General features: G+C 44.5%; 1 protein-coding gene and 1 long non-coding RNA gene across 2 annotated transcripts; both read right to left on the reverse strand.

The window, feature by feature from the left end:
• Window positions 1-4,437: 4,437 nt before the first annotated feature.
• LOC116972398 lies at window positions 4,438-10,135 on the reverse strand. Its single transcript, XR_004411797.1, has 3 exons — window positions 10,077-10,135; window positions 9,184-9,185; window positions 4,438-4,650 (listed from the first exon to the last, which is right to left on the reverse strand). It is a non-coding gene; the product is annotated as an uncharacterized LOC116972398 (long non-coding RNA).
• A 1,312-nt stretch (window positions 10,136-11,447) lies between these two features.
• On the reverse strand, window positions 11,448-46,041 carry ebag9 (estrogen receptor binding site associated antigen 9). The gene is made up of 6 exons (XM_033020038.1): window positions 45,753-46,041; window positions 20,755-20,833; window positions 19,345-19,506; window positions 18,967-19,074; window positions 18,427-18,518; window positions 11,448-12,769 (listed from the first exon to the last, which is right to left on the reverse strand). Exons 1-6 carry the CDS (start codon window positions 45,833-45,835, stop codon window positions 12,649-12,651), a joined length of 645 nt encoding a protein of 214 aa, XP_032875929.1. The 5' UTR covers window positions 45,836-46,041; the 3' UTR covers window positions 11,448-12,648.
• Window positions 46,042-58,599: the final 12,558 nt, after the last annotated feature.

The following is a 58,599-nucleotide window of genomic DNA, read 5'->3' on the forward strand; positions in this document are numbered from 1 at the left end:
TGCAAACTCAACCGTTTACCCTTGATTCATTTACATCTAATTTTTAAATACATTTGCTGTACCTTTGGAAAGTCTATATCTACATCTAGATCTGGATGCGACATTTACCACGAGGGTTATAATGTTAAGGTACAAAAGGAATGAACATTGTGGAGAATTCTAGTGATGAATTAGCAAAAACTTTATTAGTTACTAGAATTATTAGAATTCTAATGATGAATTAGCAAAATGATTATACATAATTAGAGTCGAGGAATTTGAGAGGTAGGCAAGGCTCCCTCAGAGTGTAGGTATACCCATATTTTAAAAATTGTGTTTGTTCTAACAATTGGCATAGAGACTATGGAATAGATAAACAGTATAATTTTATTAATTATTTTTATTAAAAATAAATACATACTTGGCGACTTGCAGTAAGACAGCGAGTAGGCCAGGACATGAGAAAACATGTAGACATCTTGGGTTAGGATTTGAATTTCTTAGCCACCCATCTGGTTGTTGTCAAGTGCAAAAGATTCCAACAATAAAAAGGCAGGAAGATATAGAAGTACTGCTTGAACCCTCGGATCATTGGTAATAGGAAGTTTTAGATGTCACCATCGCACTAGTATTTGGGAGTTGCTGGATATGAAAATCAGGCAATTATCCCAATACAATTGTCAAGTCTTCTAATGTTTTTATGCAGATTCCCCGCTTGAAAGGGATCTGATTCATCCACCCCGAGATGATGAACTGGATTTCACTCAATGACCAAACCACTTCTTTTCCATTTTTTTTTTCTCCTTTTATTTTTGCAGATTCATCAATTAATTGAGTTTCACTTGATTTTTTGCTTCAGCCATTACTTTGAAGGCATTTGGATGTTGTAGGTCTTAAGGTATTTAACAGTTTAGTCTTTTAGCAGGTTAAAAACTGGCTGCCAATCGGGTGCTGTAGATAATCAATCCTGCATGCCTTTACTAGCGATCGCGGCAGTTTTTAGGACAGTCTCTTAGATTATACTGTTCAAGTTTTAGCCGCAAGTCAACTTCTCTCGTGGGCCTGTCCGCTTTTCTGTTCACGGTCAGGCTGACTCTGATCCCGACCGGGCTTTCTCTGTTTTCTCCCCCCACCGGGTTGACTGTTCCTGGTTGGGCTGAAGACTCAGCCTCTGTCGGTGGCTCTCTGGACCTGTCTGTGGCCTACACAATACTAGGCCCTCACCTGACGTCTGTGGCTGCTACTGGGGCTGGCCGTGGGCTACATGGTCCTCTTGTCGGTGGCTTCTCTGGACCTGTCCGTGGCCTTCACGGTACTAGGCCCCCACCCGACGTCTGTGGCTGCTGCTTGGGCTTGGCTGTGGGCTGCACAGCCCTGGATACATTCCAGGTAAGCTGCCACCATGCTTGGTGACCCTTACTGCCCCTGCTTGTTTTCCTAGCTCTTCCCTGAGCTATTGCTTCCCGTTCCTACCTTTTTTCTTTTTGGCGCCAATTCAAAACCATTTGGCTTGGTGCTGTTCCACTTGTTTCCAAATACTACTTCTATTTTTAACTTTTGTTTTTGATTCTTCTTGCTGGCCTTGTTCTTATCTTCGTTCTTTTATCCTCGTCGCCAATTGTGGTGTATTCGGATGCTTTGAACAGTCTTGAATAAAGGCTCGGACACGGGAGGAATCATACAAGCTTCTTTACTGCAGGACGCCACCTGCAGTCTCCCCCTGCTCATGCGTACTTGCACAAGACATCACAAGACACTAATTACTTATACTAATCATCCCATACCTAACACTCCTCCCCCTTTTACTCCATTTCACCTGTACGGTATATGCTCTTTCCCTACTATTGTGCGCTTGTGATTTTAATTTAGCATTAGTCCTTTCATTACAGTTTGACTTGACACCTCCCACTCGATCTTCCAATGGAACCACTTGGGAGATCGACGCTTTAAAGTCAAACTTTGAAGTCTAGGTTTGAACTTGGTCTCCTGATGCATTGCTGTCTTGATCTTCTACTGGAAGTAAGACAACCAGCCGCCTAACATCCCTGTGAACAATCGTGGCTTGGATCCTCTCCTTCCCCTAGTGGAATGCCTTGCCCTTCCTTTCAAAGCCTTTGTCAGAGGAATGGAGTAACTTGGAAAGGTCCGTACATAACGTCTCTCACGATGCCTTTGCGGTCTGGATTGGAGCTGGCGACTCTACCTAGCTTGAATTGCCCACTCAGTACATTTTGGTCACTTAACCAGACAATGTCTCCGGTAGTGACATTTCTCTGAGTGGTGTGCCACTTGCTCCTTATAAACAAGTTAGGACCAGCGAGTTGGCTCCAGCTCTTCCAAAACTTGTTCACCTCTGACTGCATTGTTCTAAGTCTTTTGTAGGGGTAGCTGGAAAAGTCAAGTCTTGATGTCTCCGCACTGAGATGCTCGGCCAAGCAGAAGAGTATTTGGTGTGATGTACTGAACGCAGTCTTCCCGGCTTTGTATCCTGGCGTCGATTAGACGTACATTTGACAGGTTGGCTGCCATGTAAAGAGCTGTCTGAAACTCACTATAACTGAGTGACGATTCTTTTACAAAACTTTGGAGCGCTCTCTTCACAACACGCACAGCAGCTTCCGCAGCGCCATTTCTGTGTGGAGAATCAGCAGGATGGATTTTCCACATCCACTCTGTTCCATTTTTAGCTGCGTTCTCCTCCAAAGCTGCTCTGTCCAGGTTGTCCAAAAATCTATATCGTTTCTCTAAGACTGGTTTTGCGCCAATAAAATTGGTGCCTGGATCTGACCAGATCTTCTTGGGCTGCCCACGGATTGCTGTGAATCTTTGATAAGCCATCAGAAACCCTTCACTTGATAAGGTGTTGACTAACTCTGTGTCGATGGCTCTGCTGGCCATACAGCAGAAGACAACTCCCCAGACTTTAGAGTTTTACCCTCACCACTCTCTCCACTGTGGTGCCACTGATGTTATGAATCTTATTGACTATTTTCTTCATAATGGCAGACGCTTCTCGAAATCGAGATGCTACAACTCGGCCCCCTTTCAACTTCTTACGAAACGCCTTCATTGAGGATGTTAGATCTGATCCACTTTCTTCTTTGATCTTATCCTGCCCAAAAGAAACGCTCCGCCTAAGAAAGAGTTCCTTTCCACAGCGTGTGGGGAGTCTGGCCCGGGTCAGCATGGCCTGGGCTGCACAAAGTAGTAAATTTGACTGGGCCGCCAGGGGTAAATTTGCGGGGAATGCAGGATTCTTGAGAAGGAGGGGGTCGGTGATCATTCCAGCAACTCACTCTCACCGCTGCCGCGGCGCTCTGGGTGCGGAGCCACTGCATTGTGGCCGGGGAGGGAAGTAGCTCGGGTGGCTGCAAGCAGCCTGCCCGCCAGCCAGCCAGTGTCCTTCGGCACAAGCGCAACCAGTGGAGGTGGTGGGATGGGTTTTTGATGCAGATGTGTCTTAATTGCCAGGAAATACGGTAACTCACCTTTCTGCCTAGGGTTCAATTTTACAATAGTCAATTAATCTACTGACACATCTTTGGTTATGTGGGATCAAACTGGAGCACTCCTGGGGGAATCCAGTGCAGTCATCTACACCACAGAGACATTATTAGAGGTCAGGAATGAAGCAGTGATTTTAGAACTGTGAGGCAACAACACTAACTGCTGTACCACTGTGTTGCCCACATCCGTCCAGTGGCCTTGATATCCGCCATCCTGAACTTCTTCGAGAAACTGGTTATAGCACACATTAAATCCAACCTACTAAGCAGCCTTGATCCACTGTAGTTCACCTACGGTCACAACTGGTCTACGGCTGATGCCATCTCCCTGACTCTATGGACATCCCTGGACCATCTGGATATGGAGACCGCCTTCAGACCCCTATTGACAGATTATAGTTCTGCTTTCAACACAGTACTATTATCCCAACCAAGCTTATCTCCAAACTCATGGAACTTTGGAGTCAGCACTCCCCTCTGCAACTGAATTCTCGACTTTCTGACCAACAATCAGCAGATAGGTGACAAATCATCCTCAACACTGTTGCCCTGCAAGGATGCTTTCTCAGTCCCCTACTATACTCTTTCCACACTCATGAGTGTGCAGCCAAATACCAGTCCAACTCAAATTACATGTTCGCAGTCGCCATGGTTGGCCATATTTCAAATAGGATTCATCAAATTTTGTCTTCCTACCACTTTATAGCTCTTTCTCAATAGAATCTACTTGCTGCTGGAAGAAATTCAGCAAGTTCGTTCAAACAGTAACTTTCCACCTCTCCAATAATTTCCCCAATAAAATCACACTTCATCAACTTGGAAGTGACTAAGAGAAAGTTTCCCCCTCCCCCACATAAAAAAGACTAAAAGACACCCAAAAACAAACTTTAAAACAGACTAAAAATAACAAAAAGCATGACAAGACAGACAGCTGCAGGCGAGGCAGCCACGCCTCAATGGCGCCACCACTCGACAATAGAATCAGTGCAAACTCAACCGTTTACCCTTCATTCATTTACATCTAATTTTAAAATACATTTGCTGTACCTTTGGAAAGTCTATATCTACATCTAGATCTGGATGCGACATTTACCACGAGGGTTATAATGTTAAGGTACAAAAGGAATGAACATTGTGGAGAATTCTAGTGATGAATTAGCAAAAACTTTATTAGTTATTAGAATTCTAATGATGAATTAGCAAAATGATTATACATAATAAGAGTCGAGGAATTTGAGAGGTAGGCAAGGCTCCCTCAGAGTGTAGGTATACCCATATTTTAAAAATTGTGTTTGTTCTAACAATTGGCGTAGAGACTATGGAACAGATAAACAGTATAATTCTATTAATTATTTTTATTAAAAATAAATACATACTTGGCGACTTGCAGTAAGACAGTGAGTAGGCCAGGACATGAGAAAACATGTAGACATCTTGGGTTAGGATTTGAATTTCTTAGCCACCCATCTGATTGTTGTCAAGTGCGAAAGATTCCAACAATAAAAAGGCAGGAAGATATCGAAGTATCGCTTGAACCCTCGGATCATTATTTGGGAGTTGCTGGATATGAAAATCAGGCAATTATCCCAATACAATTGTCAAGTCTTCTAATGTTTTTATGCAGATTCCCCGCTTGAAAGGGATCTGATTCATCCACCCCGAGATGATGAACTGGATTTCACTCAATGACCAAACCTGTTCTTTTCCATTTTTTTTTTCTCCTTTTATTTTGGCAGATTCATCAATTAATTGACAGTTTCACTTGATTTATTGCTTTAGCCATTACTTTGATGGCATTTGGATGTTGTAGGTCTTAAGGTATTTAACAGTTTAGTCTTTTAGCAGGTTAAAAACCGGCTGCCAATCGGGTGCTGTAGATAATCAGTCCTGCATGCCTTTGCTGGCGATCGCGGCAGTTTTTAGGACAGTCTCTTAGATTATACTGTTCAAGTTTTAGCCGCAAGTCAACTTCTCTCGCGGGCCTGTCCGCTTTTCTGTTCACGGTCGGGCTGACTCTGATCCCGACCGGGCTTTCTCTGTTTTCTCCCCCCACCGGGTTGACTGTTCCTGGTTGGGCTGAAGACTCAGCCTCTGTCGGTGGCTCTCTGGACCTGTCCGTGGCCTACACAGTACTAGGCCCTCACCTGACGTCTGTGGCTGCTACTGGGGCTGGCCGTGGGCTACACGGTCCTCTTGGCGGTGGCTTCTCTGGACCTGTCCGTGGCCTTCACGGTACTAGGCCCCCACCCGACGTCTGTGGCTGCTGCTTGGGCTTGGCTGTGGGCTGCACAGCCCTGGATACATTCCAGGTAAGCTGCCACCATGCTTGGTGACCCTTACTGCCCCTGCTTGTTTTCCTAGCTCTTCCCTGAGCTATTGCTTCCCGTTCCTACCTTTTTTCTTTTTGGCGCCAATTCAAAACCATTTGGCTTGGTGCTGTTCCACTTGTTTCCAAATACTACTTCTATTTTTAACTTTTGTTTTTGATTCTTCTTGCTGGCCTTGTTCTTATCTTCGTTCTTTTATCCTCGTCGCCAATTGTGGTGTATTCGGATGCTTTGAACAGTCTTGAATAAAGGCTCGGACACGGGAGGAATCATACAAGCTTCTTTACTGCAGGACGCCACCTGCAGTCTCCCCCTGCTCATGCGTACTTGCACAAGACATCACAAGACACCAATTACTTATCCTAATCATCCCATACCTAACACTCCTCCCCCATTTACTCCATTTCACCTGTACGGTATATGCTTTCCCTACTATTGTGCGCTTGTGATTTTAATTTAGCATTAGTCCTTTCATTACAGTTTGACTTGACACCTCCCACTCGATCTTCCAATGGAACCACTTGGGAGATCGACGCTTTAAAGTCAAACTTTGAAGTCTAGGTTTGAACTTGGTCTCCTGATGCATTGCTGTCTTGTTCTTCTACTGGAAGTAAGACAACCAGCCGCCTAACATCCCTGTGAACAATCGTGGCTTGGATCCTCTCCTTCCCCTGTGGAATGCCTTGCCCTTCCTTTCAAAGCCTTTATCAGAGGAATGGAGTAACTTGGAAAGATCCGTACATTAACGTCTCTCACGATGCCTTTGCGGTCTGGATTGGAGCTGACGAATCTGCCCAGCTTGAATTGCCCCCTCAGTACATTTTGGTCACTTAACCAGACAATGTCTCCGGCAGTGACATTTCTCTGAGTGGTGTGCCACTTGCTCCTTATAAACAAGTTAGGACCAGCGAGTTGACTCCAGCTCTTCCAAAACTTGTTCACCTCTGACTGCATTGTTCTAAGTCTTTTGTAGGGTTAGCTGGAAAAGTCAAAAGTCTTGATGTCTCCGCATTGAGATGCTCGGCCAAGCAGAAGAGTATTTGGTGTGATGTACTGAATGCAGTCTTCCCGGCTTTGTATCCTGGCGTCGATTGGACGTTCATTTGACAGGTTGGCTGTCATGTAAAGAGCTGTCTGAAACTCACTATAACTGAGTGACGATTCTTTTCCAAAACTTTGGAGTGCTCTCTTCACAACACGCACAGCAGCTTCCGCAGCGCCATTTCTGTGTGGAGAATCAGCAGGATGGATTTTCCACATCCACTCTGTTCCATTATTAGCTGCGTTCTCCTCCAAAGCTGCTCTGTCCAGGTTGTCCAAAAATCTATATAGTTTCTCTAAGACTGGTTTTGCGCCATTACAATTGGTGCCTGGATCTGACCAGATCTTCTTGGGCTGCCCACGGATTGCTGTGAATCTTTGATAAGCCATCAGAAAGCCTTCACTTGATAAGGTGTTGACTAACTCTGTGTGGATGGCTCTGCTGGCCATACAGCAGAAGACAACTCCCCAGAGTTTTGAGTTTTACCCTCTCCACTGTTGTGCCACTGATGTTATGAATCTTATTGACTATTTTCTTCATAATGGCAGCCGCTTCTCGAAATCGAAATGCTACAACTCGGCCCCCTTTCAACTTCTTACGAAACGCCTTCATTGAGGATGTTAGATCTGATCCACTTTCTTCTTTGATCTTATCCTGCCCAAAAGAAACGCTCCGCCTAAGAAAGAGTTCCTTTCCACAGCGTGTGGGGAGTCTGGCCCGGGTCAGCATGGCCTGGGCTGCACAAAGTAGTAAATTTGACTGGGCCGCCAGGGGTAAATTTGCGGGGAATGCAGGATTCTTGAGGAGGGGGTCGGTGATCATGCCAGCAACTCACTCTCACCGCTGCCGCGGCGCTCCGGGTGCTGAGCCACCGCATTGTGGCCGGGGAGGGAAGTAGCTCGGGTGGCTGCAAGCAGCCTGCCCGCCAGCCAGTGTCCTTCGGCACAAGCGCAACCAGTGGAGGTGGTGGGATGCGTTTTTGACGCAGATGCATCTTCATTGCCGGGAAATACGGTAACTCACCTATCTGCCTAGGGTTCAATTTTACAATAGTCAATTAATCTACTGACACATCTTTGGTTATGTGGGATCAAACTGGAGCACTCCTGGGGGAATCCAGTGCAGTCATCTACTCCACAGAGACATTATTAGAGGTCAGGAATGAAGCAGTGATTTTAGAACTGTGAGGCAACAACACTAACTGCTGTACCACTGTGTTGCCCACATCCATCCAGTGGCCTTGATATCCGCCATCCTGAACTTCTTCGAGAAACTGGTTATAGCACACATTAAATCCAACCTACTAAGCAGCCTTGATCCACTGTAGTTCACCTACGGTCACAACTGGTCTACGGCTGATGCCATCTCCCTGACTCTATGGACTTGAGGAAGACCCAGTGTGCACTGGTGGATCAAGCGCAAGTGACAGCGGTGGAGGGTCAGAGCGGTGGGGGCTTGAGTCGGGCACGGGGCTTGTTCTCGCGGAGACCCAGGACCGTTGGAGACAGCGGTGGGGGGTCAGAGCGGTGAGGGCTTGAGTCGGGCACGGGGCTTGTTCTCGCGGAGACCCAGGACCGTTGGAGACGGCGGTGGAGGGTCAGAGCGGTGGGGGCTTGAGTCGGGCACGGGGCTTGTTCTCGCGGAGACCCAGGACCGTTGGAGACGGCGGTGGAGGGTCAGAGCAGTGGGGGCTTGAGTCGGGCACGGGGCTTGTTCTCGCGGAGACCCAGGACCGTTGGAGACAGCGGTGGAGGGTCAGAGCGGTGGGGGCTTGAGTCGGGCACGGGGCTTGTTCTCACAGAGACCCAGGACCATTGGAGACAGCGGTGGAGGGTCAGAGCTTACCAAATCCCGTGACGTTCCACACTCCATAGGGAGGGTTTCTGGGGAAGCCGCTGATTGGTGGGAGCAGACTAGAGGAAGCAGCTGATTGGGTGCAACCTCAGGTTAGCATTTCTGCTTTTTGGTTAAAGGTACAGTGATTTAGTAAGGGTACAGTGAGCTAAGGGAGGCTAGGGAATACTGTGTACAGTTCTGGGGTCCATACTTAAGAAAGGATGTACTAGCCCTGGAGGCAGTGCAGCGAAGGTTTACAAGATTAATTCCTGCAATGAGGGGATTGACATATGAGGAAAGGTTAAGTAAGCTGGGACTCTACTCTTTGGAGTTTAGAAGAATGAGAGGCGATCTCATTGAAACGTATAAGATCGTGAGGGGCCTTGATCGGGTGGATGCACCGAGGATGTTCCCAATGATCGGGGAGGCTAGAACTAGGGGACATAGTTGCAGAGTGAGGGGGGGCTCTTTTAAAACTGAGATGAGGAAGAACTTCTTCACCCAGAGGGTGGTTAGTTTGTGGAATTCACTGCCCCAGGGAGCAGTGGAAGCAGAAACGTTAAATATATTTAAGTCAAAAATAGATGTTTTTTTAGCTGCCAAGGGGATAAGGGGCTACGGGGAGAGGGCAGGGATATGGACCTAGGTATGGTTAGTATAGTAGACCTGAGTGATCTCCTGGACAAGTGTCGATCGCCTGGATTGGGGTCGGAGAGGAATTTCCCGGATTTTTTTCCCGAATTGGACCTGGGTTTTTATCCGGTTTTTTGCCTCCCCCAGGAGATCACGCGGTTCTTGGGGTGGAGAGGGGTGATAGCGGTATAAAGGGGAGGGTAGTGTCTTGTGTTCTGTGTCTTGTGTCTACTGTTTGTGGGTAAGTGTGTCTGTTTAGTGTTCAGCCATGAGTGAATGGCGGTGCGGGCTCGACGGACCTGGTGGTCTACTCTCGCACCTACTTTCTATGATTCTATGATTCTATGACATCCCTGGAACATCTGGATATGGAGACCACCTTCAGACCCCTATTGACAGATTATAGTTCTGCTTTCAACACAGTACTATTATCCCAACCAAGCTTATCTCCAAACTCATGGAACTTTGGAGTCAGCACTCCCCTCTGCAACTGAATTCTCGACTTTCTGACCAACAATCAGCAGATAGGTGACAAATCATCCTCTACGATAATCCTCAACACTGTTGCCCTGCAAGGATGCTTTCTCAGTCCCCTACTATACTCTTTCCACACTCATGAGTGTGCAGCCAAATACCAGTCCAACTCAAATTACATGTTCGCAGTCGCCATGGTTGGCCATATTTCAAATAGGATTCATCAAATTTTGAAGGAATGAACATTGTGGAGAATTCTAGTGATGAATTAGCAAAAACTTTATTAGTTACTAGAATTATTAGAATTCTAATGATGAATTAGCAAAAAGATTATACATTAGTCGAGGAATTTGAGAGGTAGGCAAGGCTCCCTCAGAGTGTAGGTATACCCATATTTTAAAAATTGTGTTTGTTCTAACAATTGGCGCAGACTATGGAACAGATAAACAGTATAATTTTATTAATTATTTTTATTAAAAATAAATACATACCTGGCGACTTGCAGTAAGACAGCGAGTAGGCCAGCACATGAGAAAACATGTAGACATCTTGGGTTAAGATTTGAATTTCTTAGCCACCCATCTGGCTGTTGTCAAGTGAGAAAGATTCCAACAATAAAAAGGCAGGAAGATATCGAAGTACTGCTTGAACCCTCGGATCATTGGTAATAGGAAGTTTTAGATGTCACCATCGCACTAGTATTTGGGAGTTGCTGGATATGAAAATCAGGCAAATATCCCAATACAATCTTAATGGATTGCGACAGTGACAAATGCAGAATTACTGATTATCATTGTGAAGGGAAAGTGAGTGGTTCTTGAAAAATTACTCACTTATGAAAAGTCTGTAGTTAAGCATTCCATCAGTTTTGCCTCTTCCATCACAAACAGCAGTTCTTCAGATATTTTACAATTTATGGATAGTTTATATTTTATTGTTTTTTCTATTATCTATTTCACTCTGAAGGGCAACTTTTAATTATTTTTTAATTATAACTTTCCTTAATAAAAGCATTTTTTAAAAATCATAACATCTGATGACATAATTGATGAATGGGTCACTGCCTATTCTGTTGCTTCATGATAATTGACATTCCGTATTGGCGGATTTTATTCCTATTTCTGTACTGGCTTTAGTTTTGCTGGATACGTGTGTGGACAAGCTGTGCAAAGCCCTCGAAAATATTGCAACATTTGTTCACATTATTCAACTTAAATGTTGTATGACAACATTTAAAAGACACTTGGACAAGTACATGGACAGGAAAAGTTTAGAGGGATATTAGCCAAAAGCAGGCGGATGGGACTAGCGTAGAAGAGGCAGCATGGTCGGCATAGGTAAGTCTCTGGGCAGTATGACTCTAAATTAGCAGACTGCTGGTAATCAAATTAGTGACAAGCATGAATCGGTGAGTAAGGTTCCTATTATCCATTCTGAGAATCCAAGCCATTTGCGTGAATTTGCGGAATCAACACAAAAGCCCTGTTGATTCCAACTCAAGACGAGCTCAAATGCACATTAACTAAAGGGTTTCTGTGTGAAACACATTTTTACATTGAAGTTCTGTCCAAAACATTTCTCCATGGAATAGTAAAACATAGAGGCACCTAAGATATGGAACCTAAGACATTGTTCATTGCCAGTTAAATGAATTTTAGTAAGCACCATTTAATTAGCACATTTCCAGATGTGGGCCAGGATAGCAATACAGAATAAAGTTTTTGTTTTAATTGTTCTAATCATAGATTTGGTAACAGTTTCATCTTATATTAGACAATGAAATGTTCTGTAACTTTAGATTACAGAATTTATAAGGACTATAAACAGGTGTAAGCCTACAGCAGAATAAGGGTGATTTTCATTTAAGGTACATAATTGCATTCAAGGCAACATGTCATTTTAAAGCAGTTTTAAAAATATGCAAAAGAGTTTAACAAAAGTAAACAAAGCTGATTCTGCTGGCTTCCCTTACAAAAAAAACATGGCAGATGTTGCAGAATGATAAATTACATAACATTTTGAATTTTGCAGCAGATAATTAAGTGACTTATATGCAAATATAAAAACACAAAGCTTATTAATGACATAGGTACATTCTCCATTGCTTCTGCAGAAATAACATTTTAATTTATATAACAATTAACCAAAATGCTAACTTCCACAACGCCAAAAGAAATGATCTATTTCTTTAAAAGTGAGCTTCAGTAATGGTTTTATTTAGTTGCTAGCGATCAACCTTGAAGATATTTTATCAAGATACATAAAAATTTAGTTTTTTCTCCCACACCCATCTTTCTCCGAAATTTATTTTAAAAATATATACAACACAATCTGATATATTGACAATTTCTTGACTTCATTGGTAATATCTCAGTATCCAGCAATAGTATAACTGATTGATGACAAGTAAATCCAAACAGGCAAAGGAAAGGACCAACACATTTTATGCTTAAATATAATTTCAAATGAAAGATATTTTACACACAGCAGATAAATTATGCCATACAATTACAAATATTCCTATATTCAACCTGAAGGGCTACAGTAAATAATCTACCCGGATTTCAGAGGTTGTTGCAGTCGAATACTGCATCCAACAATGCACTGATTGGACAGCTGACAACGTGTATATACATGGAAAAATCCTCGATCGATCCCAATGATTTCCAGTAATCCAGGAAGATTTCCAAGCATCAGGTGGTGACAGGCTAAACTGAAAGTGCACAGATCAATGCACAGCAGTAGCAATTACTTAAAAAAATTATTCTCCTGTATACTGGTCATAGTTACCACAAGAGGCAACAGATACTGCACTTGTCCTGATAGTGATGAGTCCACTTTTCATTTGCAGTTATGAAAGTTTTACAGCAATTTTGTTCTGTTCCTTTCTCTGTAATCGTTGTGCATCCTTTTCTACCTTTTTCCTTTGCTGTTCAGCTGACTTCTTCTCTCTCTCAGCAAGCTTCTGCTGCCTGAGGGGTTCGGGGATTATAGGAAGAAAAGGAATTATGTATGGTATTTACACAGGAAAGCGTTGAGCATCTTATTTAGCAGAAAATGCAAAACTAATAAATGGTTCTACTAGCAAGGAAACGAGGGGAAAACCGCGAGTAGAATATATTACAGTATTCATGATCCAACACTCTCCCTACCTCTACTCCGGTTCTCTGCAACTCATTCCTCCACTTTTTCGCTGATAAAATCAGCACCATTATCAATCTTTATCCCCTGTACCCGACTCCCCAGCATCTACTCCACCACCTACCAAGGCCCCTCCTTTCAACATCTCCACTGACCTCCTTACCCCTCCTCCACACTGCTTCCTCTCCCAGTTTGACCTGGTCACCCCTACTGAAATCTCCAAACTCATCAGCTCTTCCAAACCCACTCCCCGCTCCCTCGACCCTCTCCCCACTCCCCTGCTGAAGTCCTGCCTCCCCGTTCTCTGCCCCTACCTCACTAATCTCTTCAACTCCTCATTGTCCCAGGGAATTGGCCACTCCGCTTTCAAAACTGCTGCTGTCACACCAATCTTAAAGAAACCTGGTCTTGATCCCTCCTCTCTCATTAACTACTGCCCAATCTCAAACCTCCCCTTTCTTTCAAAAACCCTGGAGCGTATTGTTGCGTCGCAACTTCATTCACACCTCCTTGCGTATAACCTACTTGAACCCCTCCAATCTGGCTTTCACCCCCTCCATAGCACAGAAACTGTTCTCCTCAAAGTCCTCAACGACCTCCTCACCTCTGCTGACACTGGTTCCCTCAACATCCTCATCCTCCTCGACCTGAGCGCAGCCTTCGATACAGTGAACCATAACATCCTGCTCACCAGACTCAAAGACCTCGGCATTGAAGGCTCTGCACTCAGCTGGCTCCGTTCCTACCTTTCCAACAGATCCCACTTCATCTCTCTCCACAACCACACCTCTGCTACAGCCACAGTCACTCAAGGCGTTCCCCAAGGCTCCGTACTCGGCCCCCTCCTCTTCATCATCTACATCCTCCCCCTTGGTCAGATGCTCCGCCATTTCAACCTGGACTTCCACTGTTACGCCGATGACACCCAAAACTACCTCGGCACCACATCCCCCCCCCACCCCCCCCTCTCCCATATCAACTCCTGTTTGTCAGCTATAACAACCTGGATGCAACACAACTTCCTCAAACTCAACAGCGATAAGACAGAATTCCTCCTCATAGGCTCCAAAGCCACACTCAGCAAAATCAATAACCCCACTCTCACCATCGACGCCACCACTGTCTACCCATCTCCCCAGGCCCGCAACCTTGGCGTGATCTTTGATTCCACCCTCTCCCTTGAGCCTCACATCCGCCATGTCATTAAAACCTCCTTCTTTCATCTCAGCAACATCGCCAAACTCAGACCCTCTCTCACACCTCCCGCTGCTGAAAGACTCATCCATGCCTTCATCTCCTCCCGACTGGACTATTGCAACTCACTTCTCCTTGGCATCAGCTCCACCTACATCAACCGACTCCAACTGGTCCAGAACGCAGCTTCTCATCACTCATCACCCACACCAAATCCTGGCATCACATCACTCCAGTCCTCAAACAACTTCACTGGGTTCCCATCTCCCACCGGACCACCTACAAAATCCTGATCCTCACCGACAAAGCCCTCCACCATCTGGCCCCCCCATATCTCACTGACCTCCTCTCCCCCTACCAACCCTCACGGTCCCTCAGATCCACATCAGCCGGTCTCCTCTCCATCCACAAGTCCAACCTCCGCAGTTTTGGGGACAGAGCCTTCTCCAGGGCATCTCCCAGGCTCTGGAACTCCCTCCCCCAACTGTTCCGCAATTCCGTGTCCCTCACCATCTTCCAGTCCCGCCTCAAGACCCATCTCTTCACCTCTGCCTACGCTTAGCCCCACGTCCCCCTCTCTTTTCATCTGTGCATTAATTGCCTTATATTGTGTTTTGAATTGAATTCTGTCGTTACTTTGTGTACTAGTCATGTCTCTACTATTTATTTCATTCCCCTTACATGTTTTTCCTCTACCTGCTAAATTTTTGTAAGGTGTCCTTGAGACTCTTGAAAGGCGCCCATAAATAAAATTTATTATTATTATTATTATTATTATTATATTAGTTGACCCACTCCTTAATCAATACTGATCGAAGCATTTCAAAGCAAAATTCCAACACAAATTTGCATTCAAGATACACATATACTCTGACAAAATTACTGATCAATGCTTTCTTAAAAAAAATGAACGTTCATTCAATCAGAAGGGAGCCTTGGGACCCGAGTGGCATCAAACCACATAAATTGCTGCCTGATCATCTTCCTGAGCAGGACGACTGTTTTTGGTATAAAGGTTCACCACACTCCATGGGTTACGTTAGGATTCTGTTCCGGATAACCGTCATTAACTGTAAATTTCAGTAACTCGGAAATGTTCTCAACAGGGATGGCAAAAGTTGCACTGGTAGGGCAAGTAGGAGTGAGACTAATCTGGATTATAAAGTCATAAAGTGATACAGTGTGGAAACAGGCCCTTCGGCTCAACTTGCCCACACCGGCCAACGTGCCCCAGCTACACTAGTCCCACCTGCCCACGTTTGGTTCGTAAACCGCCAAACCTGTCCTATCCATGTACCTGTCTAACTGTTTCTTAAATGTTGGGATAGTCCCAGCCGCAATTACCTCCTCCGGCAGCTTGTTCCATACACCCACCACTCGTTGTGTGAAAAGTTACCCCTCAGATTTCTATTAACCGGTGAATTTATAATGGGAAACAAAGAAATGGCAGAACAGTTAAATGAGTACTTTGGTTCTGTCTTCACTAAGAAAGACACAAATAATCTCTCAGAAATACTAGGGGACTGAGGATCTAGTGGGAGGGAGGAACTGAAGGGAATCCACATTAATCAGGAATTGGTGTTAGGTAAACTGTTGGGACTGAAGGCAGATAAATTCCCAAGGCCTGATGGTCTGCACCCCAGACTACTCAAGAATGTGGCCCTAGAAATCGTGGATGCATTGGTGATCATTTTCCAATGTTCTCTTGATTCTGGATCAGTTCCTGTGGACTGGAGGGTAGCCAATGTAACCCCACTTTTTAAGAAAGGAGGGAGAGAGAAAATGGGGAATTATAGACCAGTTAGCCTTACATCGGTAATGGGGAAGATGCTTGAATCGATTGCTAAAGATGTTGCAGCATTTAGGATTGAGATGAGGGAAAACTTCTTCACCCAGAGAGTTGTGAATTTGTGGAATTCTCTGCCACAGAAGGCAGTGGAGGCCAATTCACTCGATGTTTTCAAGAGAGAGTTAAGGGCCTGTCCCACCTGGCGATTTATTCGGTGACTGACGGCATCATATCAGTGTCGCCAAAAGATTTTGAACATTTCAAAATCCAATGGTGATAAAAAAAAAATTGCAAAAAAACACCGAGCGTCATACGTCATCACGCCGCATCACCGCCGCTTCACACCGCCAATTTTTCGGTGACCTGATACGTCAGACAATTATGCCGGCAGTCGCCGAAAAAAATCGCCAAGTGGGACATGCCGTTTAGATTTAGCTCTTAGGGCTAAAGGAATCAAGGGATATGGGGAAAAAGCAGGAACTTTGGTTGGTTTGGAAGCAGGCTGGTTTTAGATGATCAGCCATGATGCTGTGTGCTGGCTCGACGGTCCGAATGGCCTACTCCTGCACCTATTTTTTGATGTTTCGATGTTTCTTAATCTTTCCCCCTTCACCTTAAACCTATGTCCTCGGGTCCTCGATTCACCTTCTCTACGTGAGAGTTTGTGCATCTATCTGATCTACTTTTCTCATGATTTTCTACAGCATTTCTACGACTCTTAATTGGAACCAGCTCATTAATACAGATCGGTTCAACAGATCCAAAACTATCCCAGACCATGGGGGATGCCGGACCATGGATTGCCAGATCGGAGTGGTTCAATCTGTACCATTGGTCAAAAACCCTCTCCTGAATTATTAGCAATGAAAATAATCAAATTACTGATTGTTTGTGCAGGAGATAAGCTAACTGGAACAAGCACCAGACATGTGGTAATACTTAGAATTATAAGGAGGCCACGATTTGAAATAGTAGAACACTTAATAATTTACAAAAGATTTCTGGTGTACAAAGCTTCCACCTTAATATTTCTTTATCAAGAGTTCTGTGAAATGTTTTAGCTTCACAAAGTAGTCTCGGCCAGAGCCCAATTATATTTGAAATGAAGAACAAGGATGTTAAAGTGATAGATCAGAAATTAAGGCAACAGTAATTTGCCTTTGCAGGAAACAGTTCAGAGAACATTTACAAGGAACCAAGGATATGAGCTTTAGGGAGAGGTTGGGCAGGGTAGGCCTTTATTCCTTGGAGCATTGGAGATGGGGGTGTGATCCTATAGAGGTGTGTAAAACCATGAGGGAAATAGATAAGATGAATGTACTGAGTCTTTCTACCCCAGGGTAGGGAAATCAAGAACAAGAGGGCATAGGTTTAAAGTGAGTGGGGAAAGATTTAATAGGTGCCTCGGGGGGGGAACTTTCTCAGAGGATGGTAGGTATAGGTCTCTGCAAAACAGTTGCCTAGTCTACGCCTCGTTTCATCAATGTAGTGGAGGCCTCATTGCATGCACTGCTTGCAGTAGCCCGAATGGTAAAAAAAAAAGTGTAGATGAAATTGGAAGGGATGTTCAAGTCTCGAGATGGAGTTGAGGAAGGAGGTGAAGGAACAGGTATTGCACCTCCTTCATTTGCAGAGGAAAGTGCAAAGATCTCATATTCCACTTGGGCAGGTTACAACCCAATGGTTGCAATTGAATTTTGCAATTTCAAGTAATCCACACCAATCTCTCCTGCTCACCCAGCTTTCTTCTCCCTTTGTTAATCCCTCCCATTTCTCTACCACCTAGCTCCATCTGCCCATCATCTCCTCCACATACGTTTCACCTAACACCTGCCAGCCTCGGTCACAATTTTCTATGCACCCTTCATTCCCCCCCCCACACGACACAACTAGCTTTAAGTCTCATCATCCCCTCCGCATCTGGCTCCACTTACCACCTGCCCGCCTATTTGCTCCAGATTGCTATGTACTGCAATCTTTCCTGTTCCCTCAATTGTAATGCTGGGTCTTGACTTTCACCTTTTGCCTACAGAAATGCTGACTGCCCTGCTGAGTTCTTCCAGACTGTTGTTTTAATAGACAATAGACAATAGGTGCAGGAGTAGGCCATTCGGCCCTTCGAGCCAGCACCGCCATTCAATGTGATCATGGCTGATCAACCCCAATCAGTACCCCATTCCTGCCTTTTCCCCATATCCCGACTCTGCTATTTTTAAGAGCCCTATCTAGCTCTCTCTTGAAAGCATCCAGAGAACCTGCCTCCACTGCCCTCTGAGGCAGAGAATTCCACAGGGTCACCACCCGGTGAGAAAAAGTGTTTCCCCGTCTCCGTTCTAAATGGCTTACTCCTTATTCTTTTTCTCTTCTAGCTTCCAGCATCTGCCGTCTCTATTGTCTTTCAGTGCACATTGCTGTTTAATATCTTACATGCTAGATTTAGAAGAAACACTAAACCATTCCTCTCTACTTCTTCCAATGGCAATTAAAAAAGACAAAATGAGTTACCTCAGCACTTCTTCTGCCTCCCAGGTAGCATCTCCCTCCGCTTCCCAGGCATTAGTGTTTTCTTGCCAAGTTTCAAAATCTCCTAGTTCAGGCTACAAAATAAAAATATTAAGCAAGTAACTTTTTATGTAATTAAAAACTACCATTCTTCATCACTCTTAAAACTACAATACTCTGTCATTAAACTGGTGACTGAATTTGAAACATTTTAATCAGACAGCTGAGAAAGGATTAAATTATAATAGCAATTAATCTCAAAATATAAATCTCTAATTTGTTTTTATTCAAAATTTGGATTATCCGACACCTAAAGGATTTGAATTTCAATTCAAATAACTACAAAACACTAGAGGACAAATTTACAAATGACTTTAAATTATTTTTTAATATCTTCATTTAGAACGATCCAGTTTCTGAACTATTGATTTAAATTCTGTAATATAAAGTCCACTCTTCCAAATTTTAAACTTATGCTGATGCTGCTCAACTTTTCTGAATAACATGTATTGGGAAAAATGGAGAACTGCTTCAAATACTCACTGATGGCTGGCTGAATGGGATATCTTGTGAAGCTGCCAGTCTGGTAGAAAACCCTGAGGTGCCATCTGGCATTCCAAAATGTAAAGGTTCTTTCTTCTTAATAATAATCTAAAATCAAAATGTTTTAGATTAAACACAGAATAAAATCAGATTTTTTTTTTAAATGCATTCTATAATTAAGATTTTAAAATGCAAAAAATTGCTGAAGCTCCAAAGCTGGTAGTTTATTTTCATTTTGCAACTCAACTTCAACCTTCATCTAACAAAATATTTAAAATATGTTTAATTTAATTTTTTCTTGCAATACTATATTTGAAATGTTAGCAAATTTCCTGGACCCTTTGTGCAGCTTCTTTTTCAATAATTGAAATTGCTCACTTTTTGAGGTTTTCGTATGTTTGGTGTCATATCCTTAAAGTAATCAGGTTCTTCAGGCTCTCCAGTGCCATTCTGTTGTGGTGTCGGATTCCCATTACCGCCTTCAATCTTAATACTGGTTGGACCATCTTCATCCCATGAACTCCATTCTTCTACCTCAGGCTTGCAAGATACACAACATTGCACACATATTAGGGACAAATTTACTTATTGAAATGATAAATCTTCAAGCCATGCAGTTCACCAACCCCATTCCGCCAAACCAACACTCCCTATTCTTTCTGTAGAAAGGAACTGCAGACGCTGGTTTACACTGAAGATAGACACTAAATGTTGGAGTAACTCAAGGGATAGGGCAGCATATCTGGATGGAAGGAATGGGTGATGTTTCGAGTCGAGACCCTTCTTCTGAAGAAGGGTCTCAACCCAAAGCGACTCCCTACTCTTTGCTCCATCAGGATCATTTAGCCAATTACAGCAATGAGTTACAGTATTAATGGGGGCCGAGGAAGACTTCAGCTTTTGAATAACAGATCCAATACAGTAATTTAATAAATGATCAAAATGTCATTATGGACCTCTTATCAGATTAGACTAGTGCCTCTTCCAAACAGTAAACTCTCTTCCATTGTTCCATCACCAGATATGCCATCTTCAACCCAAAGAGACACCAAATACATCCTCTGTTGCCGTCCTAGGAACACCCCCCCCCCCCACACCCCCCCACCCTATCAAAAGTCAAAGAACATTAAGCAATATGGCGGCTGAACAAATATTTGGACAAATGCTTGATGATTTAAGAAATGGCCAATTAGCGCTTCTGAGATATTTGCCATGGCTTGCAAATCACAGGAAAATATGTAAAGCCAACCTGCAGGACATAATTCAAAGTTAAATGTAATACTATTATAGCTGTGAAAAACAATTATATCTTTGAATCAATGCTACAACTTTTTCCATTACTTTTCTGAATAGCAAGACAACACAAAATGTCATAGATGAAAAGGAAAGTAACAGTAATGTAAACTATACATTAATAGCCCTGTCCCACGGTACGAGTTCATTCCAAGAATTCTCCCGAGTTTGCCCTGATTCTAACTCGGAGATTTACGGTAATGGCCACTCGTCGATACTCGGGGCTCTCGTGGACATTTTACAACATGTTCACAAGTCTTCACAAGTCTTCCTGTGCTTACCTGCCGTTAGCGAGTCTTCACGAGTACCTGCCATTAGTGTTATGAGCCGCTAAGAGACATCCCCGTGCTCCGACGTACCCACTACATTCATTCTCCGTGCTTACGAGTTTGATTTTTTTTTTAACTCGGGAGAGCTCTTGGAATGAACTCGTACCGTGGGACAGGGCTTTAAGACTGACTATTTGAGGGTGAGACTCATTTTCAAAATGGATACCTGTTTAGGAACAGATGAATAATCAACCGTTGTTGGCAAGGTTATCTGATCTCCACTCAATTTCCTCCCCCTTCCAGACCTTGAGAAAAAATAAAGCAATGTTAGCATTCCATGATGTGGAATATTTAATACTCTTTAATAGGAAATTAATTTCAACACAATTCTAAATACTGAGTTTTAGTTTTGCAAAGAACTAAAATATTAGAAGCCACTATGTTCAATAATCTCACATGACAGATGTCCTCTGGAATTTTGACTTGCGTTAAACTAACAGTTAAAGAATGAAAATAATTCCTAAACTGCTAATAGTAGAAAGCGAAACGTATCTTTACTTAAGCATCACAAGTTAAATGGTTAATAGTTTTGTTACAATTAAAAGCAAGGCATTCAGGTGTGACTGCTATCCATTCATATGATTTCGTCCAAATTTATGCTTAGGTCGCAATTAAAATAAAGTGATTAATAATCAGTGACCTACTTAGAGCAGAAAGCATGTTCTTATAGATTGCCAGTGCCCTGCTGAATGTCAGCAACCATTGACGTTACTTTAAGAGAAATGAAATAACTGTGCTTGCAAAATATTGAATGGTATTTTCTCAACCCAGAAAATAATATGTCAATCCACTATGGTTCCAGTAGAAAGCTGCCTATTTTATAAACAAAAATATCATAAACTGAATGCATTTATCATTTTTAGTTTGAAAGCAAACCCTACTCTTTGATCAAGATAAATACACAAATCTCATTTCTTAATAATCTTTAGACTAAAGAAAATGCAAGTCCATTTCAAAACAAATCTAATTATTGCAAAACTTTGCATTCATTTTGAAACAAATTTTGAATTCCAATAAGAGGGTGCTACTTATAGATTGGTATGTATATCAATCTCCCCAAACAGTGGGTCGCAAGATCTGTTGGAGGCCACAAACTCTGATGACCTTTGTGATTTTGAGCTCTTCCTTCAGCATCAGACCTGGTTCAAAGACCTTTTGCCAATGTCATGCTCTCCCTGAATGCCCCCGACTCCCTTCATTTACTTGCAGGGGTACGACTTCAATAACACTCAAGCTTGACATCAACGGGAACAAAGTAAACCACTTGCTCAAAATCTATTACCCAGTGTAACAACATTTTCTCATTTCATTAAATGTCAGCATAGAGCATGCCCTTTAGAGGATATCCGCAACTATTGCAAAGGAAGCATTTCTAAGATGCTTTGCAGCAACTAAGCCAGAATATTTCATCACCATTTTTCAAACCTATTACTTCCACTATTAGAAGGATGAGGTTTCAGGGATATGGAAAGACTCACCTCTAGTGTTTATCAAATCACCCCCACCCATAATCCAGGGATGTTACCTAGTGTAGTTTCGACCTGAAATGTCACCCATTCTTTCTCTCCGGAGATGCTGCCAGTCCCGCTGAGTTACTCCAGCATTTTGTATCTATCCAGGGATGTTAGTTCTTTTACCAACTCCGTATACTTTCTGTCTCTCCACATAACATAAGCAAACCAGAGTTGTAATCGAATATGGGATTTTCCTTCTGTGCATTAATTATTTACTAGATTCATTAGTATTCTTTCAATCAACGAGCTAACTACTTTCTGTCATATTAATTTACAACTGCCTCACTGGAAAAGCAAGATGATACATGGGTTTATAGATATTCAACAGGATCTGTAAAATTCACAAATAAAAGATACACCACATTACACTAGACAATTCTCCACTCCAGGGGTCAATAGCAAATTTTTTTTTTTCTTCAGATAATGATATGAATTTAGGCTTAAAGAGGAAGTCATCAAAACTTGATGACAAACAAAACGTCCCTGTTAGAGTGAAGGGCAAAGCAGGTGGGCATAAAGAAGCTTGGGTGACAAGAGAGATTGAGGCTTTGGTCAAGAATAAGGAGTAATTACAGGCAGCTGGTATAAAGTGAATCCCTGGAGGAGTTTTGGGAACTAATGGGCCTGTTCTACTTACGCAACATTTTCAGCAACCGCCGACACCCGTCATAAGTCGTTGCAGGTCGCCGACGATTTTCAACATGTTGAAAATTCAACGGCGGCCAGAAAGACGCTGCGACTCTTTGGGCGACTGAGGAGACTACTCAATAGACAATAGGTGCAGGAGTAGGCCATTTGGCCCTTCGAGCCAGCATCGCCATTCAATGTGATCATGGCTGATCATCCCCAATCAGTACCCCGTTCCTACCTTCTCCCCATATCACCTGACTCCGCTATTTTTAAGAGCCCTATCTAGCTCTCTCTTGAAAGCATCCAGAGAACCTGCCTCCACCGCCCTCTGAGGCAGAGAATTCCACGGACTCACCACTCTCTGTGAGAAAAAGTGTTTCCTCGTCTCCGTTCTAAATGGCTTACTCCTTATTCTTAAACTGTGGCCCCTGGTTCTGGACTCCCCCAACACCAGGAACATGTTTCCTGCCTCTAGTGTGTCCAAGCCCTTAACAATCTTATATGTCTCACGACCATACAGGCGGCATCCCGGCGAAAGTCGCGGGGTGAAGCCTGTATGGTCATGAGTAGTCGCCCAAAGAGTCGTACCTTGTTCTCGTCATCGCTGGATTTTCAACGGTTGTCGGCAAGTCGCCGAAAAAAATCGCGTAAGTGGGACAGGCCCATAAGGAGCATGCTACAAAACAAAATCAGGAGGGCAAAATCCCCAAAATCAACAAACACAACTACCCTGGCAGACCCATTGTTTCTGCCTGCTCCTGTCCCACGGAAATAATTTCAACGTAACTCATCTCCATCCTATCCTCCCGATCCAATCACTTCCGACCTATGTTCAAGATACCTCACATGCACTTAGTTCCTTTAATGACCCACTTTCCAAGCCTCCTCTTCCTCATCTTCACTATGGATGTTCAATCACTCTACACCTCCATTCCTCACCAGGAAGGCCTTAAAGCCCTCCGTTTCCTCCCTGACCGCAGAACCATCCAATTTCCCTCTACTAACACTCTCCTTCGCCTAGCGGAGCTGGCCCTCACCCTCAACAATTTCTTTCACTCCTCCCACTTCCTCCAAGTCCAAGGCACAGCTGTGGGCACCCGCATGGGCCCCAGCTATGCCTGCCTCTTTGTAGGGGACGTTGAACAATCCCTGTTCCAGGCGTACACTGGACCTACCCTCAAACTCTATCCGTTACATTGATGACTGCATCGGTGCTACTTCCTGCACCCATGCAGAACTCATGGATTTCATCAACTTCACCACCAATTTTCATCCTGCACTCAAATTTACATGGACCATATCCTACACCTCCCTCCCTTTCTTGATCTCACAGTCTCCATCACAGGAAGTAGACTATTGACAGGAATCAAAGTGGTCAACAGCGGGTGGAGCCACGGGGAGAAAGACACAAGTTCCGGAGAACTTGGGGCAGCTGCTGGAAGTGTCTTGATGGCAGTCAGTATTACGGTCGAGGAGGTGCTGAAGATTCTAACGCATATGAAGGTAGACAAATCTCCTGGGCCTGATCGGATATATCCGAGGACACTATGGGAAGCTAGAGAACAAATTGCAGATGCCCTGGCTGGGAAAACTGCGTAGTGAATTGGCTTTACTGGCTGAAGGAGGCAGAGGGTGATGTTGGAAGTTTTTTTTACTGGAAGCCTGTAACTAGTGGTGTGCCTCAGGGTTCTTTGCTGGGCCCTTTGCTTTAAAAAAAAAATCCATATCAATGATTTGGATAAGAACGTACAAGGCAGGCACGGAAATCGCTATCAAAGTATAAAGGGGGGGGTGGACACAATATATTGGCGACCGCGCGCGCACGCGACCACTCACACACGCAAGGCTTCGGAGGCTATGTGAACGGTAATTTCAGTTCAATCCAGCGCTAAATGCAACACCTCACTCTGTATACACTTCGCTGTATTAAATTCCATCATGCATTCCCTGGCCCACCTGCCCAACCGATCAAGATCCTGCTGCAATTTTTGACAACCATCTTTGCTGTCCACAATACCACCTACTTTAGTGTAATCTGCAAAGTGATTATTCATGCCTTGAGGTGTTGCATTTTGCGAGGTCTAACCTGGGCAAGACCTACACAGTGAATGGCAGGGCTCTGGGGTGTGTTGCTGAGCAGAAGGATCTAGATCTGCAGGGAAATATATTCCTTGAAAGTGGTGTCGCAGATAGATAGGGTGATCAAGAAGGCTTTCGAAACATTGGCCTTCATTACTCAGAGTATGGAGCATAGAAGTCATGAGGTTATGTTACAGTTGTGGTGAGGCCACACTTAAGAGTATTGTGTTTGGTTTTGATCACCCGGTTACAGGAAAAAAAATTGCTAAGCTGGAAAGGGTGCAGAGAAGATTTACGAGGATGTTGCCATGACTCGATAGCTTGAGCTTTAACAAGTGACTGAGCAGACTAGGAGTTATTCCTTGGCATGCAGAAGGATGTGGGGTGATCTTATAGAGGTGGATAAATACCTAGGAGTCACCAAACGGTTTTCCAAATTAACCTTAAAAAACAGAATTTGCCTTCTTGGAATTTGAATCAATATTTCAGGTGATTGTGCATGAAATCTCACAAATGCTTACAACAATTGTTAGATAATTGGATAACAATATATAATCCTGATGAAAATAAGGTCACAACTTGATCTAGTGCATAATAATTATACATTTTAGCAAGTAATTCATAGATCTGGGTAGTTAATCCTGAGAGTCAAAATCCAAATTACATCTTACCAAATTTAGAATAAAAAAGCTGGAAAATTGTTTTTAAATTGATTTTCAGGATGTGGATATCACTGTTGGGATCAGTACCCATTGCCCTTCCCCAGCTCTCCTTACAAAGGTGACTGTGAGCTCCTTTTGACAACAGTGTTATTAATATATGTTTGCTTTACTATTTTAGAATTGCCAGATTTTAGAAAGCTATTAAAAATTCGACCATATTGCTATGGCTATGTTGTGAGATAAAGTTCAGAGCTGACAAGGACGGCATATTCCCACAGTGTAGGACATTAGTGAACGAGATGGGTTTTGATAATAACCTCACAATTTCATGATCACCATTGCCAGGTTTCTCCAATAAAAAAAATTTTGCATTAGTCTTTTTCTTTCCACTGTCCTGTCAAATGTACGCATGAATTATGAATTTGTTTCTCTGCATTGTCTGACTCAACATGTCCATTATGCTACTGCAGGGGAGAGTTTCATTGTACCTATCACTTACCTTACTGGTACATATGACAATAAACTCAACTTGACTTCTCAGAGCAACTTGTAATTTTACTGACCTTCACAAATGTTTATTATTGTCACATATACTGAGGTATAGTGATAAGCTTTTGTTGTGTGCTTTCATGATTACAATCAAGCTGTCCACAGTGTACAAAGATAAAATAAAGGGTACAACATTTTGTGCAAGATAAAGTCCGATTAAAGACAATTTAAAGGTCTCCCATGAGCTAGATGAGAGGTCAGTACTGCATTCTAGCTGAAGGGAGGACTGTTCAATTTTCCGATAACAGCTGGAAAGAAACTGTTCCTGAATCTGGACTCATGAGGTTTCAAACCCAAGTACAGGTGCACAACCTTTTATCCGAAGATCCAATTAACGAAAACCTCCGAATAGCGGGCATTTTTTCGGTCCTTGAAGAAAGGTCCTTGAAAACGTTCACCGAGGGCGGCCCGCAGAGGTGACAGCGGAACCTCCGGTCGGTCCTCGAAGAAAGGGGAACTAAATCCCCATTCATAAAAGAGAAGGTGAGGGTATATTGCGCGGGAGGGTTAATAATTGACAATATGCTGCTGCCTGCCCGCTGAGTTAAAAAGTTCCCACGGTAGACTCATGATACACAGTGTATCGTGAGTCTTGCGTGGGAACTTTTTAACTCAGCGGGCAGGCAGCAGCAGATTGTCGCTCCCTTCAGTTTCACCCCACCTACACCCCTCTGCTTCCCGGCCATGTGTGTGACCCCTTCCCTCCCCTCTCCAGCTCCCCGCCCATTGCACCGGCGCGGGGGCTTTGCACTGTCTTCACGTCGGCAATGCCAGCAGGTCAGTGCCAGTCACCGGAGACATCAGGACCAACGGGACACCGGCCCCCAGGCCCACTGCAAGCACGGAGATCCCAGAGACCCACAGCCAGCAGCAGCTCAGCCCCGTTTCAATTCCAGAGGAAAACTGCAAACTGGCCGGAGACGTCAGGACCACCAGAAGCCGCTCCCCGATGGGCCGCTACGGCGACGTGGCAGTTCGCCCACAGCCCGAGCTGTGCCCCCTCATCGGGACACCGACCCCCAGGCCCACTGCAAGCACGGAGATCCCAGATCAGCAACTCCAGCCCAGCCCCGCTCCAGCTCCAGAGGAACACGCTCCCCGTATGGGCAGAAGCTGATGGTGTCCAAGGTACGTCTTGTTCTTGGGGTCGCGCAGCTCGGGCTGTGGGCGAACTGCCACTTGTTGCCGTAGCGGCCCATCGGGGAGCGGATTCCTCTGGAGTTGGAGGGGGAGGGGGGTATTGTGCTGTTTGATCGCCCCCTACTATCCCAGGGACAGGGAGACAGGACGTTCACCGAGGGCGGCCCGCAGAGGTGACAGCGGAACCTCCGGTCGGTCCTGGAAGAAAGGGGAACTAAATCCCCTTCATAAAAGAGAAGTGGAGGGTATATTGCCCGGGAGGGTATATCGCCTACCTGGAAGAAACCGGATATTTTTTCCAGGATGTCGTCTGCACACCAAAGCTCACCAAAGCTCACGTTTGGCGCCAAACGCACGTCGCCTCTGCTGCACACGGATATAAGAGTGTGAAAATGTCGCCTTAGGCCGCCTAAGGGCATGTAGCCCCGCTAGGGTGACATGAGTGCGAGAGGTGATTCAATGCTGCGGTCACAATTTACAAATTCAGGAATTCATTCAACACACTGCATTTCATACAGACATTTATTCTGCAAGAAAAAACTACATTGAAGACTCAAACTCGCGACCGAGGAACTGCCAGGATCAAGGCGCAAACTCGCGACCTTGCGGATATGAGCCGAGCACTCTACCACTGAGCCAGCCATTAAAATCTACGCTAAAAAATTTCCATTCCGAAGGCCGACAAATTCCGAATTACGAAAAGTGTCTGGTCCCAAGGCTTTCGGATAAAAGGTTGTGCACCTGTATCTCAAACCTGATTGGAGAAGGAGTAACTGGGGTGAGACTGGGTCCCACCCCAGTGAGATTGGGGTGAGATTATGCGGGTGTCCTTGCTGAGGCAGGGTGAAGTGTAGATGGAGGCAATGGAAGGGAGAATGGCGTGTGCGATGACCTGCACTACTTCCACAACTCTCTGCAATATCTTGTGGTCGTGGATTGTTAGGCGGTCTTTCACAATTTGAGACACAACTGTTAATTCATTTTCTTAGCACATCCATCTTTTTTCTTTCCCACTTTATGACACACTTTGCAACCTTGTTTCTTGACCATATGTTTGGATCCCATCCACTTTAATGTAATTTTTGGTCTGGCTACATTTCTGCAAAGTACTTGGGGATGTTTCAGTTTACCACAATTAATATCTTATATAACTAAAAGTCTCATCTTGACCACTTCCTGACTGCGCTGTATATTGATTTTAGAAACGCTACCCTACATCGCTATGATTTTTGGCCATCTTACTCAAGGGCCTGTCCCACTTTCACGACCTAATTTATGACCTTTTTTACTCGTGGACATTTTTCATCATGCTAGAAAAAAAGCCCCAACCTACTTGATGCCAAGAGTACCTACGACCTACCTACGACCTCCTACGACATACCGACGACCTCCTACGACATTGTGACGACCATGCTGCGAGTATGAGTCAAGGGCAAACTCGGCAGAGGTCGTGAATCAGGACAGGCCCTTTACAGTCCTCCTCCGCTGAGGCAGCCCCGAGGATTTTTCCGATCGATGAAAAAAAAAAAGTTATGAGTGTTTAAAAAAATCTTGAGATCAGCTGATTAGTCCTCTCGCCTGTCAATCACCACGATGAAGGCAACAACCCTTCCAAGGGGGGGGGGGGGGGGGGCAGGACTATAAAACCTCAGATGCCTGGGCGGGAATCAGTCACTCTGGAAGATCGCGAGGGAGAGGCCACAACTGTCATTCTAAGCTGTGAATCAACTGAACTGTGAGTCTGCAATTTACTTGCAATAAATGATTTGTTACCCCTTAATGACAATGCAATGAGTTGTTTGGCAAGTTGGTGACCTGCACTCTGCTTGAAATACTATGAAATTGAATTTGGTGGCCTGCACTCTGCTTGAAATGCCATGAAATTGAATTTGGTGGCCAGCACTCTGCTTGAAATGCCATGAAATTAAATTTGGTGGCCTGCACTCTGCTTGAAATGTTATGAAATTGAATTTGGTGGCCTGCACTCTGTTTGAAATGGAATTTCAAGGAATAGCCGTGAGTGAACTGCCAGCCCACCAGCCCTGAGTGACTGATCAGCTAGCCCTGAGTAACTGAGCTGCCAGCGCACCAGCCCTGAGTGACTGAGCTGCCAGCCCACCAGCCCTAAGTGACTAAGCTGCCCGCCCACCAGGCCTGAGTGGCTGAGCCACCAGCCCAAGAATCCATTTAGCCCACAATGTCCATACAAGCCCTCTGAAAACCAGTCCCTTCGACCCACAACACCATACTAGCGCTACAACGGGTCCCACTTAGTCTTGTATTATTACAAAACTCAGTTGTTGTTGGGAGATTTAAAGCACAACCATTTGAACTAAAGAGGAAAGTTTCAAGGTGGCAAAACACTGCAATCATTATAACTTAAATTAAACAAACCTTCAGGCTCCATGCCTAATTATATTAATCACATTAATTTCCAAACAGCAGTTTCAAAATAGTAAACTAATATTTTCTCTTTTTTATCATTAATATTCATCCCAACATGTAGTATGTTAGAACTTTTTGTGAAGAAAATGGAAGTAGATTTTCTGGAAATGGTAGTAGAAATGGAAGAAGAAATGGAACCAAGCCTGGTGGGCTGGCAGCTCAGTCACTTAGGGCTGGTGGGCTGGCAGCTCAGTCATTCGGGGCTGGTGGACTGGCAGCTCAGTTACTCAGTGCAGCACTATTACCTGGGTACCCAAAGATCAAGATTATGTGGCTGAAGTGTAACAGTCCATCAAAAGTTCAATACTCAGTCACAGATTCTTGCAAGGCATGTAGATATGGAACAAACGTGCCATGGCCTCTGAAATTCAAAACTGCTCAGAATCGATGAAAATGATTTTTTTAAATGATTTTTTTAAATTGTTCTTTACAACTCTCCCTGCCTAGGTGATCCCCCAAAAATGAGATAGTTTCCAATATCGATTTTGGTACAGGATCAGCTTTAACGACTATCAATGGAAAGAATCAATCATGGTGGAAAAAGTGGTTCATATAGATTTGCAGAATGATGGGCTGCTTGTCACTTTAGGCCCAGACTGGTAAATGTCAGTTTCATTCTAATGCCATTTTCACCCTGATTAGGGAAAAGTCCTTAATTTGGGTTTAATGTTCTGCCGAGGCTCAAGATGACCCTACATTTAATATGATTCCAGGAGCAGGAGAATCTCTCTTGAGACCACCACAATGTGGTTTATTACCATTGCTAATTTTAAGTGCAATATTTGTAACTAGGATATTTAGTATTAACAAAATGGCCCAAAACCTCCCAGTCCTTCTGAAGAAGCTCAGAATTTATGCACAATCTTCCTCTGTGAAGACTGAAGTTGATAGCATTTGGTGAGGTGAATATCTCCTTTGGTTGTGAGTTCTTGCCAAGTTCTGCATCTGTGTTAATAAAAATAGCAAATGCTCAAAACACTCGATATCTAATCTGAATCAATAATTCAGTTTTCTTAAAAATAGAGACATAAAGAATGTTAAAAATGTACGGTCAGACTCGAGCTGGAATATGGTGATAATTCCTAAACAACATCCTTTAGGATGATGTCAGAGGCTTTAGAGAAGGACAGACCCATTTAAACACTGAGATACCACAACACCAAACATATGTGCGCTGTACTGCAGAAACAGCATAGCTTAAATAAAGGTTAAGTAATTGTACCATATTGAGGCAGGAGCAGTTAGTTAAATTACCAGGAAGAGGCTGGTTCAATATTCCAGGGCTCTCACTTAACTTTTTCCCCGTTGCCAAAGGACAGTTTAGGTGGTCATTTAAGACGGCTAGCATGATGCGTGCAATAATGTGCTCGGACGAAGTGCGGTTACCAGTCGGAATTATGGTCAATGACGCATTCACATATTATTTCTGCTTCAAATAAAGTCACAAACTAAACATATTCACCAATCAAGACATAATATATACCACAATGGCATGCAGCAAAATTATAATACCCTATCTCAAATCTTTTTACACATTGCAATTAATGCAATTTCTATTATTTCTGTCCACTTCCAAACAAAAATGTGGTTAGATTATTCAGCGTATGATCAACCTGTGTCAATAAATCCTGGACCATGGTAACATATATGCTTAACCATGCACACTACAGACTGATGCAAGCATGTTTTCTGTGAAGGACCGAAAATTATCATGACATGGCCATAGCATGGGTCGTTATTGCTATTGGTACAGAAACACTCTCGCTTCCCACATAATTTATCCACAACAAAATATAAAGGTTGCAAGGAAATTTCTGAATGCATTTTATAATAATAGCTGTTAAAACCGACTATACCCATCTGACAGGTTAAACATTACACTAACTGACAAGAGATGGCCAAAATACATAACGGCAGCAAATGTTCTATTGGTAATATGTTTAAAGGTGTCAAAATGCCACATTACCGGGCATTCAGATTAGATGTACGTGTTGTGAACAGCAATGAAGATACCCAGTTTGTACGCACCAGATTAAATTTTTTTTTTGATAAACGCTGTTTCCATCATTCCCACTTCAGAATTAACGTTAAAATTTCAACTGAAATATCTCCTGATCAAATTTGTGATGTATATGACTGACTGTAGAAGTAAAACATGGATAAATCCAACGTATAGTTGTGAATGTTGCTCATTAAATAACTACAGCACTGATACTCCATATTAAGAGCATTGATTTGCCGTTAAAATGAATTCTGTAATAATGGTGGGGGGGGGGGGGGAGGCACAGAGGAGGTGGGGAGGAAGGAAGGTCAGCGCTCTTCGGCCAACATCGGCATCATCGCCCCGCTGCCTTGGCCTTCCCTGTCCACCGCCAAGTGCAGCTGCCAAAGGGGGAGGCAGTTGGGATCTCCTGGCCACCACCTCCCCTCCTCCGCCAGCCAACAGGAAGGTGCGGGGCCTCCCCCTTCCTCCCTCCCTCCTCCCAGCCTCGGCGTGCGGGAGGGTTGGTTTTGAAAGCGGTTATCGCTGTTCGCGGAGTGGCAAGCAAAGATCCTATAGCGAGCTCGGTATCTTTGGTGGCAAGCAGCGGCCGCTATCAGTTCGGGCGGGATGCGGGAGGAGGAGGTGGAGCCACTGTCGTTGCTGCTGTGCGGCCCGTCATTCGCTCCGACCCTCCGTTACCCCGCACCTAGTATCTTTGCCCCCCACTACAGCCATCGCCGACACGAAACGTCATGTTCCTTCTCCCCAGAGATGTTGCCTGACCCGCTGAGTTACTCCAGTTTTTTGTGTCGATCTACGGTATAAACCAGTACATGCAGTGCCAAGCCGGGCAAAATGACTCGGCATTTAGGTTGCCCGGCGCATTTTACCTGACCATTGGCACCCGGGCAACCGCTAATTTTCGAGCCCTGTATTCCCATCCTCAGTTTTTTCTTAGACTCTTAACAAAGTACATTCATCACAGGAACTAACCTCCTGCTAATTTGATTAATTCATGAAAACAGGAAATACAAAAATATATGGACTGTATCGGGACCCCTCCGAGAGAGATAGTCTTGAGCTCTGCAAATAGCTGAATTTCCACCCAAATCATCACAGCACAACTGCATGCGGCTACTTACTGCAGCAGAAAGTTACCCAGCTACTCCGTCCACATGAGCAAGGCCAAATCCAACCCAGCCAAATCCAACCCAACCCAAAGAACAAGAATGATAGAGGGGGTAGCTGTCAAGGCATTAATAAACTACTCACCCATTGTTCACTTTGTGTCTCTCTGTGAATAGTCAAGTCAAGTCACATTTATTTATATAGCACATTTAAAAAAACAACTCTCGTTGGCCAAAGTGCTTTACATTTGTTACAAGAATAGAATAAACAAACAAATTACATACATATATACATATAGCCCTCGCTCAGTGGACGTCAGGCAAGGTTTGGGAGTATAAATAAGATTTTAGTCTTGACTTAAAGGAGTCAATGGAGGGGGCAGTTCTGATGGGAATGCTGTTCCACAGTCTAGGAGCTGCAACCACAAAGGCGCGATCGCCCCTAAGCTTATGCCTAGACCGCGGGATATTCAGTAACCCCAAGTCTGCCGATCTGAGGGACCTGGAGGTGGAGTGGTGGGTGAGAAGACTTTTAATGTAGGAGGGGGCAAGCCCATTGAGGGCTTTGTAGACATAGAGGAGGGTCTTGAAATGTATACGGAACCGCACAGGGAGCCAGTGGAGAGAGGCCAGGATTGGGGTGATGTGGTCCCTTTTTCGGGTGCCCGTCAGGAGTCTCGCTGCGGCGGTTGGACCAGTTGCAGGCGGGACCGGGAAGATTGGCTGATGCCAGTGTAAAGAGAGTTGCAGTAATCTAGGCGGGAGGTTAAAATTTATCACACAGATAACAGTGAACCGTTTTCAAGAGAGGAGTTAAGTGTAGCAAGTAAACTTGATGCGAGGGACCTACACCAGCTTGAATCGTAGCTAACACAAAACACCAATGTCATGTTTGGAGGAAAATCATCACCGCCTCAGGTGACGTTTGTGATCAGCATTCCACAGAGCAGTGGCCGAGCTGCTGCATTCCACAGCTGCTTCAAACATTGAATGGAAGATCAGAATATGCTGATGGAGTTGTATAGTTCCATTTACGATTTCCAAGAAAACAAAGCAGAAAGAGCTGGACCACATCCAGGCTTTGACCAAGCAGAAACTTAAAATGCATGTCACATCACTGTTAGACACTGCTTATAATTAAAATGAAATCTGACAACCACCTCAATGTTATATAATCCTCCAATTCTCCAATATTGACATCCTGGCCAGATACAACTCCCCTAGCCAGATACATAGTACAGTTATAAGAACATCTGAAACATAGAATAATCAGTAATGAGTCCCTCACTGCTAATAGATTTTTCCATTATTCGCAAGACAAAGTAAAGATTGATGGAATAGTCTCAACACCTGGAGCAGAGGAAGAGATTTATGCCACAGGAAATGGCCTATCCACCAATGCCAGCCGAGAAAGGGCAATTCAGGCAATTATTATTTCCCAGTTCACAGCCAAATAATGTTCTCCAGTTGAAAGATATCTGGCAATTCACCGCATACTCCAACAAACCTCCACTGTAGAAATCATCCTGACTGGTTGCATCATGACCTAGTACAGCAATTCCAACATACAGGAACACAAGAGGCTGCAGAAAGTAATAAACTCAGCAGAATCCATCATTGTCACAGCTAACCCCCCCCCCCCCCCCCACCCACCTCTGTCAAAAGCATCTGAGGCACTGGCTTAAGCAACTGCATCTATCATTAAGGATTCCCCACCTTTCGAGCCAGGCCCCAATCTCACTGCTACTCTTGGGCAGAAGGTATCGAAGCTTGAAGTCACACACCACCAGCTGCAGTAACTTTCCTATAATTATCAGGCTCTTGAACCAACATGCACAATGCTAATCCTACGTGTAGAAAGGAACTGCCGATGCTGGTTTAAACTGAAGATCGACACAAGTAGCTCAGTGGGACAGGCAGGTTAGAAGGAATGGGTGACGTCCTTGCTTCCCCCCCTTCTCCATCCCCTCCCTCTTCCACCAGTCTTACTGTCTCCGACTACATTCTATTTCTGTCCCGCCCCCTCCCCTGACATCAGTCTAAAGAATGGTCTCGACCCGAAACGTCACCCATTCCTTCTCGCCAGAAATGCTGCCTGACCCGCTGAGTTACCCCAGCATTTTGTTTCTATATTCTAATTGTGCTTTGTAGCGTTGTAATAGACTTCTACTATTTTTATTTTCTGTATCTGGGCTAATAAAAGATATCACATTAACAATCTTTTTGTTTTATTGAACCACCTTTATATCTCAATAACTCCAAAAACATTAGCAAATGATGTAGCTCCTACAAAGTCTGTACATCCAGCCCATTTGAATAGCACTCCATATTTTTTCATAAACAAAATATACACACCAATAAACAGTACAGTAGGGACCAATTTACAATATACAGTACTGAAAAATTAAAAGTACATTTTGCACACCAGTAGGAATGAGTCTCGAAAGGCATGAGAACTTCAAGTCTCCAACGATAATGTGAGGCATGTGTAGGAAAAAACAAAGAAACATAGAAAATAGGTGCAGGAGCAGGTTATTTAGCCCTTCGAGCCAGCACCACCATTCAATATGATCATGGCTGATCATCGCAAATCAGTACCCCTTTCTGGCTTTCCCCCCCATATCCCTTGATTCCCTTAGCCCTAAGAGCTAAATCTAACTCTCCCTTGAAAACATCCAGTGAATTGGCCTCTGTGGCAGAGAATTATACAGATTCACAACTCTCTGGGTGAAAAAGTTTTTCACATCTCAGTCCTAAATAGCCTACCTTTATTCTTAAACTGTGAGCCCTGGGTCTGGACTCCCGCAACATCGGGAACATGTTTCCTGCATCTACCCGTTCTAATCCTCCAAGAATTTTAAATGTTTCTATAAGACCCGTTTATTCCTACTCTTTGTTTCCTGTCTGCCAACCAATTCTCTATCCATGTCAATATACAATATACAGTAGGTGCAGAAGCAGGTCATTTAGCCCTTCGAGCCTTCCCAGGCATCGGAGCTGTGGCGTTCCGGTGGCAGCGGCAACCCGACATCGGAGCTGTGGCGTTCCGGCGGCAGCGGCGACCCGGCATTGGAGCTGTGGCGTTACGTCGGCAGCGGCGACGTTCCGTCGGCCGCGGCGACCCGACAACGGAGCTGTGGCGTTCCAGCGGCAGCGGCGACCCGACCTCGGAGGATCGGTGGACGACAGCGTCGAGAGCTCACAGGTCGCCTCGGAGCAGAGGGAGAACAAGGAGGGAAGAGACAAGGACTTTAAGATTTTTGCCTTCCATCACAGTGAGGAGGTGCCTGGTGAACTCACTGTGGTGGATGTTAAATTTGTGTTTATTGTGTGTTTTTTGTCATTTTTATAACATGTTTGACTGCAAGGCAACGAAATTTCGTTCAGACCGAAAGATCTGAATGACAATAAAGGCTACTTTGACTTTGGATAGAGAATTGTACCCCCAATGGTACCCCCGATACCATGTGCTCTAATTTTACCCACTAATCTCCTGTGTGGGACCCTCTGAAATTCCAGGTACACTACATCCACTGGCTCTCCCTTGTCCATTTTACTTGTTAAATCCTCAAAAAATTCCAGAAGATTTGTCAAGCATGATTTCCCCTTCGTAAATCCATGTTGACTTGGACCAATCCTGTTACTGTTACCCAAATGCGCCGTTATTACTTATTTAATAATTAAATCCATCATCTTCCTCACCACCGATGTCAGGCTAACTGGTCTATAATTCCCCGTTTTCTCTCTCGCTCCTATCTTGAAAAGTGGGATAAAATTAGCTACCCGCCAATCCACATGAATCGATCCTGTATCTATAGAACATTGGAAAATGATCACCAATGTGTCCATGATTTCTGGAGACACCTCCTTGAGTACCCTGGAATGCAGACCATCAGGCCCTGGGGATTTATCAGCCTTCAGTCCCATCAGTCTACCCAATGCTATTTCTCGCCTAATGCTAATTTCTTTCAGTTCCTCTGTCTCCCTAGATCCTCTGTCCTCTAGTACATCTGGGAGATTGTTTGTGTCTTCCTTAGTGAAGACAGAACCAAAGTACCTGTTCAACTCTTCTGCCATTTCCTTGTTCCCCATAAAAATTTCACCTACTTCTGCCTTCAAGGGACCCACATTTGTCTTTGCTACTCTTTTTATCTTAACATACCTAAAGAAGCTTTTATTATCCTTCCTTATATTCTTGACCATCTTACCCTTGTATTTCATCTTTTCACTCCCTATTGCCCTTTTTGCTACCTTCTGTTGTCCTTTGAAAGTTGCCCAATCCTCTGGCTTCCCGTTACACTTTGCTATGTTATCTTCTTCTTGCGTATGGCGTGCACTGCCTAAAGTTGTAGGTCAAGGGGAGACATCCAGGCCAGGACAGCATCAGTTACTGGGTGGATGGCTTTAATGTCACCAGGGAAAAGCCTCAGTGAGCAGTCATTCACGATATGTAGGATGGTCTGGTCTGGATGTCCGCAGTCGCAAGCTGGGCTGTCTGTCATCCACCAGGTGCAGGTGATGGGCTGTTCTTGCATGGAGGGTGCGGATTCTGTTCAGGGTTAGCTATTGCTTGCGATGGAGGTCAAATCCCAGCGGTTTCACTGTGGGGTCTGTGATGACCTCTCCGTTGTTGGTGTTGGCATCTTTCCAGGCTCTGCGCCATTCTGTCTTGGAATCAAAGTCTTCCAGGGATTTGGCTGAAGACTAGAAAGGTTTGCGGGACTTCAGGCGCATGTTGGGCAGATTGTTCAAGTCAGGATGGATGGAAAGGTCAGGGTTAGCCTCGATGGTGCACCAATCTTTCAACATCCTCTCCCTTCTGCTTATGTTGGGAGGGGCAATATGAGAGAGGATCGGGAGCCACTGCAAAGCTGTTGACTTAAGCATCCCTGTGATGGCCCGCATTGCAGAGTTAAGGACAGCGTCAACTCATTTGGTGTGGCAGCTATTAACCCAAGTAGACTAGGGCTAAGCTTGCGGTACGGAGTGTGTGTGCATTGGATCCCCAGCTATTGCCTGCAAGTTTCCTGATTATGTTGATCCTTGTTCCCAGTTTATCAGCCACCCTCTTCAGGTGTTCACGATAGGTGAGGGTGCGATCCAGGGTGACTCCTAGGTACTTGGGGAATTCCTCATTCTTTACCGGCTTACCACAAAAGGACACTTGGAGCTTTGCATTGGCGTGCCGATTGCTGAGGTGAAACACAGTGACAGTTGTCTTAGATGGGTTAGGGCAAAGTCGCCAGAAGGTGAAGTACTCCTCCATCCCTTTCAAATCTTGGGTTAGCTGATATCCTCAAGGGCAGCTTCCTGGTAGGCAAGGGCAAGGTCATCTGCATATGCAAACTTCCTGGACAAGGTAGTCACTCACATAAATGTTGAAGAGTAGGGGAGACTATAAACAATACGTGCAGGAGTAGGCCATTCCGCCCCTCGAGCCAGCACCGCCATTCAATGTGATCATGGCAGATCATCCACAATCAGTACCCCGTTCCTGCCTTCTCCCCATATCCCTTGACTCTATCTTTAAGAGCTCTGTCTAGCTCTCTCTTGAAAACATACAGAGAACCAGCCTCCACCGCCTTCTGAGGCAGAGCCCTAGGAGAGACCATCATTCAGGGTCCTGACAGAGCTGCTCTGGTTCCCAAGCGAGACCCTAAATCTACAGTTGCTGAGGATGGATGAGAGGGCTCGCATGGTGGTTTGGCACTTCAAGATTCTGGAAGCTTTCAGCAACAGACCATGTCTCCATACGGTGTCATAAGTTGATGACAGATTGATGAGAACAACATCAGTTTTCAGGGCACATTGGAAGCCAGCCTCTATATTGGTAGTGAGAGCAAGGACTTGATCTGCGCAGCATCTACCAGGTCTAAAGCCAGCTTGCTCTCTGGGCAGAACAGGTTCTACCAATGGAGAAATCCTGGCAAGCAGAAGGGGCTCAAACAGCTTGTAGGACAAACACAAGAGGGAGATGGGTCGGTAACTAGCTGGATCATCAGCAGATTTCCCCGGCTTGAGGATGGCGATGACTTTAGACTCTCTCCAGGACTTAGGGATAATTCCACTACGAAGGACATGGGTGAAAAAAGCAGCCAGCCAGTTGGCTGTATGTTATACACCTTTTCTTTCCTATCCCTAACTTCCCTTGTCAGCCACTTACTCCCCTTAGAATCTTTCTTCCTCTTTGGAATGAAATGGTACTGCATCTTCTGGATTATGCCCAGAAATTCCTGCCATTGCTGTTCCACCGTCATTCCTGCTAGGATCTTTTTCCAGTCGACCTTGGCCAGCTCCTCTCTCATGCCTTCTGATTTAACCTTCTCCCTCTCAAATTGCAGATTAAAACTTATCATATTTTGGTCACTACCTCCTAGTGGTTTCTTTACCTTGAGTTAACTTATTAAATCTGGTTCATTAGACAACGCTAAATCCAGAATTGCCTTCTCTCTGGTAGGCTCCAGTACAAGCTGCTCTAAGTAGCAATGTTACAAAATTTTGAGATTTAAAAAATCAAGTCTGCAATTTATCCCATCAGATAAAGCATAAAAAGAAGTTTAATTTGACACCTAATTCACTTTCATATCTTCAGTATTAAAAAAGTTATGGCCATTTTCATACTCGGAAATTAGCATCTTGTTCCCTATTGCTTTTCCACTGACTTAATTCAAAAGCTGTGATCAAGGACAGTCAAAAGCCTATAACTCTTAAACATTAAAAGAACTGAATGAAATTTTCAGTTATCATAGATTGAAGCATTCTGAAACAAATATGAAACATCTTACTTAGATGAACTGAAATTAAAGCATATTAGTTAACCTAATTGTAGCTAATTACAAAATTAAATTACTAGATCTAAACAACTATCCATTTCTTAAGAAAAGGTTAACATTTTTAAATAGCCTAAGTATCCAAATAGCATTCACACAAGAATTCACAATATAACATGATTTTTAAATCTCATAGTCATGAATTTATAGGCCAAATGGAAGGAATTTAGTGTTTAATTCCCGTAAATTAATGGCCATTTAAATCATCTTGCGAGTGGGATTTTGTGGAACGCGATCATTTGGAACGTTGCATTTGCAGTGAATTTAAACCCCTAATCGGCAGGAAAAATACTGCCGGTTCGTATGGAGCCTGTCATCTTTTCGCAATGTGAAATTTTGATTAAAGGCATCCTAAGAAGCACGTTTATATGTAAAATAAACAGCTTTCCTTTACCGTACATGAAATCCGTCCCCTTTGTCAGCGTTGACGGCTTTAGAAGATTATTTTTAATTTACTCCTGCTATTAAAATATCCAGTGCAGTTTAAAAAAAACTTAATAAAACCGATGTTGGAGCGATTATTCTTCAGCAGCTAAACAGCCTGACAAAAATCGATTTGAACAGGCTGGAGAAAAACGGCATTTTAAACCCACCCCCCTCTCAAAGGCGCCAAAGTCGCGCACACGGCCAGTGACAGAACTGCAACGCAGCTGAAGGTAAGTTTTGTAACATACCTACTCTAAGAATCCATCTCGGAAGCACTCTACAAACTCCCTTTCTTGGGATCCAGAACCAACCTGATTTTCTCAGTCAACCTGCATATTGAAATCTCCCATAACCACAGTGGCATTACCTTTGTTACATGCCAATTTTAACTGCTACTGCAACCTGGACCCTTTATCCAGGCTACTGATTGGGGGCCTGTAGATAACACCCATTTGTGTCTTCTTGTCTTTACAATTCCTCAATTCTATCCACAGCGACTCTACATCTTCAGTCCCTATGTCACCCCTCGCAAGGGACTTAATTTCATCCCTCACCAACAGAGCTACCCCACCTCCTCTGCCCACCTGTCTGTCCTTTCTATAAGAATGTATAACCCTGAATGTTCAGGTCCCAGTCCCGATCCTCCTGCAGTCATGTTTCTGTAATCCCCACAGTCATATCTAGCAATCTCTAACTCAGCTTCAAGCTCATCCACTTTACTTCTTATACTTTGTGCATTCATATATAATACTTTTAATCCATTACCCACCTCATCTTTCACATCGATTCCTATTTCACTTGGCTATACTCTCCTATCCCTTCGTGAGCTTTCTGCCCAGTTAATTCTGGTGTCTTTCTTAACTTTTCCTATACTCTCTTTCCCTTTAACACCATCCTTGTATTTCCAATTTGTCTCCTCCTTATCCAATTTGTCTTGTTGTATTGGGTCCCATCCCCCTGCCCTGTTAGTTTAAACATGACCTTTCCTACACTCTCTTTCCTGTTAGCTGCATGGATGTGCGTCCACGTTGTTGACTCCACCCCCCCACTTTTTAGTTTAAACCCACCCGTGCAGCACAAGCAAACCTGTCTGCCAGAATGTCCGTCCCCTTCCAATTAAGGTGTAACCCAATTAAGGAACTGCAGATGCTGGTTTACACTGACGATAGACACAAAATGCTGGAGAAACTCAGCGGGACAGGCAGCATCTCTGAAGAGAAGGAATGGGTGAATTAGACTTAATGTGAGGCAATTCTGTGAATCCAGTGAAGAGCCAGTCGCAGCAAGTACACATATAATGAATACATTGAATACAAACTCATTGAGCATCGCACCATGCACATAGTGTAGAATGCTTTTTATCACGTCAGTATTAAGAACAGTACAACACGTTAGAAAGACATTTCTCTAATTCACAACATATTAGTTTTTATCCTAGTATCAAGATACCCTGCATCAGATCAACAACCAAGATTAGTGCCAGTTCCTTTCTTTAGTTCATGCTCTTTAGGAAGTTAAGCAATATCATCAAGATCAAGATGCATCTTCCCCCTTACTCTATCCTCACAAGTCAAACTCATCACACCATGACATCTACCTTCCATTTCCCCCCAATCAGTTTGAAGTAGGGTCCTGACCCAAAACGTCACCTATCCATGTTCTTCAGGGATGCTGCTTGACCTGCTGTGTTACTCCAGCACGTTGTGCTTTTTTTGTAAAGCAGCACCTGCAGTTCCTTATTTCAACATTCTTCCATCCCTTTCATCTGTTTCCAATAAACTACCAATATAGAACATCCCATAGCTGATAATTTTAGCCTATGTAGACTAAATGTGTAGGAAGAAACTGCAGATGCTGGTTTAAACCAAAGATAGACATAAAAAGCTGGAGTAAGACAACGGGACAGGCAGCACTCTGGAGAGAATGAATGGATGACGTTTCGGTTCTTGACCCTTCTCAGACGTCTGAAGAAGAGTCTCGACCCGAAACGTCACCAACTCCTTCTCTCCAGAGATGCTGTCGCTGTCCCGCTGAGATGTCCCGCTGAGTTACTCCAGCTTTTCATGTCTATCATCAGCCTATGTAGACTTATGGCTTCACCTCAAATTTACCTTTAACATTGCAAGCTCAAAGCAACACCACATGGTTTATCTATCATTTCCTTCAGTTAAATATTGGGAAGTGTGAAGTCACTTCTTTGGTCCCCAGCACAATACAAGTTATCTTGCCACACTTCCATCCTTCACCATGGTAATAGACATTGAATCTGGGTTTGGTGTCAAACACACATCAAGAGAAGTCTATCACCACCCGTCCGTGTCATCAGTAAATTTCCGTCATCCCACTACCAAAACCCATCTTAACTGCTGTCAAAACTCCCATTCATGCCCCATGCACAATTCCAACACTCTCCTTTCTTCCATAAACCGATGCTCATTTGAAACCAGTTCATATACTTTCAGGCACCGTCACACACTTATATCTCCTGTCCCCGAACTTAATTTACTGAATGCCAATTTAAAATTTGCATCCTTTTTATGGCATTATTAGACTCTACCCTTCCATATCTCTGATCTCATGAAATCCCCAAAAGGTACAAAGTCTCTACTGTCCTTTGATTTAACTGCTTTGTCTCCAAAATTAATTGCTCCTCTGTTTACAACCTTGCCTTTAACCATTCACACTCTGTGCTTTAAACCCGTCTCACGGTGCGAGTCGACCCACGAGTGACCCCGAGTTTAAAACAAATTAAACTCGTGGTAATCACGTACAATTAACATAGCGGGAACGTCGGAACTCGTGGACGCAACTTAGCGACTCGCGGCGCTAACGGCAGGTACCCGGGAAACTTGTTAACTCTTGAAAAACTTTAAACATGTTTAAAGATTTCCACGAGTCAAATTTACTCTTGAAGTTAAAATTTGAAACATTTAAACTCGTAAGAACATAGTAGCCCGTGAGTTTACCGTATTGATTCGTGAGTCTACCGTGGGCACTCTTTAACTCAGCGGGACACGCAGCATCTCTGGAGAGAAGGAATGGGTGACGGGATGACGTTTCCAAAATTCTGCTGCATCTTTGTGTTTTTCCTGTTTCCGTGTTGTGCAGCACCATGACTAAGGCCTATCCAGTGGGATTGACATGTTTTGTATTTTTTCTTTCTAAAGATGCAGTGTATTTTGGTGACTATTGCACTCTGCAGACCAGAAGCGCCGTCAATACCCAGAGAGAAGAGATGGGCGGGTTAGGTGAGCAGGAGAGTGAGGTTGTCTGCAGTTGCAGAGGCAGGGGGCAAGGGCGGTACAGTTCCCAGTCTCAGCTCCTGTTCTACCGAGCGTGTGGACGTGGACGGGTGGCTTGGTTGGCGGCGGCCCATGGCGTGGCAGAGCCAGCGTGCCCGCTGACTCCCATCCCCCACCCCCCCGGTCCGGGGTCACGCTGGGAGAGAGCCCCCGAGCACCTGCCCCGGGGCGACTGGCACTGACCTGCTGGCATCGCCGACGTGAAGACGGTACAAAGCCCCCGCACCCGGTGCAATGGGCGGGCACCTGGAGAGGGGAGGGGAGGGAAGGGGGTCACACACATGGCCGGGAAGCAGAGGGGTGGGGGTAGCAACAGACAGGGCCAACAATGAGATGTAGAAAGACAGAAACACCGACGTGCAAAGGAGACCTACAATAGTGCATGATCTCTCTCGCGTTATGGCGGGTGATTGTCGCCTGCCTGCTGTTTCTGACGCTAAAGCCTTGGGATCGTTGCCCTTCGTGTTGGCGTGGAGGGGGAGGGGGGTAGTGTGCTGTTTGATCGCCCCATGCTATCCCAGGGACAGGGAGACACAGCGGATTTTGAGACTGGTGGGCAATCACTACCAAAGTATCTGCCCACACAATCAGTACACCTCTCCTATACTTGTCTCCTGTACTAAGTCACCCCAACCCCCCTCTCCTCCTCCCCCCCCCCTTTCCCACCCAACTCCAGTCCCGCCCCGACCCCTTGGGGAACTGAAAGGAGCGACAATCAACTGCCACGGATACAAATAATGTCATACACAAGAAAGGGCAGATGCTGGATGACAAAAAGTGAACACGCAGTCCTGAAATAACACAAGGACGCAGCAGAATTTTGGAAACGTCATCCCGTCACCCATTCCTTCTCTCCAGAGATGCTGCCTGTCCCGCTGAGTGACCATACTGAGGGAATTCCCACGTATATGAAGCAGAGAGAAACGCTCTGGCACTGGACGGTGCGCATTTTCCCTTTGTAGGTCATATCAATAGATGCGGCCGCGCTGAATTCTATCTAACTCAAAGCCGCAGGATGGAGCTGTCTTATTTAACACTGTTGCTTCGCCGCCACCGCATCCTTGCTGCACAATGGCAGCGAGTGCGGGGCCGAGATCCTGCCTAGTTTTTTTAAATTCTGAAATTGAATAACTTTCAATACTGAATCAGAATATACTTACTGTATGAGATGCTGTCCAGCTCCTCTATTTGATACTTAAACAGGTCTTCATTCACAGTTGGCTCAAGAGTAACTCGGGAGAGGAATTTGGTAACTCGGGAGAGGAACTTGGTACATCGCAGAAATGAGAAGTAAACGGCAAACTTAGACATACACGTGGGAACTCGTTTAAACTCGTGAACATAAACTTGGAATCTCGTAGACAACCACGAGTGTGATTTTTTCTTTCACTCGGATCACTCATGTGTGGACTCGCACCGTGAGACAGGGCCATTAGAATTCCAGGACTTTCCAACATTTTATGCTCCTTTAATGTGCTCCTCTCAACCACCCTCCTCAAACAAAACTTTGCAGTACACCATATGGCTCAATGACAAATTATGTTAAAAATGTGTTATTTACATACGTGAGCAGAAAAATAAGTCTTCTGAAAGAATCACCGAGTGCCCATAACATTAATTTAAGATTTATAAAGTCAAAACCAACAGCATCCATTAGAATTGTTGATCACAAGTTCTCTCAAGTAAATCATTAATTCAATCAACAGCAAATGTGACTGGTTGATAAAGCAGATCTGCGTTTGCTCACTGAAGCATTACGTTTTGAAAATGTTTTACTCCTGATCCTAATCTGCTGGCAAAAAAGTAAAACTATGATAAATGTGATTCCACGTCAGGTTTCAAAGAGCCAAATTTTGAATTCCACTGAAACGTATCAGAATACTGAAAGTAGAAACGAGGAATTGCAGATGCTGCTTCACAATAAAAACACACAAGGTGTTGGAGTGACTCAAGCAGATCAGGCACCATCCCTGGAGAACATGGATAGATTACGTTTTGGTAAGCTTTACAGAGTACCATCATTGCCAACAATATGAGAGCAGAAAGCACTGCAAAAATACTAATTTTAAATACTAATCAACCAGGAATCAATAATATCAACCAAGCAACTGATACTGGAACAAGAACTTGGAAAAAAAATGATAAAAGGAAGTTACAACAAATCCAGCTTGTTGTTTTTAAAAGACGTGTCGAATATTTTACGTTCCTCTGAATGTTTTGCAGCCAACTCAACAAATGTTCTGTTGTGCTGCAACAGGCAAAGATTTCATTGTTCTATCTGGGACATATGGCAATAAAACACTCTTGACTCTTGTGAGGGAAAACCCAAGTGCTGAAGACCGCAGTCAATAACCAGATCAACCTGTTCATGGGACTGTCACTAAGGAGTAAGCATCGGCCGAGAAGCCTGGTCGGTGCACGGTGTGGATTACACGGATACAAGCCCAGAATGAGCAAGCGAGGCGCCGGCACTTGCCTGCAGATCAGCCGCCTGAAGAGGGAGAGCAGCCAGGCGAAGCAGGTGCACACTCTCAGCGACCGGAGCTGGCTGATCGCCATGGCATCGGGAGTAGGCGGCCACAGCTGGGCGGTTGAACCAAGGCAAGTCGGGGCGGACACAGCCCGCTGTCAGCAGCCAGGGAGGCAGGCGTTGATATTCAGGCCCGCCGGCCCGTCTCACCCTCACCCTCACCCTCAACCCGGCCTGGCCTGGCCCGGCGCGCACGCGCAGATCACACCTCCCGGCGCCGGCCGCCCGACCGACCCGGAAGTGGTTCCTGCGGGTGAGTGAGTGAGTGCGCGCGCTGAGTCGGGTGGGGCAGCGGCGCCAGCTCATCCCTGGTGTGACGGAGGTGTTGGCTCCGCGGGGGCGGGGCCTGATCCAGGAGGGCGGGGCCTGGGTCCGTGGGGGGCGGAGCCTCTCGCGCAAGGCCCGGGGGGCGGGGCATATGTCCGGTGCAGGAGCAACGTCATCAGTTGATCCAGGGGAGCGTAGCTATGTCCTGGGGGGAGGGCCTGGGCCTGGGTGGGGGGTCTGGGTCTGTGGAATTCTCTGCCTCAGAGCAGGATCTCTGCCTCAGGGGGAGGTGGAGGCAGGTTCTCTGGATGCTTTCAAGAGAGAGCTAGATTGGGCTCTTAAAAATAGCGGAGTCATGGGATGGGGGAGAAGGCAGGAACGCGTTACTGATTGGCGGTGCTGGCTCGAAGGGCCGAATGGAGAGGGGTTTGGGTCCAGGGGGGGGGTGTCTGGGTCCGGGGTGGGAGGGTGGCAACAGTGCCAGTTGATCCCATGGGGAGGGGCAGAACTAGACGAGCTGTTCCAGGTTAACGGACTCCAGCGCAAATTGAAGGAACAGCACTTCACATTTTAATAGACAATAGGTGCAGGAGCAGGCCATTCGGCCCTTCGAGCCAGCACCGCCATTCAATGTGATCATGGCTGATCATCCACAATCAGTACCCCGTTCCTGCCTTCTCCCCATATATCCTGACTCCGCTGTCTTTAAGAGCCCAATCTAGCTCTCTCTTGAAAGTATCCAGAGAACCCGGCCTCCACCTCCCTCTGAGGCAGAGAATTCCACAGACTCACCACTCTCTGTGAGAAAAAGTGTTTCCTCGTCTCCGTTTTAAATGACTTACTCCTTATTCTTAAACTGTGACCCCCCCCCCCCCAACATCGGGAACATGTTTCCTGCCTCTAGCATGTCCAAACCATTAATAATCTTATATATTTCAATAAAATCTCCTCTCATCCTTCTCATCCAGAGTATACAAGCCAGCCGCTCCATTCGCTCAGCATATGACAGTCCCGCCATCCCGGGAATTAACCTTGTAAAGCTACGCTGCATTCCCTCAATAGCAAGAATGTCCTTCCTCAAATTAGGGGACCAAAACTGCACACAATACTCCAGATGTGGTCTCACTAGGGCCCTATACAACTGCAGAGGGACCTCTTTGCTCCTATACTCAACTCCTCTTGTTGAGGCAGCTGAAGAAGCACAATCTGCCACAGGCAATGATGGTCCAATTCTGCATGGCCATCGTAGAGTCTGTCCTCACCTTCTCCATCATGGTCTCGTTTGGCTCGGCCACCAAGCACGACACCTGGAGGCTGCAGCGAATCGTCCAATCAGCTGAGAAGGTTATTGGCTGCAACCTTCCCTCCATTGATGAACTGTATACTGCAAGGGCCAGGAAGCGAGCAGGTAAGATCATCTCTGACCCCTCTCACCCTGGCCACAAAGTCTTTGAATCACTTCCCTCTGGAAGGCGACTCCCGACTGTCAAAGCTGCCACAGCCAGACATAAAAACAGTTTTTATCCATGAGTAGTTGCTCTACTCAACAGCCAAAAATCTGTAGCCTCCCTTTGATTGGGTATTTTGTTGGTTCACATGCTTGATCAATGGTGTTTTATCATTAATGTTTTATTATTATTCATGTTTAGTGTTTTCTGAGTCATTCGTAACTGTCACTGTATGTCATGTTGTTACTTGTGGGCAGAGCACCAAGGCAAATTCCTTGTATGTGAATACTTGGCCAATAAACTAACTTACTTATGTCAGCACTCTACCCCCAATACCATGTGCCCTAATTTTGCCCACTAATCTCCTATGTGGGACCTTATCAAATGCTTTCTGAAAGTCCAGGTACACAACATCCACTCGCTCTCCCTTGTCCATTGTCCTAGTTACTTAAAAAAATTCCAGAAGATTAGTCAAGCATGATTTCCCCTTCGTAAATTCATGCTGACGCGTACTGATCCTGTTACTGTTATCCAAATATGCCACTATTTCATCCTTTATAATTGACTCCAGCATCTTCCCCACCAGCGATGTCAGGCTAACTGGTCTACAATTCCCTGTTTTCTCTCTCCCGCCTTTCTTAAAAAGTGGGATGAAGTTAGCTACCCTCCAATCCACAGGAACTGATCCTGAATCTATAGAACATTGGAATATTATCACCAATGCATCCATGATTTCTACAGCCACTTCCTTAAGTACCTTGGGATGCAGAACATCAGGCTCTGGGGATTTATCAGCCTTCAGTCCCATCATTCTACCCAGCACCATTTCCTGCCTAATGTGGATTTCCTTCAGTTCCTCTGTCACCCCAGATCCTCTGGCCACTACTATATCAGGAAGATTGTTTGTGTCCTCCTTAGTGAATTTGGATCCAAAGTACCTTTTCAACTCATCTGTCATTTCCTTGTTCGCCATAATAAATTCACCTTTTTCAGTCTTCAAGGGACCAACTTTGGTCTTAACTATTTTTTTCCTCTTCATATACCTAAAGAAGCTTTTACTGTCCTCCTTTATATTTTTGGCTAGCTTACCTTCGTACCTCACTTTTTCTCCCCGTACTGCCTTTTTAGTTATCTTCTGTTGCTCTTTAAGCATACCCAATCCTCTTGCTTCCCACTCATCTTTGCTACGTTGTACTACTTCTCTTTTATTTTCATACTGTCCCTGACTTCCCTTGTCAGCCACGGTCGCTCCTTACTCCCCTTGGAATCTTTCTTCCTCTTTGGAATGAACTGATCCTGCAACTTCTGTCTTATTTCCAGAAATACCTGCCATTGCTGTTCCACTGTCATCCCTGCTAAGGTATCTTTCCAGTCAACTTTGGCCAGCCCCTCCCTCATGGCTCCATAGTCTCCTTTATTCAACTGTAACACTGACATCTCCGATTTACCCTTCTCCCTCTCCAATTGTAGATTAAACTTGACCATTTTATGGTCACTACCTTCTAATGGCTCCTTAACCTCAAATTCCTTTATCAAATCCGGTTCATTACATAACACTAAATCCTGAATTGCCTTCTCCCTGGTAGGCTGCAATGCAAGCTGCTCTAAGAATCCATCACGGAGGCACTCCACAAACTTCACAGGTCCAGCACCAACCTGATTTTCCCAGTCTACCTGCATGTTGAAATCTCCCATAACAACCGTAGCATTACCCTTACTACATGCCAATTTTAACTCCTGATTAAACTTGCACCCTATATCCAGGCTACTGTTTGGGGGCCTGTAGTTAAGTCCCATTAGGGTCTTTTTACCCTTACTATTCCTTAGTTCTATCCACACTGACTCCTCCTGTTTCAATGTCACCCCTTGCAAGGGACTGAATTTCATTCCTCACCAACAGAGCTACCCCTCCCCACCTGTCTGTCTTTTCGATAGGATGTATACCCTTGAATATCAGTTCCCAGCCCTGGCCCTCTTGCAGCCATGTCTCTGTAATTCCCACAACACCACACTTGCCAATTTCTAACTAAGCCTCAAGCTCGTCCACTTTATTTCTTATTTTGCCTAAGATGGATACAAAATACTGGAGTAACTCTGCGGGGCAGGCAGCATTTGTGGGGGAAAAAGGAATGGGTGACGTTTCAGGTCGAGACCCTTCTTTCGCTTGGGCAACTTACACCACAGCGGTTTGAATATTTACTTCTCTAACTTCAAGTAACTCTTGGTGTCCCTTTCTCTCCATCCCTCCCCCACCCTAGTTCTCCGACTAGTTTCACCCTGCTCCTGATTAATTTTACTGATTGTATGCCCCGTTGTCACCTTCCCCTCAGCTAACAATGTGCCAGCGCAACATCAACCGTCTCAACTTTTCCACTCCCTTCACCTACTCTAACTTCACCACTTCTGAACGCAGAGCCATCCACTCATTCTGCAGCAACCCCGACATTATTATCAAATCCACCGAAAAGAGAGGTGCGACACTAAATGATGGAGTAACTCAGCGGGACAGGCAGACTGAAGAACTGAAGAAGCATCTCGACCCGTTCATTCTCTCCAGGGATGCTACCTGTCCCGCAAAGTTACTCCAGCATTTTGTATCTACCTTCGAATTAAACCAGCATCTGCAGTTCTTTCCTAGACAAGAGAGGTGCTGTGGTAGTCTGGCGCACTGCCTCTACTGCGCTGATGCCAGGCGACATCTCTCAGACACCTCCTCCTACTTATCCTTGGACCTCGATCCCACAGATGAGCACCAGGCCATCATTTCTCAGACTATCTCCGATGATGTCAGGCTGTCTACCCTCCACAGACTCCAACCTTATCGTTCCCCAACCCCGCACGCCCTCGCCCCAAAATCCATAAACAGAACTGTCCTGGCAGACACATTGTTTCTGCCCCTGTCCCAATGAATTAATCGCCACATAGCTCGACTCCGTCCTATCCCGACTGGGCCAATCCTTCCTGACCTATCTTACAGACACCTCGTGCGCCCTTCGTCTCATCAATGACTTCCGTTTTCCAGGTCCCCACTCCCCCATCTTTACTATGGACGTTCAGTAACTCTACACGTCCATCCCCCACCAAGAAGGCCCTAAAGTCCTCCATTTATTCTGCAGAACCAGCCAATTTCCCTCTGCCAACACACTCCAGCTATGCCTGCCTCTATGTAGGGTACGTTGAACATTCTCTGTTCCAGGCGTACACTGGCCCTATCCCCGATCTCTATCACCACTACATTGATGACTGCATTGGGGTTACTTCCTGCACCCATTCAGAACTCACAGATATCATTAAATTCACTACCAATTTCCATCCTGCACTCAAATTCACTTGGAGCATCTCCCTTCCGTTTCTTCATCTCACTCTCTCTCCATCTCAGGAGATAGACTATCGATGCACATCTATTATAAACCTGCTGACTCCCACAACTAACTCAACCACACTTCTTCCCACCCTACCTCCTGCAAAGATTCTATCCACTACTCCCAATTCCTTCGTATGTGCCCCTGCACCCAAGATGAGGTGTTCCATATCAGGACATCTGAGTGTCCTCATTCTTTAGTGGACGGGGGTTCCCTTCTTCAATCATAGATGATGCTCTCGCAAGGCAGCTCAGCTCTTGCTCCCCCTCCCCCCCCACCCCCAGTCGGAACAGGGACAGTCCGCTTAATCCTCACCTTTCACCCCATCAGCCATCGCATTCAGCACATAATCCTCCGACATTTTCACCACCTCCAAAGGGATGCCACCACTCGCCACATCATCTCATCTCCAACGCTTTCCGCAGTGACCTTCCCTCCGCAACTCCCTGGTTAACTTATCACTTCTCACCCACACCACCCACTCCCCAGGTGCTTTCCCCTTCAACCGCAGGAGATGCAACACCTGCCCCTATACCTCCTCCCTTGATTCTGTCGAAGGATAATAGACAATAGACAATAGGTGCAGGAGTAGGCCATTCAGCTCTTCGAGCCAACACCGCCATTCAATGTGATCATGGCTGATCATCCACAATCAGTACCCCATTCCTGGCTTCTCCCAATATCCCCTGTCTCCGCTATCTTTAAGAGCCCTATCAAGCTCTCTCTTGAAAGTATCCAGAGAACCGACCTCCACTGCCCTCTGAGGCAGAGAATTCCACAGACTCACAACTCTCTGTCTGAAAAAGTGTTTCCTCAACTCTGTTGTAAATGCCTTACCCCTTATTCTTAAACTGTGGTGCCTGGTTCTGGACTCCCCCAACATCGGGAACATGTTTCCTGCCTCTAGCATGTCCAAACCCTTAATAATCTTATATGTTTCAATAAGATGCCCTCTCATCCTTCTAAACTCCAGAGTATACAGAGTATCCCAACAGTCCTTTCAGGTGAGGCAGAGGTTCACTTTCATGTCTGCACTTCTGGCTGTAACCTGAATATTCCTGAGTATAATCGGCCCTCTATTAACTGTGTTCGTGTATAGTGTTCTCTGACTTGATAGCGCACAAACTAAAGCTTTTCACTACATCTCGGTATATGTGGCAATAATAAACTGTCAATAATGCTCACTGTCCTTTTGTAGATCAATGTATGACATAAGTTACAAAAAATAAGAAACATACTGCTAATATCTTATCCAATCAAATCTCAGAACTAGAGTCATGATGAAAGGAAGTGCAGCTCAGCCTGTTTATCTGCAATCTACTTGAATGATCGGTTGAAAGATACACCATGGAAATTGGCCCTTCGGCCCACCATGCCGACCATTGATCACCTGTTCACACGAGTTTTATGTTATCCCACTTTTGCATCCACACCCACACGAGGGGCAATTTACAGAGGCCAATTCACCGAAAAACCTGCACATCTTTGGAATGTGGGAGGAAACCAGAGCACCTGGAGGAAACTCAAGTAGTCACAGGGAGAATGTGCAAACTTCACACAGACAGCACCTGAGGTCAAGATCAAACCTGGATCTCTGCCGCTGTGAGGCAGCAGCACTTCCAGTTGCACCACTGTGCCACTGTGCTTGAGCAGCCTTCTCAATGAGTAAGCAGAGGCAGAGCATTTATGCTTTAATTTTTTTCAATCATTCAAATTTTGGGATTTGAGTCCTGCTGGCAAGGCCAGTATTTAGTATCTATCCATAGTTGCTTTAGAAAGGTGGCGATGAATCACCTTCTTCAACTGTTGCATTCCTTCTACTGACGGTTCCCCACAATATTGTTTAAGTAAAGAATTCTCGGATTTAGAGCAGGTGATAATGAAGGACTGGGGATGTATCTCCAAGTAGTAGTTTCAGGCAAGCCTGATGCCCTTGTACTTCTAGGTGATAGAAGGTTTGGCTTTCAAGGGTTATTGAGCCATGCAGTAAGGAAACCGCCCCTACACTAATCCATTTTTATCCTCCCCACATTCCCATCTACTCCCCCCAGATTTTACCATTCACAAATACACTGGGAGTAATTAACCGACCAACCCACACTTTTTGGGGATACAGGAGAAAACCTCCAAGGAGAACGTCTAAACTCCACACACACAACATTGGAGTCAGGTTCGAAGCCAGATAGAGCTTCGTCCGCCGGCCCTGCGGTCTGCGATGCTTCTGGCTGCGGCGTGGCGGGAACTTTAAATCTTCGACCGCCGGCCTGCGGCCTACACCAACCTGAAGCCGCGGTCTCCGGTGGGGGAGGCACCGTTTCAGGACTTACCTTGACTTTCACTCATCTGGACGCCCGCAGCGGCGGCTGCGGAGTGTTGAGGTCCCGACCACGGGGGGAAATGGAGGAGGACTGGCCAAATGTTGTGCCTTCCACCACAGTGATGAATGCTGTGGTGGATGTTTGTGTTAACTTTTTATTGTGTTTTTGTGTGTTCTTTTTTATTGTACCGCTGCTGGCAAATTCATTTCACTTGCACTTTATGTGCAAGTGACGAATAAAACTGATTGTATTGTATTGTATTAATTGTATGTGAAGCAGCAGTTCTACCAGTCCTGATGTTGAACTAGCCTGGAGAAACAACTGCAGTGCATCAATATTAAGTTATTTGGGGTCAGAATCACACTGATTAACAGTAGATGAAAGTTTTGAAATATTTAGGTAAATATTTTAATTAGTTTGATTTAATTATGTTTAATTATATCTATCATTCTGGCAAGTATTGAGAAGCTGACATCCAGGCAAATTTGCAATCACATGCTGCCTGTTGTCCTCTATGCAAGAAGATGGCTTTTCTTTTATACTTTGAGTACTATTTACAACCTGCGGGCATTGCTGAATGCAATGGAGATGCAAAGCTGGAAGAGATGATATATATTACTGGCAAGGTTAAGAAAGAACTGCAGATGCTGGAAAAATCGAAGGTAGACAAAAATGCTGGAGAAACAGTCTGAAGAAGGGTTTCGACCCAAAAAGTCACCTATTCCTTCGCTCCATAGATGCTGCCTCACCCGCTGAGTTTCTCCAGAATTGTTGTCTATATTACTGGCACCATTGCCCCATGCTGGTATCTAAAGTCCAGGAGGTTCCTCAGCACTGTCACCCTCACTTGCTAGCACTGTGGTCAAGGAGTTCAGTTTAGTTTCAGTTTCGTTTAGTGTCATGTGTAAAGAGGTACATTGAAACACTTTTGTTGAATGCTATCCAGCCTGCAGAAAGACAATACATGAGGATTTGTGATTGATGGCCAAAATGGCAGGCATTGGCAAACACTGGTTTGATAATCTTAGCCTCTGGATACATTGCTCCTTCGTAATATGGACATGGCATTCATCCTGATAGGCTCTTGGGTGATAGGCTTCCTACCTAGAACCTCCACCATACTGGCAGAGAGTTCTCATTTGGGCTGTCTGTACATGCATTTTTTAGGGGCTCAGCCAGACATGTCAAAGGTATTTTAATGTACACACAGAACCCTTCATGTAAATCTTCAGTACTTAACGTCAAGAGTGTTTAATTGGCATATGCACCAACTTTGTATCAATGTAATTCTTACTTTCAGCAGCTCAACAGGCCAGTAAATGTAAAAATATAATAGTTTAAAAACAGCCTTTTTGATTGCAATAAACTTACCTCCTCCAACTAACTCCCCAACAAGGCTGAAAAGCATTAAGACCCACATCCAAGACCATTGGTGGGAAAACCAAGTAACAGCAGATGCTGGAATCTTGAGGAAAATATAAAGTGCTGGAGTAACTTAATAGTTCAATGGTTCTTTATTATCACATGTACAGATGTACAGTGAATTTATTTTTCTTGCTGCCGTTTAGTTACCTACTGTAAGCACAATCTCCGAATAGTACAAAGTGCATAGAAATAGTCCACTGAGACTGCACGCACGAGTCGGCAGGTTTTGATGCCATTTTCAAATTCCAGTCCGATCCGCGCACTTAGTCTTCTGGAGCAGAGCCCGATTTAGGCGAGCCTCAGACAGCTGCAGGGCCTCCAGCTGTTGCCTCCGTCTATATTGTCCAGTGAACCGGCATCCCTCTCCTCGCCCGTTCACCTTCAGCCATTGTGCCCCGGAGTGCCTCCTGCAACCAACCCCGAAGGGGCAGGAGGTAAGACCCTGCTTCACTCTGTCGCCAGCCCTGCTCTTGCATCTGCCGTTGCTGGCTCCCTTCCTTCTCCTCTCCGGTCCTCAGGGGGTGAGCAGAGGCCAGATGGCATCTCTGGAGGATGTGGATTGGTGATTTATCAGGTTGCGATCCTTCTTCGGACTGGTGGATTAATTCTCTTTGACGGAAAGTAATTTCAAACAATTTTCTGAATATTAAAGGGACCACAGCGCCTGAAGCCCTACAGGACGATCCTAACCTCGGGTTCTGTCTGTGTGGAGTATGCACGTTCTCTCTGTGGCTGCCTGGATTACCTCCGGGTGTTCAGGCTTCCTCCCACATCCCAAAGGTGTTCATGTTTCTAGGTTAATTGGCCTCCTTAAAATTTCTCCTAATGTGTAGGGAATGGATCTGAAGGTGGGTTAACATAGCGCTGGTGTGAACAGGTAATCAATGGTCTGCCTGGGCCAAGGGGTCTGTTTCCATGCTGTATTTGTAAACTGATCTAAACTAAACTAAAACAAGAGATATGGGAGTAGAACAGGAAAGTGATATTTGAGATAGATCAACCAAGATCTTGTTGAACGACGGAACAAGGGTCTTAAGGGACTGAATGGTCTACTGCTCTCACGTCTTGTGCCTTGTGTATTTTTTTTACTGTTCAACACAGATTCCTCTGCACTGGTTTGAAAATATTTTAGTTGCATATACTGTACATGGCCCAATTTGCCTAGGAAAATGTTAAACCAGCAGTGCACACGGGGTTTAGATCACAAGGCTCTTACTATGTGCTTGCTACTTGCATGAAACTGTGTGATTTACTTTATTATGTTGAGTGAGGAGTACATTAATGCTGTAAATACAATAGTAACTCTGACTATATTGAATTGATAGGTACAGCATGGAAACAGGCCTTTGGCCCACCGAGTCCATGCCAACCAAGAATCACCCATTCACACTAATTCTATGGGCATTCACACATTCACATTCAATCCCTACATACTCAGGACAATTTACAGAAGCCAATCAACCTACAACCCTGCACACCTTTGGGTTGTGGAAGAAAGCCAGAGCATCCGGAGGAATTCCATCTGGTCACAGGGAGAACGTGCAAACTCCACACAGACAGCAGCCAAGATCAGGATGGCATTGTGGCGCAGGATGAGTAATGCTGAAACATTATGCCTTTAAGTTGTCGTCTAATGTATGGGTAAAAGTGATGGATTCCTTTACCACACAGGAGTTCATAGCTTTTCTTTTATGTTTGGTGAACTATTTAAGTTGCATAAGTGTGATCTTTTATAATACAGTCATACAGCACGGAAACAGGTCCTTCGGCTCTACTTGCCCTTGCTGATCATAATGCCCATCTATGCTAGTCCCATCTGCCTGCCTTTGGCCTCTAAACCTTTCTTATCCATGTACCTGGCCGAATGTCTCTTAAATGCTGCAACAGTAGCTGCCTCAACCACCTCTGGCAGCTCGTTAAAAGTACCCACCACACTTTGTTACGATAAAATCACGCCCCTCTCATTTGAAGCCCATAATCATTTCTACATTTTTTTAACTCGCTGAGTTCCTCCAGCATTTTCTTTTTCTTTTGCTCATCGTTCCAATATCTGCAGACTCCCAGTCTTTAATCTTCTTAATTTATTTATTGCTTACTTTTATATTTCCACAAATAATTCATACATCAAACATGAATTTTATGTATGTGTTAATACAATTTTAAATAAAATTGCCAAATGTTGACAACTACAAAATAAAATGTAGCTATGTATCAAAAACAAGTCTGCAACTAAATTACAGTTTGCAGAATAAAATAGCTTATTATTTACCACAATGATGACATGAATGTTTTTCAGACCTCAGTAATTAGGCTGTTACAGTTGTGACTAAGCTTACACTTTGTCATCTCAAAAACAATTTATTCTTCATCTCTAGCCTGTTCGGCATGGAGCAGGACAAATTCGAAAAAGTCTCCTATTTAATATCCCGTCAACAGAGAGTAAATGTTGGGATGAAAAGCAGCAAAGATGACCTGCCAAGCCCTGTGACGGTTCACAAAAGACAGGAAAAAAATAATACTTACACTTGGTGAATCTATGTACAATGTACCAATTTAAATAATAAGATGCTCCATCAGAAAGAATAGTGGTTTATTTTATTGATTTTTTCTGCTGAAATTGAAGAAAACCAAATTCTCCTTCAGACTAAATCTATTTTTATAGCTGACTAATAAATAAGATTCATGCGCTTAGGACTAATCACTATATGCAGTACTGGAGTGTTCACATACTGGAGTGTTCACATTGTAAAAAATGGATTGAAAAATTAATCCAGTCAGCAACAAGGGATATGATTTGAGATTGACCTTGAAAAAACACTGACTACAATATTTAGTATTTTCTATGGCATAGACTTCCCCTATCCTGGTATGGTGTAACAGTCCGTTGCTTTCTATGGGAATTGTAGGATCCAACAACAATGTTATCAAAATGTGTAGGAAGGAATTGCAGATGCTGGTTTACACCCAAGATAGTAACAAATGTTGGAGTAACTCAGTGGGTAAAGGGCAGCATATCTGGATGGAAGGAATGGGTGACTTCTGAAGAAGGGTCTCAACCCAAAGCGACTCCCTACTCTTTGCTCTATCAGGATCATTTAACCAATTACAGCAATGAGTTACAGTATTAATAGGGACTGAGGAAGACTTTAACTTTTGAATAACAGATCCAATACATTATTATTGGTCATAAGAGGTCATAAGAGGCCATAAGAGGTCATTATGGACCTCTTATCAGATTAGATTAGTGCCTCTTCCAAAGAGTAAACTCTCTTCCAATATTCCATCACCAGGTATGCATCTTCATCCCAAAGAGACACCAAATACCTCCTCTATTGCCATCCTACGACCCCCCCCCCCCCCCCCTCCCACGCCTCCCTCCCCACAAAAGTCAAAGAACATTAAGCAATATGGCGGCTGAACAAATATTTGGACAAATGCTTGATGATTTAACAAATGGCCAATTAGCGCTTCTGAAGTATTTGCCATGGCTTGCAAATCACGGACAAATATATAAAACCAACCTGCAGGACATAATTCAAAGTTAAATATAATACTATTATATCTTTGAAAAACAATTATATCTTTGAATCAATGCTACAACTTTTCCCATTACTTTTCTGAATAGCAAGACAATACAAAAATGTCATAGATGAAAAGGAAAGTAACTTAATGTAAAATAAAATTAAAAACCTAAACATTTTCTAATAAGTCATAAAAAATGACTCTGGGCAAAAGTGACATTCATTTGGAAAAAAAAAAGGCAATTCTATAAATGTAGGCTCTTATCTGTGAATAGCGTTCATAATTAGTTAGAACACAGTAAACTGTAGCCCTTATCTGGATAGAAGGAATGGGATCCGGAGATGCTGTCTGTCCTACTGAGTTACTCCAGCATTTAGTGTCTATCTTCGGTGTAAACCAGAACCCATTCCTTCTATCCAGGGATGCTGCCTGTCCCGCTGTGTTGCTCCAG

Source organism: Amblyraja radiata, chromosome 4 (assembly GCF_010909765.2).
Source record: "Amblyraja radiata isolate CabotCenter1 chromosome 4, sAmbRad1.1.pri, whole genome shotgun sequence".
In the NCBI taxonomy this organism is placed as follows: domain Eukaryota; kingdom Metazoa; phylum Chordata; class Chondrichthyes; order Rajiformes; family Rajidae; genus Amblyraja; species Amblyraja radiata.

What these genes read in the sequence shown, in the direction of transcription:
- ebag9 (XM_033020038.1), bottom strand. Translation starts at nt 45,835, where the DNA reads ATGGCGATCAGCCAGCTCCGGTCGCTGAGAGTGTGCACCTGCTTCGCC. An exon ending in TCCCATTCAGCCAGCCATCA is followed by an intron (nt 18,519 to 18,966) that starts GTGAGTATTTGA and finishes TTTATTTTGTAG; the next exon opens with CCTGAACTAGGAGATTTTGA. An exon ending in GAGGCAGAAGAAGTGCTGAG is followed by an intron (nt 12,770 to 18,426) that starts GTAACTCATTTT and finishes CGAACCCCTCAG; the next exon opens with GCAGCAGAAGCTTGCTGAGA.